At 52.3% G+C, this 63,946-nt stretch overlaps 4 long non-coding RNA genes across 10 annotated transcripts in view; 1 reads left to right on the top strand and 3 right to left on the bottom strand.

Moving 5' to 3' along the window:
• Positions 1-5,868: 5,868 nt before the first annotated feature.
• On the bottom strand, positions 5,869-21,183 carry LOC116599557. 6 transcript variants are annotated; one of them, XR_004289415.1, is made up of 5 exons: positions 20,547-21,183; positions 10,528-10,821; positions 10,245-10,372; positions 8,814-9,607; positions 5,869-7,906 (listed from the first exon to the last, which is right to left on the bottom strand). It is a non-coding gene; the product is annotated as an uncharacterized LOC116599557 (long non-coding RNA). The 6 variants fall into 6 exon arrangements; XR_004289418.1 differs by having other exon boundaries at positions 5,869-6,807; positions 7,847-7,906; positions 9,147-10,372; XR_004289414.1 differs by having other exon boundaries at positions 8,814-8,961; positions 9,147-10,372.
• A 42-nt stretch (positions 21,184-21,225) lies between these two features.
• LOC116599558 lies at positions 21,226-22,517 on the bottom strand. The gene is made up of 3 exons (XR_004289419.1): positions 22,401-22,517; positions 22,002-22,082; positions 21,226-21,719 (listed from the first exon to the last, which is right to left on the bottom strand). It is a non-coding gene; the product is annotated as an uncharacterized LOC116599558 (long non-coding RNA).
• Positions 22,518-42,452: 19,935 nt separating this feature from the next.
• Positions 42,453-51,363, bottom strand: LOC116599559. 2 transcript variants are annotated; one of them, XR_004289420.1, is made up of 3 exons: positions 51,246-51,363; positions 48,377-48,457; positions 42,453-42,674 (listed from the first exon to the last, which is right to left on the bottom strand). It is a non-coding gene; the product is annotated as an uncharacterized LOC116599559 (long non-coding RNA). The 2 variants fall into 2 exon arrangements; XR_004289421.1 differs by lacking the exon at positions 51,246-51,363 and adding an exon at positions 49,488-49,581.
• An 11,164-nt stretch (positions 51,364-62,527) lies between these two features.
• Positions 62,528-63,946, top strand: part of LOC116598558 — a 7,398-nt gene continuing 5,979 nt past the window's right edge. Inside the window, exon 1 of the long non-coding RNA XR_004289099.1 lies at positions 62,528-63,628. This is a non-coding gene — a long non-coding RNA (uncharacterized LOC116598558). The remainder of the gene's footprint in view (positions 63,629-63,946) is intronic.

Genomic DNA, 63,946 nt, shown 5'->3' on the forward strand with positions numbered 1-63,946 from the left:
CTGGGACCCTCTTGCCCCTTACGGGGTGTGCCATTCATCATTTCAGCCCTTCGGATCTCTAAGGGCACCAACGACAGCATGCCCGGTGCCCCATTAACTCTGTTGCACTGTCTCAGGATGTCATGGGACTTGGCACAAATGGGCACCGACTCGCAAATGTGCTTTATTCTCTCTCATGCTCCTGCCTTCCTACCTCGCTGTGGGTGCTCTTTGTCCCATCAGCCTGGCACGTTTCTCCTACTCCTTCAAGGCTCAGCTGGAATATTACATCTTTTATGAAACCCTCCCCCATCCCTCTTCAATCCTAAGCCCCGCAAAGGCCCTGCTCCGCCAGCTCTGGATTCTCCCATAAGAAGCCTTGCTGGAGCTCTTTCAATTCCCTTCTCTCACATCTGCTTGCCAAGATCAACTCTGGGTCCATCATAAAGCAGCGTATGCTCTAGAGAAGCAGTTCTCAAAGTGTGGTCCTTGGGCCGGCAGTATCAGCCTTAGCATCCCCTGGGACCTTGTTGGAAATGCAGATTCTCAGCCTCACTCCAGACCTACTGAATCAGAAACTCTGGAGGGGGGGGCCTGGCAGTGTTTCCCCAGCCCCCAGGTGACTCATGCCCGCGTTGGTTTGCGAACCACTGCGGGAGGGAGCTAAGGCAAGTTCGTGAGTGTCTGATGCACAACAAATAAAGTAGCAAGTGCAGCAAACGGCCCCCAGAGGACTGTGTATCAGACACAAGCCAGCCTTCCTCCTGCAGCAGTTCTACCAGCAGCATATACACTCATATACCCATTCTATGGATGCAGACACGGGGGCTCACACAGTCACTCCCGCAGGATCCAATGTCATGCCAACCACAGCCGGCCACTCTGACACACCTGCAGAGAATACTCTCCTGGTGATTTGAGGGTTTTATTTATTTATTTGGGAGAGAGAGAGAGAGCACAAGCAAGGGTCGTGGCAGGCAGAGAGAGAGGGAGAAGATGGTTCCCCGCTGAGCTGGGAGCCCAACGTGAGGCTCGATCCCAGGACCCCCTGGATCATGACGTGAGCCAAAGACAGACACTTAGGTGACTGAGCTGCCCAGGTGCCCTGATTTGAGGCTTTAAAAGAGGGAGCAACCATGGAGAAGTCAGGGTTTTCCTAAATATATATTTTCAAAGTATAATTTTAAAAAATTAAATAGTGCTTCTTTTAAAAAAAAAAAAAAAAGGCAAATTCTGGCTTCCTCCTCCCCATCTCTCATCCCTGCCTTCAGAAGCAACTACTTGGAACATTTTGGTTACTTTCGGGGGTATTTATTTCAGTACTTCAAAATACTTGCACCATGTTTTATCTCTTGATTCATCTGTATTAGACCCGACCCCTTGACTTATGCTAGATAAGGACTTTTGCTCCCAGACACCCCCACTGCAGGACCCCCCCCCACACATCTCTTGGAGACCTCCCTTATATCGTAAGCATTATGGATTTGCATTCTTCTTTTGACAATTTTCCTTCCGGTAGGCAGCAAAGCTTCTCGAGGGAGAGGCCTGTTTCTCTAATTGTCCGGAGGTACTATAAGAACTAGGGGCAGCTCTGGTCCCTTTTCTCGTTCTGACATTACCACCAATATAATTCATCTCCATTTTCAATTAAATCCATAGTAAGGGTTTCGTAATTGTGATCAAATAAATATTACTCACTGTTGGACCAAGTAGAGTGCTGTGGTTATATTTCCATTCTTGGACTTTCTGGTTTTCTCTAGAGCTAATAATTGTTGTGGTCTTTGTTTCTTGGTTCCTGTGGTGCCCCTTTAGTTAATTTGCCCCCTTACAGAATGCTCTAGAATTATTTTGAATTCCATTGTTCCCTAGCATGTTCTCCCTGAAGATTCCCCAGTTTCTGAGCTCTTCTTATGACTGCATGAGCTACCCCAGCATCTCCAATAAATTCATGTTATCAACATAGATCCTATTCAGTTTTAAGTGGTTTAAATAAGAAAAAATTTTCTTTGCTTGTTTTTGGTTTTTCTCTAGAGGCAAATCCATGACACTCATGATCATCAAAGATCCAGGCTCTTTCTACCTTGTTACTTCACTGCTCTTAACACGGGGTTCCCAACTCATGGTTGAAGATGGCTGCTTGAGCTCCAGCCATCATGTCTCCCTTCCAGCCGTTAGAAAGAAATCCTCTTTCACTCCATCTGAAGACATTTCCTTAAACTTGCACATTCTATCTTTGTTTACACTCCGATGTTTACAGCTTAGTCACATGGCTACACGTAGCTAGGAGGGAGACTGGGAAGTATGTTTATTCTGAGTGCTTACAGGCCCAGCAGAAAAACTGAAGTTCTGAGTTCAACTAAGAGAAGGAGAACTGAGAGTAGGAGCAACCGGCAGGCTTGGCCATCCTTTTTCTTGCCCAAACATTTGAGTTGACATTCTAGCCCTCATACCCTTGCAGAGAACACACGGCAGCCTCCTTCTGCCTCCCCAGGACCTTCTCTCCTCTCCTTGCACTCTGGGCATCCCACACTCCTTTTCGGGGCCCTCCTGCACACGTGCTTGTGCTGGTGATGTCTCCCTGAGATCCTACCCCATCTCTGCTGTAACAATTCCTACTCCCCTCTCTGACACCCCACTCCCCCGATCTCAGATGAGGTGACAGCGAAGACCCCAACCAGGTCAGAGCCCGCTAGACCGTCCCACAGCCTCCCGATCCTGTCCTTTGCAGCGTCCGTTGCGTTTGTAATTAGACACTAATTTGGGGGATTAGGCTCACTTCCTGTCTCCCTTGCTGGATGATAATAAGATGCTAGAAGCAGGATCACCTCTGCCCTTCAACCCCGAAACACCAACACACAATCGACCTTCGTGGCATGAGCCATACTTATCCCTGGAAAGCTTTCCTCTCTGATCACATGTCCTCATCTCACTGTTCATCCAGAAGCAACTAAAATCCCCCCTCTTCCAGGAAGCTTCCCTGGGCTCCCTCTGAGAAAAGTAGGCCCCCTCCTGAATGCCCCCAGACCTCTTAGTCATGGTCACTCTCTGCCACAGGGCACTGACTTTGGGGAGCCAACTCTGAAGCTGTGAGTCACTAGGAACCCAGGAGGACCCGTAAGTGATTCTTCTGGGTCTCGAGCGCACACGTACAGGGATGACCTAAGAGACACAGGACGCCTGCTGTGGCCTCTGGCTTACCCGTGGTGTCCGGCAACAGCCTCACTTTACCCCACTGGGCCTTTCAGGGCCCTTCCAGAGCTGACATCCTCTTGCTTTGCCACTCGATGCTGCAGCTCCACTCAGGGGAGGCTGACCTTGACCCCGCAGGCCTCTCTCCATGGGCTGTGCATTCAGAATCCTTGGGTTCTGTTTTCCAGCTTGAGATCAAACAAATGGAAGTACTGGATGCTAGGCTCGCAGGCAAAACAAAACAGAACAAACCTACCAGAGTCGAGGAACTCTTACTAACCTCCCAGCTGGCCCTAGGGCTCCCCGTAGGAGGAAATGGAACACTGTTTGGAAAAAAATATTTTGACAAGTGCTAGGGAGGAAGGTAAAAACTTGACCAGGGGCCAAAGCCTCAGAGCACCAAAGGACACAGCCCCGGGAGGAGGGAGACTTCGCAGCTCCCAGGCCATCCAGGACCGCAGCGGGGAGAAGCCACGGAGGAGAATCGTAACGAATCCTAGCTGATTCTGCCCAGAAAATGTGAGGAATGGGCACACTCTGTTCCACCTTCTTCAACGAGCAAGGTGCTTGCTTACCAAGCAGAACAGAAAGAACAGAAAGAGGGAGAAAGAACTCAAAAGGATTAAAGGTAAAGAGAAGGTGGGTGAGAAGACACAAGAGGAGACCAGGAAAGCATCTGGGGCTGCCTGAGGCCAAGCAGACAACCCGCTGGAAGGTATATTAGCTATAGAGAAGGCATGTGGGGCTTCTGGAAAGGGGAGACCAGAAGCAACGGTGGCTCGGATAAGACAGGAATTTCATGACCCCCTGAACATCATGGTGGTTCTGCGCGAGTCTCTCATGTGATGCATGAAGGTTTACTGGCATCTCGGACTTGTAGCTGGTGGGAAGGGGAATGAGGGGAGGGGAGGACTGTCCTTTCACTGAAGGGACACCTCCTAGAAGGTGTACATGTCGCCTCCGCTCACAGCCCATCGCCCAGAGCCTGCTCCACCATCACCCCAGTCTCAACGGGGGCTGGGCAATACAGCTAAATTCCAAGCAGCCATGGCCCCAGCCAAATGTTCTGGCAGTACGGGCTCAGAGGCCATGCTCCTGGAGGGAGCCGCGGATCTCTGCCGCACACGGAAGTTAGGGGGCAAATAGGATGGGTGGGGAGGCTGGGAAAACTGGTAGGAGCCCACAGTGGCCCTGCGTCACAGTGGACACAGTCCCCGTCCCAGCCAAGGGACAGGCTGGCTGGAGCCTGTCCCCACTGCTGCCGCCGAGAAGGGCTGTCCATCTGTTCTTGCATTGTGGCATCAGAATCCGGAGAGGAGAGGTTCCTTTGGCAGAGGCACAGTCAGGAGCCTGGGCGTCAATGGCCAAGGGCTTTTGTGGAAGGAAAGGGCCACTTGGTCTACCCACACCACAAAAGAGAGAATTCCTCCCCTTAGAAGATGCAAGTTAGATGCCTGGAAGCAAGCCTCCCCCAAAAAAGCCAAACAAACAAACAAACAAACAAACAAAAAAACCAGTCCACCACCCACTTAAGGTCGATTCTTTGTTCTCAGAGCCACTGTTTGAGATCAGCACCGTGACGCCCCGATCTTTAGGAATCAGGGGTAAAACTTTGCCGTCCACTGCTACCAAACTTTCTCTGAGTGAGGCATTCCTCCAAGTACTTTACTACAGACCCTTTTAACTTGTCTTGGCCCCAAAACAAACATCCAGGAACAGGGACCTTAGTCCCCCCATCTGATAGAGACACTGGGAGGCGGGAAAGGTGTCCCCTGACTGGGAGGCTAGGAAGCAGCAGCAAAGCTGGGGTTCGAACCCAGGCAGTCTGCTCCAGATCCACGCTGCGCGACATTGTCAGGGCAGAGAGAGGCAGAGGGGAAAGGTGTGGGACTGTGCATTCTGGGATGAAGCTCTGCCCACCCCTTCCCCTTCCCCTTCCCCTTCCCCAGGTTTTCCAAACAATTTTCAGCAGAAGATCCTGGATTCACGAGTATTTTGTAAATGTGTGTGTCGTTGCTGCCTTTCTCCGAATCGAGCCAATTCCATGGCAGGGTGAGTGAGGGACGTTCCAGAGGGCCCTTAAAGGAGCGCCCCAGCCCCCCACTGGGAATTAGCAAATGTACAGGAGAAGCTCTGGGACTTCACCAGGCCTCGGAACAAAGGGCAGAAAGCCAATCTCATTCAGGCAGGATGGTCAAGGGCTGCCAGCTCAGCTCCCCAGACTTGAAAGCAACAAGTGAGGGGTTCAGCTTCCTGCCAGGGCCGTACACAGCTGCCCTGCCTGGGAACTGGGTTCACAGACTTGGATTTCACCATTCCCAATCCTGACCTCGTGTTCTGACAGAGGTGCTCCAAGCAGACGACAGCCACAAAGCAGAAAGCCGAGCAAAGGGAAAACAGACCCGCACAACCCATCAGGGGGTTCTTTGTCCCCGGATTCAGCGGGACCATCCCCGGACTGGGCTGCCAGGCCCTGGGCCTCATGGGGACCCAGCAGACCTCGAGAGGAAGAGGCACGGTCCCGGGGAAACCCTGCTTCGGGGACATTGCTACAACCTGCTCTGGGAACCCCTCGCCCCAGGCCATGGCAGATTAAAGAGCTGGGATGGTGGGAGCTGTAGGTGCGCAGGAATCTGCTGTCCACACCCCCCCACACACACACACACGTGCACGGCATCGAGTCACTTGACTGAGTCACCACATACCTGATACCCTTTATCGTGTCCCCAGGACTGAGGGGATCCTACTCCTCTCCCCAAGCTCTCAAAACTCAGGCCAAGGGAGTTTAGTTACTATTCATATATGTTATTCATTATTAGCCTTATTATATTGCTATTTCTTTCTTAGTTTTTCCAGTACCATGACCTATATTAGGCATTTGCTGCCCTTGACCCTCCACCCCTGGGTAAGGTGGGGACCCTACACCCACCCTGCTGAAGAGACATGGAGGCTGATGGTCATGCGGTTCACGAAAGGGAGGATCTTTTCCATGTTGGCTGGAGAGCGCCTCTGACGGGAGGAAGCGATGGTTTGTCCTTCCAGGAGCAAAACAGCCATTTCTGAGGTGACCTGGAGGAAAAGGTCCTCATGGGGAGGAGGAGTGGGCTGACAGGGCAAGTTGTGTCTCCTTGAGGGCCCCTTACTTAGGTCTCCAGGAGACAGCTTGGAGGGTTCTCCCGGGTCCCAGGGAAATAAGTCGAGACTGATTTCCAGCAGCCCCTGCTCGACAGTGTGGGTGCGTCTGGGGAGCCATGTCTGTATTATGTCTTTACTGACATCTGTAATGGACGGAACGAAGACCGGAGAGCTAATCCCGGGCAGTCAGCTCGCTTTGGGGCCAGAGACCCATTTTTTTCTTTCATAAAAATAGGAGCCAAGAGACATGAAATCTCCAGTTAACAAGTGCTGGGCTCTGGGTCTGTAGGGGCCTGTGGAATCGGAGCCGGTTTGTACCCCACATGATGCAAAGTCGGGAAGTTTCTCTTTCGTGCCTCTTCTCCCCGCAGATGGGCGGACTCTTGCTTCCATGTCTGGGACCAAAATTATAGGGGAGGAAAGAAGCCACAAGGATGCAGAGTAAGTAAGTAGACCTGAAGCAGAAGGAGAAGGAGGAGGAGGAGCAGGAGAAGGAGGAAGACCCTGGGGAAAAAAGAGAGAAATAAAGTACATGAGAGAATGATCCCTTTCTCTCCCTGCCTGCTCTAGGTTTTATGGCCCAACCCTCTGTCATTTCCATGATATCTGTATCGCCCCGGCCTCCCTTGAGCTATTTTGAGTGATTTCCACTCTTCGCAACTAAACAATTCCTGACAGAAAAATAGGAGCCAAGCACGGGCTTGCAGTAATGAGGTCTCCGAGGAGACACGAAGCCATCTGTGGCATCGAAGCAACGTGAGCGCCCACAGAAACGAAGTCCTGTGGTAGCTTGTTTAAGGGCCACGAATTCTTCCCATCCTAGTGTGTCCGCCCCTCTGCAGTATGACCTCGCTGAGTCCCAGCCAGAGGGAGAGCCCGTTTCTCTGTCCCCTTGAATCGAGGCTGGCCTTGAGACAACGGAGTCTGGCTGGAGTGAGGTCACGTGAGTTTCGGAGCTCAGGCATCGAGAGGACTTTTGGCTTCTGCCTTTGCCCTCCTGGGACTCTGTCCTGAGCCCACCTTGTCCAGAAGCCTGGGCTGGCCTCCTGAAGGATTAGAGACCGCGCCGAGGGCCGCGGCGCTCAGCCCACAGCCGTCACCAGGGCCAGAGCGGGAGTGAGCGCCCAGGCCCTTTCGACCCCGTTGAGCTGGTAGTGGACCGCAGCTGTGTGCCTGAGCCCAGCAGACACGGCAGAGAGTCCCCTCAGACAGTCAGGAATTAGCCTAGATCTTTGTTTTAAATCGCTAAGTTGCGGGCCACATTTTTTTATGCTGATAAGCTGATACCAGTTATAGAAATCAATACCAGTGCCTGGGCTGTTTCCAAAACCCAGAGCTAATTCATGTGCACGGGTCCAGGGGCCCCGGAGATGGGCAGAGGCTGGAAGGACAGTCACGGAATGATCGGTGGGAGCTGGAACCACGGGGAGGAAATTGCTCTTGGAGCCTGGGGAAGGGGGACGTGCTGCACTGTGGCAGAACTATTGGCAAGACTGTTACCTGCGGATACTTGGATTATGGAACATGCACCAAATGAACTCACAGGTCTGGCTAGAGAGTTTTTCAAGCCAAATGTGGAGGAGACTGCCAATGGACTTCCTTCCTGATAAGATATAAGAAGAGAGAGATGAGCTTAAGAGAGCTCTGTTCTGTTTGCAAGCAGAATTTAGAGACAACAGGAAACCATCAGAAGGTAGTGTGTTGAAAAACAAAACCATTTCTTCTTCCTTTTTTTAAATCTATTTATTTGAGAGAGAGAAAGAGAGAGTGTGAGCAGGGATGGGGCAGAGGGAGAGAGACAGTCCCAAACAGAGTCCCTGCTGAGCACAGAGCGTCATGTGGGTCTCCATCCCATGCCCTGACATCACGACCTGAGCCAAAATCAAGAGTCAGATGCTTAACTGACTGAGCCACCCAGGCACTCTTGTAAGACCCTTTATTAAGACCTTAAAATTGTCTAAGGCAGTGCTGTGTAGCCTTCTCCGCTGTAGGAAAGAGTTTCTAAGAATCTTATGGATGCTGAACTATGGCACACCCAAGGTAGAGATCTGTCTCAAAAAGAACGAAGTGGCTTCTGGGGCATTGAGGATCCCCAGGTGTGATTCATGAGAAACCCACAACATTTAGAGAATCGTCTTAAGCAGAGTACCCCTAGTCTGGACTAAAAAAAACTGAAACAGTTCTAAATGAAAAGAGCCCTGTGAGTTTTACACACAGGAAGCAGACCAAGAAAGCTAGTCAGTGCAAAGAGTTCTTCTGGAAAGGGAGACCCTCTGAGACAGCAGAGCCCAGGGTTGGAGCCAACAGCCAAAGGGAATGATGGACCCAGGGCCACCCCCAGGGGCAGAACCAGGCCCTAATCAAGGACTGTCTTCTGTCCCCAGAGCAGAGCATCTTGATCACAAGCACCTAGCTGGATTCCAGAACTGTTACGGACCAGCCATCGCCATGTGTCTACTGTTCCTGCCTTTTCAAAACGAAATAGTCTATCTTGTCTCACCATTGCATACCCGGTGTGTGAGGGTAGATCAGTTGCCCGGCGTGAAGAGGAACACCAGCCACATCCGGACCTGACCTAGACCACAAGACTCCAGATGCTGAACCCAATGCTGCCCTTGGAGGAAACCCTGAGGGTCTTGGGAGCAGGCCACACAGGACCTGCTGAGGAAGGAAAGTGAATCAATTGTGGCTGGAAGACAGATGTGGACATTCTTTATAGAGGATGCAAATTCCTCCCAGGCCAGGGTACCCACCCCTCTGCATGACGGCTCCGTCTCCCAGTAGGGATATGGACTCCCAGCAGGGATAGAGACTGGTAATCCACCCTCCTGCACATAACTGACCTTGGGACTTGCTACCACCAACAGAATCTGCCAGAAGCACAGGCATAGGATCTCAGGCCTTTGGGTTTCTGTCTTGGCCCTCTTGGGACTGTGCCCTATACCCACCAGGCCTTAAAGATATCTGAGCTGAAAGACCATGTAGAGGGAGGAGGAAGTGGTGTTGCCACCATCCTGGCAGGGCCCAGGCCCCAGGTGGCCTTCCGCTGACCACAGACACAGCCAGCAGTGGTGTTACCCAGTCAGTTACAGAATCTGGGGGAAAAAAAATAGTCAGTCTAAGCTACCAAGATCTGGTGTGGTCTGTCATGCAGCAGAGTCTAACGACAACATCTGCCCCCACATGCTGGCGGCCACAGTGGACAAGCTCCGGGCTCCGACTGTGGCCCTGTCAGGAGGGGGACCTCAGGGTCCTTGATCGCTGAAAGTCAGGATACTGGGGCTTGCCGATCACTCCTTCTGGCCTAATATAGAAAGAGAGAGAGAGAGAGAGAGAGAGAAACAATAAAACACCGATTCTGGGTTTTCCAGCTGGAACCGGACATGTTTTTTTTTTTAATGGAACAATTTTATAGCTTTCTGCTTTTCTCCAGCCCTCCGAGACGGTCGAGACCTAATCCAAAAACTAGTCATGTACCTTGCCAAACTGCAACAGCAGAATTTTCTGCCATTCTGGGTTTCTATGATTAAAATTAATTCACTTCATAAAAAAGACTGGCAGAGAGGGAGGAAAGAGGAAACTGGGCATTCTAGGCAGAGAAAAGACTTTGAGCCAAAGCTCAGAGGTGTGGTATCAAGGAGGCTTGCACTCAGATTCGAGTAAACGGGTTCTGAATGAACAAGGCTCTTGGCCAGTGGTTCCTAAATATCAAAGTCACTCAGATGGTTTGTTAGAAACCCAGATCATTCAGAGTTTTTGACTGAGCAGATCTGGGCGTTAGGGGGGAAGGGCAAGAATGTGCTTTCCTGACAAATTCCTTTGTGATCCTGATGATGCTGTTCAAGGAAGTACCACACTTTGAGAACCACTGGCTTGAACTTAGCCCCTAAACAAATAGGGGTTGGGGTGGGTGGGTAGGGAGATTAAGCAGTAGTTCCAACCTCAATAATGCCACGGGGAACCCGGAATTCCAACCTGTCTTCTTGGACATGCTTAGCTTATTGGTTTTCATCCTTATGTTTGAGGTCTCCTGGTCACAAGATGGCTGCTGCAGCTCCAGAGCTCACATCTACATTTAAAGAAGGAAGAGAGTAAAAGTTGATCCGTGAACTAGTGGAGTTTGAGCTCTTTACCAGGAATTCAAAGCTTTCCTTGAGGGGCCAATCTTCTTCCCACTACTGCTTCCCCCAACTCCCCCATCCAGATTTTCAGATACATCCTTACCTAGTAGAGAGTCTGCGCAGTGGAGGGTGTAGCTTTCTCACTCCTATGGCAGAGGCGTGCCTGGAAGAGGGGGTGGGAAATAGAGCTCCAGTGTTTGTCACAGAAGAGAAGGTAACCAAAAAGCTTGGAAGCCAGTCCTTGCCAGAATCAAGTGGGGGACACACTAGGCACCCAGTTATGTGTGCATGAGTGCCAGGAGTGGATGCAGGTAGAGCAGCAGGATTGGATCTCTTCTGTGTACTGGTTGGATGATCTTGAACACGTCTCTTTACCTCTGAATCTCAGTTTCTTTTCCTGTGAAAAATCAAATAGCCTCATTGAGTTGTTGTGAGCATCGAGTAGGGTAGCATAGATGCAGGGGTCCCCGAACGGTGGGCTGGAATCAGGAGTGTGCAGCTCTCACAACAGCCCCCACCAACCAAGGGCTTGCTGTGCACAGAGCTCTATGCTAAACGCTTTATGGCCTTTTCTCTTTTCCTCCCCACAATAGAATTCCCATTCTTCAGATGGGAAAACAGAGGACAAGAGGAAGCTTTTATTTATTTGTTTGTTTGTTTATTAAATATTTTATTTATTCATTTGATAGAGAGAGAGCACACAAGCCAGGGAAGCGGCAGAAAGAGGAAGAGGGAGAAGCAGGCTCCCTGCTGAGTAGGGCACTGGATTCGGGGCTCAGTCCTAGGACCCTGGGATCATGACCTGAGCCCAAGGCAGACACTCAACCCACTGAGCCACCCATGTCCCCCGAGAGGAAGCTTTTAAAGCCACAGCCTGGTAAGCAGAGAGCAAAGACCCAAACCAAGTCTGTCGGGCTCCAAGTGTGCACCCTCAACCACTCCTCGAGATTGCTTTTCTGGAAAAATAAACCTATCCAGAGCCACCAACAGCACAAGGCTAGCTGACATCCTTGCCCTTCCTGCTCTCACTGGGTGCGTAACCTAGGACAAGCCAGCCTCGCCTCGGCTCTCCCCGCCCTCAGCTGGAGGCAGTCTGCAGGAGCCAGGGAGGACCAGCCTCTCCCCTGGACTGCTGGCCCCAGCAGGAGTGGGGTCCTGCCTCGCTGAGTGCCTTCCAATTAGACTGGGTCTCCTGGTCAGGCAGGAGACAGCAAGCAGGCCGGGCCCAGCAGGGAGCAGGCGGTTAGAGGGTAATTAGATGGGGATGTGGAACAGCTCCCTTAATGAGGAGGTTGTTCTGGGCAAGGGACACTGAGGAGGAGTGTCTCTCCCAACACCTGCTTCCCTGGGCACCATGAAGAAGCAAGAAGCAAGCAACATTCTTTGGGGCCCAGACCCTGTGCGGGCCACAGATCTCCCTTACACTCGGAACACCCAGGCGGTGGATGAGAATCCTGGGACTCGAAGTGAGAAGAACCTCCTTTGGGGTGTGCGGCTAGAAAGCGGCAGAGAAAGATGTTGAAAAGTTAAAGACCCATGTCTGTTCTGTCTCCCCTAGCATCAATCCAATGTTCTTCCTCTGCTCACGTCCTCTGATGCTAGAGCACAGGATGGGTACCGATTACCAAGGAGGATATTCAAATTATTTACCAACTGGTAAATTTCACAGTGCCAGGGCTGTGAACTGGAAGAATTTTTATTTTGATCCTGGTCCCTACCTCCTCCCCACCCCCACCGCCCTGGCTGTAGTCACAGGTGCATCGGGGCAGAACCTGAGCCACTATTGGGACAGTCGTTAGAGGTGGGGTTCCCTTTCTAGGCCACAGGGGCATGGCCAGAGGGGCTGCTCGGTCCCTCCCCCTGAGCACTCCCTTCTCTGCACCCCAGAGCTGGCACCCAAAGCCCAGAGATGGGTGACTCACTCCTTCTCCCCAGAGCTGACAACAGACTTCCCAGGCAGGAGCAGCCCGCTCAGGGAACCCCCATCTGGCTGAGGCAATCTGTCTGTCTGGAGGAGGATGGAGTGTGCCAAACACTACAGCAGCTGTGCCCGAAGCGAGTTCTGCAGATTTGGAAGACTGTCCCCAGGAGAGAGGGTTCCCTGCAGAAGTCTGTTTGGGACTCGTGAGTGCTCCCTTGAGCCCTGCAGAGTCACAGCCCCGATCGCTGTAGTAAAGGTTCTCAGAAGTCCCCAGGGGAGAAAGGGCCCATGTTGGGGGCACCCCGTGCATTTTCTAGGCCTTTTTAGCCACGGGGCTCTCTATTCTTTGTTCAGCCCCAGTAGGTCCCTGAGGACATGAGTTTTCCTTGGGCTACAGCTTTGGAAACATGGTTAAGTACAAATCCCTTCCTTGATCCCAGCAGCCTGGACGGTCACTGCCCGGCCACAGGCACAACTGATGCTGGGGAAAATGGGTAAGTGGATTCAGGGGGAAGGGGTGCGGTCTGGGGGAAGGGCCCGCGGGTTGCGTCCCAAGGGCCCCTGGAAGCCCTTCATTCCCCCTGGATCGTCTCCTCTGTCAAATAATCAAAGCCCATCCACACGCAGGGGGCTCCACTAAGGGCCCAGCCCTCCCATCAAAATGGAAGAGAGTTGTGTTTTGTTTTTTAAGATTTTATTTATTTATTGGAGGGAGGGGGAGAGAGAGAGAGAGCGAGAGAGCACAAGCAGGGGGAGGGGCAGAGGGAGAGAGAGAAGCAGACTCCCCACTGAGCAAGGAGCCCAACACGGGGCTCGATTCCAGGACCCCAGGATCATGACCTGAGCCGAAGGCAGACACTTAATTGACTGAGCCCCCCAGGTGCCCCAAGATGGAAGAAAGTTTAAAGCTGCAACTCAGTTTCTGAGTACCAGAAAACTGGTCCGTCGGTACCCAAGGCTCTGGACTAGAACAGAGAGCATTCAAAGACCAGCTCCCCCTCCCACCCTGGGCAAGTCAACCTCTTGAGCCTCAGTTTCCATCTGAAGAATTGGATGCCAGTGTTTAGACCACAGGGTTATGGTGATAGTAAAATGTGATAATTATAATAGCCACACTTATAATGTATCAACTGTGTGCCCCACGTGGCCCATCACACTTTGCACGTTAACATTACTTTCCTAACAAGTCTATGAGGGAGGTATTGTCCTCATGTCATAAATGAGGCACAGGCCAGTTGTGACTTGCCTGAAGTTGCCCACGTGACAGGTGGCAGGGCCCGGATTCAAATCCAGGGAGTCTGGCTCCGGCGGCCACACTGTCACGGATCCTGGTGGCAGCAAACACCGGGCACGTAGCAACAAGAATTTAGGTCATTACTAAGGAACTCCGGGGAATCTAGAGTTTGCGGGCTGTGGGAGTTGAGAGGAGTGCATCTAATACAGGATAAGAGAGGGCAAGCGCAAGGGAAGGACACAGGAGGGGATCTCTCCATTCCCAGAAAGCGTGGCATGCCATCCCCTGTGGGTCTGATTTCCTATCAGTTACCCCACCCATAAGGCAAGGAGGGGAGGCCTCCTGGAGGGCGTCCCACCTTCCCCAGTACCAGTGTGTGTTGGTTATTAGGGCCCCCCAGGGGCCCAGTCTGTCTTGCTTCATATGTCACCTCTGTCCTTGCAGGAAGTGACACTCCACCACGGGATGTAAGTCGGTGACAGGGTGTGCCTGAGCCTGGGGTCTCCAGAAAGCAGAGCCTGTGACAAACACTTAGGTGTGAGCACTTAGTGGGCAGGTGTGACCCAGAGAGCAGGGATGGGGCGGGGGGGGGGGGGGGTGAGGTGGGGGAGGTAGGGCATGGAGGACAAGATGAGTTGCTCTGTCCCCTGGGACCACTGGGAGCACGCAGCCCAGGAAGGACGTGGAAGCCAGTGTGCGCCGGCTGCTCTCCCGCACTGGCCGAGCTCACCCTAAGGGGCACCGTTCCTCCTGCCCCTCCAGCCTGTGCTGGGGTTTGTGTCGGAGAAGGCCCAGCCAGGCCAGGAAGGAGTGAGGGGGCGATGGGGGTGGTGGTATGCGCAGGCTCGAGGCAAAGCGGTGAAGCTAGTCAAAACCTATGGAAAGAGCAGGCAAGCTTGTGTGGACCTGGGCGGCTGAGTGGTGGCTGGAATCAGGGCCGGCAGATGGGAGGCAGCACCTGCCCACAGCTGTCTGCTTCCAGGAGCCTGAGACGTGTTGTGATCAGGTCTGTTTGGAAAGAGTCAGCCGACTTCGAATGGAGGACCCGTGGCCTGAAGGATCTGACGTGGGGAGGCCAGCCCGCGGTGGGTGGTCCTCAAATTTTGGTGGGCAGGCTGGGTCAAGCGCAGATGGCAGGGTCCCGTTTCTGCCATGTGCGGCGGGGGGCGGGGGGGGGGGCGTTGCACGGAGGCGCTCCTGACACAGGCCCAGGGAGCACTTGGAGAACCACCCGTGTCGTTTCAGAGCCCTGGGAAGGAAAATAAAGGTTTCCAGTCCCCTGAGATCTCAGAAGATGGACACGAGATGGAGGCAGGAGACCCAGATTCTAGTCCAGACACAGCTCTCTGGCCTCAGTCTTCCCATCTGTAGGGAGTGAGTGCATTGTTCCAGATGATCCCTGTGGGCCTTTCCGCTCTGGGGTCTCACAAGCCTTGGAGCCCGAAACGGAAAGGGAGAAGGTGGGAAGTTGTCACCACTCCTGGATGTCTAGGGAGGAAGTGCAGAAGTCTGACTGTCCTGGGGAAGGGCTGTCTGTCTCCTGGGGCAGCAGGGAACCTAGAAGCTCAGTGCTCCCCCTGCTTGCTTCTGGAGGGGATGATAGCAGCTCCCGGGCCTCTCTACCTGCCTGGTTCCCTGGACATCAGACAGACCCCGAGAGGGTGTCAGAGGGCTGAATGTCCATGAGGACGAGGTCTCGGGAGGAAACAGAACCCAGGGCAGTCGGCCGGGCAGCTGGGAAACTTTTTGCCTTTGCGTGGATTTGGGCTCCGTGGCCTGGCGTCCGAGGTCCTCAGCGTTCAAACTCAAGCAGATGGGTCAGCCCATTCCAGTCAGAATTCAGAACACATGACCGCTTTCCTCGGGCCACTGAGGGGATGAAGGCTTTGAAACCGGATAGATTCAGATCAAATCCTGTATGACCTTGAAGAAGACTCTTAACCCCTCTGAGCTTCCTTTCTCTCAGAAAGTGATCAGGCTTCCGTCTTGGAGTTGACTCAGGACTGAATAAGATAGGGCAGGTAATAGTATGCCTGACGTGAAGCAGACTCGAGAAACGACAGTAATTGCATTAAGCCCACAGCTCTCTGTGACACTCGCTAGGTCGCTAATACCATCTCCAGACTAATCATGCCACCTTGCCCCGGCCCTGGTGTTCAGACTCAGCTAGACCACAGCGCACCAACACCTCCACGTGGATGTCTTATGTAGATCTTGAACTTGACTTGGCCCATACGGGAACTCTGGCTCCCTTGTGGGTTGCCCACCAGCATCCTCTCCCGCCTGATTGCCCCCCCCCCAGTGCAGAAACCCCTCGGTTCTCCACGATGCTGCTCTTCTCGTCTATCAGCAAGACTGATGCTCCCCATCGATGCGTTTCCAGAATCCGACCACCCCCATGGCTACTGTCTGCTGATAATTATTGGGATTATCAGCCTTCTATCCAGCCTCTGGCTTGTCCCCTGACCTCTCACCCCACATAGCAGCGGGGATCATCCTGTTAACAGACCATGGCACTCCCCAGCTGGAAACCAGCTAATGATTTCCCATCACGCCACTCCTCACCAAGGCCAGACCTGAGCTCAAATATTTCCTTCCCTGACTATCATTTCTCCAAAAGCTTGGCTCTGTCCACTCCAGCTGTCTTCACTCCCTTGGAGGGCACAAGTCTTGTCAGTCCCCAGCAGCACTGCCTAGCAGAACCCCGGTGATGGTGCGTATGAGCTCTCACTGGCGTGCCTTGAGCCACAAAGGGGCTTCTGCACTTGAAACGTGGCCGTCCTAATGGAGGGAGCTGGATTTTCTTTCTTTTGTTTTCAGATTTATTTATTTATTTGAGAGATAAAGAGAGCACGAGTGGGGAGAGGGGCAGAGGGAGAGAGAGAGACTCCAGCAGATTCCCCGCCGAGCATCGAGCCCGACGTGGGGCTTGATCTCACGACACCGAGATCATGACCTGAGCCAAAACGAGGAGTCAAATGCTCAACTGACTGAGCCACCCAGGCGACCTAGAGCTGAATTTTCAACTTGATTTCATTTTATTTCCTTTATATTTAAATAGACACCAGTGCTAGGGGTTTCCTCCTTGGGCAGTACAGGGCCATAGCCTCACTGTGTCCCCAAAGAATATAAGCCTATGATGGCAGAGCCTTGTCCCTTTTGTTCATGGGCATCTCCCAGGGCTGAAAACATTTTCTAGCACACTTAGTAAGTGCCCGGAAAACCCTCGTGAATGGATGCCTCTATTATCACAGAATCACGTTGTCCGCCTCCCATTTACAAGAAAGAGGAGACCGCCCCAGAGTGGGTAAGCATTCGGCCACTCACACAGCGAGGCCGTGCCCCGTGAATCAGACTTTCTCCCCTGCCCACCCCCACTTGGCTCCCTGGTGTTTTGTTGGCAGCGGGGAACTGATTAAAACCAATCAGCCTGATTAACCCGGGAGAGCCTGAGATGCCCGACGCCAGGCAGTGCTTGGTATGGGCTGGGGCTGCCGATGAGCAAAGGCGAGAGGACCGCTCATGGGCCAGAGGGGCGAGGACCAGGGCCCAATGGGGTGTGCTAGTCGTAGGCCAAGCAGCCTGAATGGCTCAAGATGCTAAAAACCTTGAAACCCAGGGGACAGCAGACATACTCTTTTTTTTTTTTTTTTTTTTTTTAAATCAAGAATTCTTTATTTGTCTTGCCGGACCAGCCTCAGGAACAAGGAGTCAACAAAAAATCAAGTTGGACATTTTAAAAGGAAACAGGAAAACTTGCTTCCTGCTGGTTAGAGCAGGAAGTGGGTTTATAATCAGAAAACGAAAGATGGGGAGGGGGAGTGTGGAGTGTCTGTGGCCTGAGAACAGGAATAGTCCATGCCTGAGCTTAGCACTGCCCCGGACCCTCCAGGAGCGAGGAGGGTGAGGCAGTCCCACGACTGGGACCTGGTCTGCATCCTTGTCACCCAGCCTCTCTGCATCTCGGCTTTCCCATCTGGAAAGGACGAGAAAGGAGCCCACCCCACAGGTGACGGGGACAATCACATAGGAAGCGTAGGGCACAATGGGAGCTTAGCAGCTGAGCATCAACACAAGCTGGGCCTCCCATAAGCCGGTGTGCGAACGACAGAGGGCCAGGCAGAGGGGACGACCCGGGCAAAGGCTCAAAGGCAGGATGGAAGGGACCTATTATAGGGGCCCTAAAACTGGCAGGTCACAGTGGTCCCCCTGCTCCTGACCGTGACTTCAGGAGGCCCTTTGTCCTGCCTGGTTCCTTCCATGGGAAGCCCGAGGAATGGGTTGAAGGGGGCCAGAGCAGAAAGCAAGGGTGACAACAGGCAGGCCGTCTTAGTCACCTGGTTCATCAGCCTGAGAGGTGACAGGGACAGCCCCAAGGAGGCACGGGGGTGGCCTCCACCTCCCCACAGATGGTGGCTCAGTGTAGCAAAGAAATAAAAAAAACAGAACAGGATACCACCAGTTACATTCCAGATAAGCAGCAAATCTTTTTTTTTTTTTTTTTTTTTTTTTTTTTTAGCGTAAGCTTGGAGGAGCTAGGACACTTATACTAAAAAAATGATTCATTGTTGATCTGAAACTCAAATGTAACGGGGTTCCGTGTGTGCAGGCCTGGAGCCAGGTTGACAGTGTGACCTCAGATCCTGGTGCTCCGAAGCCGCCTCCTTGTCCTCCACGAAGTTCAAGGGCCCACGGCTAGGCCCACCCACTCCCCAGCCCCACCCAGCATCACGCTCGCCCTTTATTATCCTATCCCCATGGCCTTTGCGGTGCCCTGGTCCCGACTTGGTTCTTCTCACAGCCACCCTCTTCCCCTTCCCCTCCGTCATCCAGCCCTCCTACTGGGGATCCCTCCTCCCCCCAACCCCAGTCAGCTGGCTCCCCTGCTATTTCTCAACCGCCCAGGCCCTTGCCTTCATGACAGGCAGATACCATTCAACATTTACATGTGAAATGCCTCCATCCCTATCTGCAGGGTAGCGTTGGCTCACCGCTGTACCCCAGCGATTGGCCCCATCCCCAAGTTAGCGGGTGCCGTAACCATCTGTGCCGTGGAGACGAACAGAATCTATTTCAGGAAGTCGTGGTGGGGGGGGCGGGGAAGGCAGAGAAGGAAGGTCTGAAGCACCCACATGCTCACACCTCCTCGGAGAGACGTGACCATTTCCGACCCTGACCCTCAGCCTCAGGACAGGGCAGGAGCCCATGGCCGTGGTCAAGGGGCCAGGAGTCTCTTAAGAGCTCTGGACAGTCAGCAGCTTGCTTGGGGCAGCTCTCTCCTCCTCCCGGAGGCCCTATCCCCTCAACCCCCAAGTAGTGCCTGACACCCCTCCCCACTCTGCTACCCTGGGAGTCTTGTCCCTATAACCTCAGATCCTCCTGAGAGTGATGCCAGTCTCTCCTCCCTGCTCTAGATGGCAGTCCGGGGGCCTGCGGGCATCCTGTCCCTGTCCCCAGTACCTCCCAGGCTCCGCGCACGCAGTACCAGTTCAACAATGATCTGTAGGGTGAATGAATGAGTAACTGGCCCGTTTCCTCCCGGCCCGTTTCCTCCCAGTCCCAGTGAGCTTTTCAGGGACTTGGGGGGGAGGGGAGAGTGGCGGCAGCAGCAGATGGCCACTGGGACCAAGAATAAAGGCTAAAAAGGGAACATGATGCGGAGAAGGGGGCTGAAGCCACAGGCACGCTTCTCTCCATGGATGTCATCTTGGATCAAACCCAGCAGGGGCCGGGCTGGGTTATCACAAATTATGTCTCCCCGGGCTAGCATTATCATCTGATTTCCAGCAATTTACAGAATTAAGGGTGGGACTGGCTAGGCCTGTTCTATGTTTGGCACTGGCATATCAGCCGAGCCACCAAGAGCCTGCTGGGATTGTGCTCACAAACCTGATTAAGGTGGGTTTGGGCCTGAATGTCGCATGCTACCCACACCCTCTCCAAGGCCGAGGATCATCGAGGCAGGAGGGGGAGGCTGGAGGGAGCTAGAGAAACAGGTCAACCTGAGACCTGCACACCGCCAGCCACCGGGCCCCATTGACTCTAATTATGTAGCCACAGCGAGGGTGGGGGGTGGCAGCTGGCAGACGCTGTGTTTCCAGAAGGTGTTGCTGGCATCTCTCATGGGGACGAGATTACGCCCAGCATCCAGGGAGGTTGGGAACATGTGCGGAGAGGAACCAACAAGGCGCGAATGAGTACATCTTGTTGGAGCAGGAGGGGGAGGCAGGAAAAGTGGGGGGTGGGCATGAATGAGAGGAGGGCTTCTCTTGCAGCCTTAGCTCTTGCTACCTGTAGAGGATGTCTGGTGTTTCTGCCTGATTAACATTTACATCCCTCCTTCTGGAAACCTCATCCTAGCTTTCCTTTGAGGAACTACCCATCCCCCCCACCACTCTCAGCCGTGTTGTCCAGGCAGGGCTGACATCTTCCAAGCCCAAGATCTAGGGGTGGGTCCAAGCCCCAGTTCAGACAGTAGCATTGAGCTTGCCTGGAGATGGCTTGCCATGCGAAACTGGGTCGATCAGGGTCAACCCTGGGACTTTGGTTGGGATTCCCAGGAACAAAATGTTCTTCTCCAGCTAAGGTTGAAGCAGGAGAGAAGGAAGCCCTGAGCCATTCATTGATCTCAAAAGGAAGCCAGTGCCAGGGAAGCAGGACGAGGAGAAGGAACAAGGAAGGGGAAATCCTGGATCCAGCCATGCCTGAAGTTCATTTCCCACACTCTTCTGATAACATGAGCAAAACATTCCCTTTGAGCTGAGTTTCTGTGGTTTGTGAATCAAAGAACCTACTGATTACCCTCGGTCCTCCACTCTAGTCACATGAGCCTCATTGCAGTTCTGAGAAGGGGTCAGACACCGCACCTGCCGACTGTTACTCCAGCTCTAACCTCCACCAGGAATGCCAGACCCACCTCAAGACCTCCTCCGAAACCTTCTCTACCCTGCACGCAAATGATACCTACTTCGAGAGCCATCCTGAGACGTTGCAGTCACTCCCACGGTGGACAGAGCAAACTCTTCTCCCAGGACCCACCTGGTGGCACTGATCTTGCATCATTTGTGTATCTATTTAACTCTGCCCGGCGGCCCAGAACCGTGCTGGGCCATGAGCTGGAACATGAGCTCATCTCGTCTTCACACCCACCCCTTGAGGTGCTTGCCTTCCAATCTCTGTCCTGCAGCGTGGCAAGGACTCAGGCTGCGACCTGTTCCATGTCGGAGGGGAGAGGTGGGCCCCCAGAGCTCCGTCCCAGGCCGGCTATGCTGTCCTGGCCACTGGCTGGTAGGCCTGCCAGCGTCTTTCTCCTGATCTCACTGCAGCGGCTCATGGGAAAGTCCAGGGAAAAGTGTCACCGTGGCATTCACCCTGCATTGGCTCTCACTGATGCTTCACTTCCCAGTGGCTGTGTGTCCCCGGGTGAGTAGCTCCTCCAGCTTTCGCCTTCTTTTGGTTAGTGTTATTGCGGTAAAATACACCCATCATGAATTGTAACATCTGAGCCATTTTCAGGCATAAGGTTGGATGACATCAAGTGCACCCAGGGCCAAGCAGCCGTCACCCCCGTCCATCTCCAGAGCTTTTTTCACTGTATAAAATTTCGGCTCAGTACCCATTAAACACGAACTCCTATCCGTTCCTCCTCCAGCCCCTGGCAACTGCCACGGTCCTTTCTGCCTTGTGAATCTGACTGCTCTAGCTCACTTCCCGTGACTGTGGTCATTGCGTGTTCCTCTCTTTGTGCCCAGCTTCTGTCACTTAGCTTAAAGTCCTCGAGTTCATCCATGTTGTAACTCCTGCCAGCCTTTCCTTTCTTTTTAAGGCTGGCTAATACTCCCTTACAGGTAGCCGACCTTATCTTAGTTCCGGTCACGGGAACCAGGCTGTCCCCGTGGTGAGAGAGATTTCTTGGCCCCAATTCCTCTCCTCTCTAGTCTGAGGAACATGTACTCAGAGCCAGGCGCTGTGCTGGGAGCGATCCCTCCCACCCACCGGCTCTCATTCCAGTGCCAAGGAGAAGCCCATCCGTGGGACCACAGAGCAGGAGAAGAAAAGCGCCAATCCAGAAACTCGTGACTGAACCCCCAAGGGCAAGGTGATGTTTCAACTTTCCCTGAGGATCTGCAAGGCATCAATGCTGCAGAGCAAGGAGAAGAAATATTCAGTCTTTGGACAGGGGCGCTGCCTGTGGAGACCCTGTGAGGGGAAGGACGGCCGCTGGCTGGTCCTCCTGGCCCAAAGACCAGCTTTGTGGAGGGACTCCTTTGGGATGACACTGCCCATCTGACTTCCAGACTCCCCTGTGGCAGTTGCCTGGGCTGAGCCAGGCCCGGGGCTGGGCACCCTGGAAGGCAGGGCAGGCAGAGGAAGGTGAAGGGCTCCAAGTCACCCTTGGCCTGATGGCAGGGCTCAGGCTTACCAAGTGCAGTGTGCTCAATACCGGTAGGATTCTACAGCCTCGAGGACCATCCAGAAGGTTCCCTCCTTCCTTCGAAAAATTCTAAAAATAAGAAGGAAAATGATCACTCAGTCCCCAAGCCCAGTGGGAACTGGAGCTGGGGAAGGGCTGGCGGTTTTAGGGAGCTACCCCAAGGTGGCTGGAGGACAGCCGCTCTCACGGTCAGCAAGGACGATGGCGATGATGGGGTTAGGAAGCTGCTGTCAGTGCTCCCCTTACCCCCGTATTTGGAAGCAACCATACCACTCCCCACCATGGAAGACTGGAGGAACGTCCTGGCTCTCCAGCCCCCTCCCTGCCCATACAGAATTCCACACCCACATCTTGCCCTACTGGGGACTCCAGAGCAAGCACACTTACCATAATGAGCCATGGGCACTGTCTAGATTTGTTGTATCATAATACTGTACACCAGAAACTACTATCACTCCATGTTAATTACACTGGAATTAAAATAAAAAACTAATAATAATAATATAAAAAATATATATTATAATAATATAATAATAAAAAAAGAATGCTATATCCACACCTTTTGCCACAAGACTTAACCGTAGACTCTTGGTAGAGGAAACATCCTTTCCTGACCCAGGAGGTTGGGCATGGCCTCGTGACTCACTCGGGCCAATGGAAATGTTCTGTGCTTACATAATTCAACTCGGTCTCCCGCGCTTCGGCCATCTGCTCTCCGAAGAACACGCCCCAAGCGGTACCAGGCCAAGTAAAAGCAGAAAACCAGTGGATCTGGCTTGAACCCAAGGCCCAGCCAGGAATCACGCCTGATCAAACTGAGCAGCGATCTGATGAACCCGAGCTGACTGGAGACGCCACAGGGAGAGAAATAATTATCATCCCCCGCAGGCCAGGGAATGTGGCCCTTGTCCCCCTCAGGAGTCCCTGGCCGACTCATACACCACACGCATATACGTGTCTGCGGACAATACGAAGGTGAGCTCACCCACGAACATACATGGGACATGTGCTCTAGCCACGTCACAACTCCACAAACACATCTGAAAGCCACAGACAGATCCTCCCTCAGGGGCTGGGCAGTCTGACCTATGCGTCACGGACTGTGTCTGTGGCCCTCGCTGGCCTTAATCCCAACCCGAGGCTGGAAACCAGGGCTCCCTTCCTTGAAGCAGAAGCCTGGGGGGTTGGGGTTGTGGGGAGGGACAGCAGTGTGTCCTCACGTCTGTGTCCTACAGTGACCAGTCCAGGCTGCGTCACACCAGTTCAAATGCCTGTTTTGAGTTTTGTTGGATAGACTCAATTCAAAGTGTTGGCCATTTCCTCCGTGGATTCTGGGACGCTTGGGAACCACCAGCCCTGGCATTTCAGGATTCCTCTGGTCCCGCGAGGCTGGTGGAGGGAGCCTCCTGAGCAGAAAGGAGGCGGGTGTCCCGGCCGCTGCCTTTGAGGGAGCCCCGTGGACCCTCCCTGACAAGCCCCCTTAGCCTTGGGGTCCAGTTCTGAGCAGGGAAGTCAAGGACATCTGGTGGTGACAGAACCAGGCCCTGGCATCAGACTGCTCTGTCCCTGCGGGTCCTTGGGCAAGTCCCCTCACCTCCCTGGACCTCAGTTTCTCTCTGTGTAGCCTATTTAAGGCCAACCCCTGAGTCAAGCCTCAGAGCCCAGCCCCTCTCACCCACTGAACACACCGTTCCAGAAGTTCTTCCTCCTTGCCTCCGCATCCTCGATTTTTCCGCCTTTCCTGGGTCATCCTCAACAGCCTATAAATACGCTCGAGTTTCTCTTACCTTAAAACAACGACCACAAAAACCCTGGCCATGCCCCATGCCCCCTGACCCCGCACATCTGTTTCCTGGGTTACCCTTCAGAGCAAAGCTCCTTGAAAGACTTGCTGGGCCACATCGACGAAGGCAGGCCAACTCCCTTGCCACCCTTCCCAGTCTGTCCTGAGCCCTCCGGCGTCAGGTTTTGTCCCCACAGTTCCACCATAACCACTCTCATCAGCATCAGTACGGCGTCCCGTTGCTAAATCCAGTGTCATTTCTTGGGCTCCTTTTACTGGGCTCACAGCACACGCTGTTTGCTCCCTCTCTGTGGGGTCTCCATACTCCTGGTTCCTTGCCTCCCGGCTGTGGCCCTCCTCACCCACAACTACTCCCCCTCCCCTGCTAGTCTCTAACCCTGAGGGCCCGGTCTTCATCTTTTCTGTCCACACCCACCTCCTTGGGGATCGCAAAGACAAATACCGTAGATATCGTGGCAAACACCACACCCAGACTTGTGCCCTGACCCCCAGCATCGTACCCAGCTTCTCACTGGGTATCTCTGCCCTGCCACTGACAGGCATCTAATCTCCATACTTCCCCATCTCGGAAAATGAGAACATCCCCTTCCCACCCCTGACCCCAACACCTGGAGCAATGACCACTGACAACTTCCTTTTCCTTCCACTGGTGTTCCCTCCAGCCCTTCAGCACTTCCTGTCGGTTCTACCTCCAGGATGTGTCCCTAATCTGACCACTCCTCGCTTCCTCCCCCTTCCCCTATCAGAGATATCCCTGCCCCAAATACTAGCCCCCAGAAATTCCATCTCACTCAAGGTAAAAGCCTAGGTCCCTGCTCTGAACCATAGAGCCCAACCTCGTCCCTAGGCTCTACCAGAGAAGCCCAGCCAGAGGGTCCTGAGCATGGCTCCTCTGTCATCGCCCCCTTTGCCCACCCTACCAGTCACACCGATCCTACAGTGCTCCTCAAACACTCAGTTGCAGCACACCCCATGCTAAGGTCTTTGCAGTGGCTGTTCCCTCTGCCAGGAGCACTTGGCTCAGGTACGCACATGTCTCCTTCAAATCTATGCTCAGATCTGACCTTTTCCTGATGCCTTTCCTGAGCACTAGGTTTTCCATTGCAAGCCCCTCTGCACCCCTCCGCCCACCAGCCCCTTCCCCTTGATCTTCCTGTCATACTTATTTATGACTTTTATTATTGTTTCCACTCTAGATTGTAAGCTCCATGAGAGCAAGGATTGCTGTGTTTTTCAGGATACCTAGAACATGGTAGGAGCTCAGTAAATACCTGTTAATGAATCTCCAGCAAGTGAGGACAGTTCTGCACCTGCCTCACTGGGCTTAGGGTTCAATAAGAGAGTGCAAGTTGGTTGCTTAAGCTAGGGAATGTGGGGCCACACAGAAAGGTTAGTCCTAATGTTATTGTTATGGCTCCCACAATCACCACCACCACCACCATCATCACCATCATCACCACCACCACCACTACCACCGTCATCACCATCATCACCACTACCGCCACCACCACCACCATCATCATCATCACATCACTCCCAACATTATCATAATTATCATCATCATCACCACCATCCCCATCATTATTATCCCCATCATCGTCATCATGACTATCATTACCATTATTACCATCACCACCATCATCATCATCACTATCACCACCATCATTATGATCATCACCACCGTCATCATCACCATCACCAGCATCATCACCATCAATATCATCATCATCATCAACACCATCATCACCACCACCACCATCATCATTATCACCATCATCACCAACATCACCACCATCATTGTTGTCAGCATCATCACCTTCAATATCATCATCATCACCACCACCACCACCATTATCATTATCACCATCATCACCATCATCGCCGTCACCACCATATCATCATCATCATCATCATCATCATCACCTTTTTTTTTTCTCCAGTGCAGAGAGTAGAGTTCAGAGCACGACCCTAGCAGATCAGGCCACCTCAACAAAGCCTCCCACAATGAGAAGTAGGCCATCCCTCTGCAAAAAGACCCTCAAGCCTCAAGGTAGGATCTGGAAATTCTAGAGCTGGGAGGGAACCTAAATATTCTCTGTCTAGTCTCAATTTTTTTTCCTTTTTGTCCAGGGATCCTTTGCTCAACCCAATGTGGAAGGTATCAGCCTAATATGTAAAACAGAAAAAGGAAGAAGCTGTTCTGGCTGAACAGAGGGCATCTTCCTGGAGTCCTGCTCAGCCTCCTCGACACCCAGAGCTTGGCCAAGAGCCATTTGAGAACCTCTGGTCAAAGGTTCTCTCTTCCTCTCTCCATTCTACAGAGGAGGAAACTGGGAGAAGCTAAGTTAAGACTCTTCCCCCAAGCTCTGGGTAAGTGCTGGGGAGGATGGACCCTGGCAAGCCCATGAGAGCCCCTCCTCCTTGGCTCTGCACCCCCGGACCTCCATTTTCATAAGTTCCACGTTCCTCCAAGTGCCACACTCCATCCAGCTGATGTAATTGAAGCCAATTATTTAATACAAAAGAACAGAGAACGCATCAGTTCATGCCTTTGTCCCCACAACAGGGCCTCGAACAAGGAGCTCCAGCTGCCTTTGTCCCCAGCGATGCTCATTAGGGACCAGCTGAGCTTAGCCTCCCAGGGCAGGACTGGCCTGCCAAGGGCAAGCTGTGTGGCCAGTGCAATTCACTGAAGACTTCTAGGGCGGGAGCCCAGCTGTGGGTGCACAGTCCCTGACATGGGACAGAGAGCTTCCAGGAAGTTGGCAGGCCACGGGATATAAGAGTCGGAGTGTCTGGGAACCTTGGGAATGTCACTTTCCTTGCAAGAATCGGGTTCCTGATCCATCCGTGGGGGACACCCCACGGAAGCTGTAAGTTATCCCTGTAGAGTACTTACTTAGCACGGTACTTGCAATGTGGTCCATGCTAATATTAGTTGTTTTTATCCATTTGTGATAGTTAAAAGGCTATTGTCATTAAAGCAATAGTGTTAGCTTTGGAGTCAACAGACATAGCTTTAAACCTGGCCCTGCCACTTACTTGCTACATGACCTTGAAATTCCATATAACCTCTCATATTTAAAATGTTGTACAATGTACACAGTTGTACAATGTACACATCTCAAAGGTTCATCAGGAGAAGAGCAGAATGGAGACCTGGCAGTCTGTGTATCAGCCAGCCAGCCTTCCAGCCAGCCATGCACTAAGCACTTAGAAAGTTACAGTTGGATCTGCCAAGAGCCCATGCCTGTCATCACCCAGGGCAGCCCAGGAAAGGGAAGCGTTCACCTCTAATCTCTGCAGATAGCAGGCAGCACCCACCACAGGTTGGGTGACCTTGGCAGGCCCCTTACCCTCTCTGGGCCTCAGTTCCCCATCTGGAAAGTGGGGACAAGGACAAGCATGGTACCCACAGAGAAGATGAAGCTTAGAGAGCAATACCCAGTCTTTAGGAACTGCATGGTAAGGGTTCATCCCAATGGTTTCTCCATCCCACTGCTAAATTCTGCAAATTCATTTTAATGCAGTCAGTCTTCTCAGCAACAGTGACTGAGCCCCATTTCAGATCTATAGTAACTGAGTTTAGCAAGTTTAAAGCAATGTGTCTAACACCAGCTAAGGAACAAACAGCAAAACCGGAATGCCCCAGACCAAAGTCTGTGTATGTAACTATGGTACCCTACTATGCCCTCCCCTATCCAAACCAGAAGGAATTCCCTACTTCTACCTAATGAAAGAAAAGGGCTTACAGATGTTGGAACAATTAGAGGAAATCAGGGCAGACTTTATGGAGGCAGTGGCATTTAAGTTTTGAGGAATGGGTCCTATTATATCAGGTGGAAATTGGGGAAGAAAAGTCCAGGGACAGCGTGACAAATGCACTGAGGACCAAAACATAGGACTTGATGGAGGATAGAGAATGATTCCCCGGGTGCGGCGGGACAGGGTGGGAAGAGGGTAAGGCAATCGCCAAAACCAGGAGGCCCAGCAAGCCTCAGCCCTGAAACCTTATATAGAACCAACTTAGAGAAGTTGCCCCTCCAGCTCCTTCCCTGCTCAGTGTTAGCTGCCGCCAACAGCACGTTTGTACCAGGTCTTTATCAGGACCTTGACTGTTGCCCAAGCCCCGGACCTACTGAGAGGAACAAAGCTCTCCCTTACTCTAGGGCAGGCTTTCTCAACCTTGGCACTAGAGACATTTGGGACAGGAAAATCCTTTGCCACGGAAGGCTCTCTGTCTTGGGCACCCCAGTAACCTGGACTTTTGCCCACCAGACGCCAGGAGAACCCTGTCCCCAGTGTGACAACAAAAAAGCCTCCAGACTTTACTAAAGGTCCCTAGTAGGACTAAAATCACCCCCAGTTAAGAACCACTGCTCCAGAGCTTCCCTCCCTGGGCCCAGGTATGGACTTCCTGGATCCTTTTCCCTGGATCGGCAGCCTCCTGTCTTCCCGGAGGGCAGCCCTCCTCCCCACGTCCAGCCACTGCTGGGGAAAAACGGGCAGAGCTTCTTCCTGGGCTAACATCATCACTCAGGACGAGCTGGTCTCTACCAGGAAATGGATCATAATTGCCCCGTGGCAGTGTATGAGAAGACAGAAGCGTCGTCTGCACCCGGCCCCTACTGGCACCCTCATCCATTACTGGGCAGAACGAATGTGCACCACAGTGGGACCCGGGGCATCAACTTTTTAATAATGATAAATCTCGGTGATTTTCCAGAAGGTCAGCTGGCCCGGGGCAGAGAGGTAACTCGGCTATTAAACTCTGATAAATCACCCTCACCAGCCCGTGGACAGGAACAAAGCATTTTCCCCCCCTTTTGGTCACAGTTTTTATTATAAAGTCAGCAATACTACAAAAAGTTGAAGAAGCAGAGAATAAAACATCATCCGTCCTGCCCCTGGGACTGTTTGGATATCTGCATGTTTGGCCGGGCACAATAACGAATCTTCTGTAATTACAGGCACAGGATATAGGCCACGGGGATGTTCTGGCTTCTTTTTGTGTTTTTATTTCAAATGGTGCACAATGCCAAGAACATCCCTTTATGCTGCTCCATGAGGTCCATCATTCTAGGACGATGGTGTTTCTCCCAAGTGTGGTTTTGGGTGGGGCTCTCAAAGGTCTATGGCCTCATAAACAAATGTGGGTCTGAGAAGGGTGGTCAGATCCTTGGGTGGACCATGAAATCCTGCAGCTCCATAATTATAAAAACATGGTACTTATCTAAAAGAAGCTTTCAGAGGACGAGAGGGGGATCAGTTTCTTGGGTGGAACCCCCGAGATGCTAAGATTTCAAAATTATAAGGATGTGCTGTTTGCAATTATAAAGCCCTATGGTTTCTAAATTTGAGAATGTGTGTTTTCCCACAGGGAGAGGTCAGATTCTTGGCCAAGGCCACAGAACCCTGCAGCTGCAAAGGTCTTGGGTCTCAGCATTGGATGTCAAGTATTTCTGCTGTTTCGACATGCCTCCCAGGGTCTGGAGAAGGCATCAAGTGTCTGCCACCCAAGGGTCAGTTCCACTCTCTCCACGTGAGCCAAGGTGAACTCTGGCCCTTGACCTGTGATTCAATAAATCATCTCGGCATCGCAAGCCATGAGAAGCAGAGAGGAGACTCAGAGAGTAGCCCTGCTGGAGAAACAACCAAGGGGTGGGAGCCTCACTAGGGGAGGGGGTCAGGAGGAGAAGATGCAAGTGTGTGGCTGGAGAGAGGTGAGGGAGGGAGAGGCACGGGTGATGCCTGAGATGTCCGCAGAGGCGGGCAAGGACAGCCTTGCAGGCCACAGTGAGGAATTCACACTTAGTCCCGAGTGACCCGCAGAATGGAAGGTTTGACCTTGCAGAAGGACAACTCTGGATACTGGGCTGATACTCTGTGATGGAGGTTGGCGCATCAATCCTGCAAACAGGGAGACGGGCCAGGAGGAGGCTCCACCTTCCTCCAGGACAGAGATGCGTTGGCCTAAGGGTAAGAGACAGAGCGAAAGTATTTAGCCATTCCCCGTCATTCCTGGGTTCCATTTTTGCAAATTCACCTACTTGCTACAATTTATTTCTAAGTCCCAAAATAATGCTTGCAGTGCTTTCATGGTCATTCATGGACCTGTGCAGAGCTGTAAAACTTTCGAGGTGCCCCTGTGCATGCTCCCAGGTGAGGTCAAACAAGGTGACAATCTGCCTTCTTGCTTCACCTCGTACTGTAAGCGAGTGTCTTTCTGCAGTCTATTTAGTGCCAAATTTTTTCGCCTCTGGGCTTTTGGCTGGTGCTCTTATTCTTTAAAATCGCCTCCAGCGGAAGTTCTGTCCACTCTTCCTGAGCATGTGGAAGCTGTGATGTGTCTTATGAGGAAATTCTTATGTTAGATAAGCTTTGTTCAGGCAGAGTGCTGTTGGCCATGAGTTCAAGGTTAGTCAATCCATGTATATTAAATAAGATGTCTTTAAACAGAAACACACATAAAACAAAACTGTGTGCAGACTGTGGTTGAACATGTTGTGACCAGAGGCTCACAGGAACCTAACCGTGTGTTTCCCCTAGGAGCAGTGTTGACAGTACTCCCTAACCCAGCATTTGCACAACTTTATGGAATGAAGTTACTTTGAATAATGAGCATCGCTTGTATTTGAACGTGGAATCAATGGGACTTGCCAGTGTGGGGGCAGGAGGAACCGGGGAGGGCTCCCATATTCCTGCCTGGCCTCCAGGCTGTGGTGATGCCCACCAACACCAGAAGCGGTGGGGCAAGTGTACTAGTGGAAGCATCAAAGTGTCCTGCCTTCCTCTTGTCCCACCTCCAGCTTCGTCCGTCCCTCATGGCAAGGAGTCTAGCCACATGCGCATCCAAGAATGACCATATATCCCACCAGCCGACAGTCATCCCGTGGCCTCCCAGGGCCTAGAGGTGAGCACCAGGACAGTTGTCTGGAGGGTGGAATTGGAGAGGAGATTTGGAAGCCACTCTGAATTCCTGTCTGGGGTATTCGGGTCTGCTGTACCTAGAATCTGGACTAAGAACAGAAGATGTGAATTTCAAACAAGTACATCTTTTTGGGTCTGTGGACTCCTCACCCCATGAAAGAGGTGCAGCTAGAGGAGGGCCAGGGCAGGACCCCACTTCAGTAGCCACTTGCCACGTGTAGCCATTGAGCACTTCAGATGTGCCTGGTCCAAACTGAGATGGGCTGTACGTGTAAGACACATATCAGGTCCTGAAGACTTCAGATGTAATAACACACTGCAGTCATAATTTTTATATTGACTTCTTGTTGAAGTGATTAATATTTGAAGCATATTAAGTTAAGTAAAATATATTACTGAAATTAATTTCACTTGCTTCTTTTTACCTTTTTTTTAAAAAAATGTGGCCACTAGGAAACATAAATCTCCCTGTGTGGATCACAGCAGGTTTCTTCCGCATGGTGCTGCTTTCACACATGGGGTCCAGGGCAGGGCCACAGCTGTGCAGGGGCTGAAGACCTGGGACAGTGGGGTGAGATGTGGGTACACAGACTCCTATGCTAATGCTGACTTCCTGTCGACCAACCTGCTGACCACTGTCCTCTCATCTTTGACAATTGTCAAGATTTTTCCACATTTGCCTCATCTAGGGTTCACTTTAATGATGGTTGAGATTTTCCCAGGTAACACTTAGAGGGACAGAAATGGCCACAAATTCTTCTTCCCATGGAAGATGGTGTGTATTTCTGCAGCCCTGGATGTGGTTGACCATGTCACTTCCTTTGGTCAATGGTACTTCAGTAAACATGACTCAGCAGAGGCTCAGTTAGGGTTTGTGCATCCGAGCTTGCCCATTCTTGCTACTCATGGAACAGTGCTTCCTTGGGAAGAAGCACTGATGACCCCAGTTAATAGCCTTCCTACATACAAAGGTGGATGTGATTTCCCCAATCCACGAATCTGAGCTGTCTCTATAACTTGCTTTGTCAGGTGGATTGCAGTAGAAGTGAGGCTCACCTGTTCTAAGACTTGTCATCAAGAGGCTTTGCAAACTTCTGCCTCTTCTTTTGAGTTCTGATAGCTAAACTCAAATGAGTAAGTGAATAAGCACAGGCTAGCCGGCTGGAAGAGGAGAGACCAAGAGAGGCAGAAGCAGATCAGCTCAGGTCTCCCTGCTGAAGCCAGCCAAGATCAGCCATACTTCCAGCTGAGCTACTAATAACAGATTAATAAGCCAGCCCAACAAAGATCACCCAAGTTGAGTCCAGAGTAGTGGAACTTCCCAGCCAATCTGCACACTTGTGAGCTATATAAATGACTGTTGCTTTAAGTTATTAAATTTGGGATTGCTTGTTATGCAGCAAGAGCTAACTGATATAGTGATACAGATATGGATGAGACTTAAACTTCAGTCTGTTAGACCTGATTCCAAAGTAAAAGATATTGATCATCTCACTCTATTAATTACATAGAAATTTTTCTTCTGTGAGGAGAAGTGGAAAAATACCCGTCTAATGATGTGGGAGCTGCCACCTTCCCTACAGGCAAGAAGAATGGCTGTCCCATGCTGTGCCACCTTCAGAAAACACACCATCTGAACTTTTGGTCCCAGGATGAAAGATTAATAAGGATGCTCTGCTGTCCTTGGGGATGACAATTACCCTTTGAGACACCAGCTCCAGTTATCTTCCTCATTAGGGATTATTAACCTCATCTTTCTATGCCTATTGTTAGGACCCAGGAAGAGGCTGCTTTGCAGATCCTGTTCTGCCTCGATAATTACCCATCATGGGAAATGAACACCTATAATGGAAATCTTCCTAATTTCCGACATTCACCAAGGACTCTCTATTTGCAAACCTCTATTCACCCAATTCATTAGATTTGCTTTTTGGATGACTCCAACAGCCACTTTGATGATATAATCACCATACTTTGCATTAGTGCTTTTCTCCAGGATATCAGAACAATTTACAGCTATTTATCTAATTCACCTCCCTGGTGAGGCCAGGGGCTGGGAGTCATGGAGGGAAGAAGCCAGCCTCGATTTTTATTCTCTCGATCTCACCAAAACTGGAGGTTACGTTTGCTACTGCTGTGTGACAACCAACCACAAATACAGAGACTTTCCATTCTGCATACATTTGTTATCTCAGTTTCTGCAGATCAGAATTCTGGACACAACTTCACCCATTCCTCTGGTCCAAGGTCTCCTCCCACCCTGCAGGTGTGGACTGGGCTGAAGTCTCATCAGAGGCTCAGCTGGGGAAGGGTCTGCTTCAGGCTCCTCCAGGCTGTTGGCAGAGTTCTTCTCTTTGTAGCTCCAGGACTGAGATGACTGTTTTCTGGCTGGCTGTCAGCTAATATCCACTTTCAACTCTCAAAGGCCACTCATAGTTCTTTGCCAGATGGCCCTTTCCATAAGCCCTCTCACAATATGCTTGCTTACTTCTTCAAAGCCAGAAAACCTTTTTTTTTCTCTGCAGTCTGCTAAGACAGAATTTTATATGATGAAATATGATCACGGGGGTGACATCCCATCACCTTTGCCATATTCTGTTGGTTAGAAGCAGGTCATCAGTCCTGCTCACACACAAGAGGCAGGGATTAGGCAAAGGTATGGACACCAGGAGGCAAGATGTCACTGAGGGTCACCTTGGGGTCTGTCCATTACTTGAGGCAGAGAAGCCAATGTCATGGTCATTGGTAATCGGAGCTCTGGCAAGTGTGCCCAGAATCTGACGCATCTGTGCTCATCTCTCATGGTGGTCTTCTACATCAGTGCCCACATGTGTGGACACACTTGTGCCACCCATACCACCTGGCACATGGCACCACCACCACCACCATTTCCCATGACCCTTAGTTTCCCAGTCTTCCAGCAGGAGAGGTGTATCTGTCCAGTTGAGGCTGAAGTTGGGGGTCTGGCTTGAAGACAGAACTGCACTTAGTGTCAGGTAGACCTCACACTAAGCAGTAGACATTGAGTGGATATGAGTCAAACTCTTGAAGCAGAATTTGGCCTTCTGCAAGAGCTGAATCCACACATTCTGTCTCTGCCATTCCTGAAAAGGAACTTGTAAGTCAGAGTTAGACCAATCTGACTTCCAGGTTGTCAGAGAGGCATATCCATCAAAGGATTGTGAATGCACGGTGACTTTTCTTAACACAAACATATTTGTAAAGCAAAGCCTCACTCCTTTATTTTTCTCTTTCTTTTGTTTTTTCCTATCAGGGCACCGAACAGAATATTCTCATAGATTACCATATTCAATCCCCACAATGACTTTTCTTGAAAGTAAGTTTTATTTTCTACATTTTGCAAAGGATGACTTCGGGTGACCCGGAAGGTGAAGTGACGTCCCAAGGCCATATGGTGGCCCAGTGTGACCCCCAAACCCATGTTTTGAAACAGTCAACTGGCCTGCCTCTTCCTTTCTTCACCCCCAATTCTTCCAATTTTGCCTGTACCCATCACACTGGATCCTACATGCAATCAACCAGCTCCTTCCACAGTCTTACTCCGGGACCAGGGGGCCAAACACCACACCTTCAAACAGTGTTAGAATCCAGGCTATCTCTGTCTCTGTCTTTGTCTCTGTCTCTATTACACACACACACACACACACACACACACACACACCACTTCCAGATAGGGCCTCTTTTAAAGAAAACAGACCAAAAAAAACCGGTCAGACATTGTCCTATGAAATCAGCCTGAACCGAGTGTATGCGATCAGGAATCCCTCTTATTCCTCTCGGAGCCCTGGCCCGGCCAGCTCTGTCTCCTCGGCATCCAACGTCTCAATGGCATCTGGGCAGGTCTCATGGCCTTCCAGATGCTTCATGAAGACATAAAGCCCAGTGCAGAGTGATACGAGTTTGAACGTCAATGTCTACTGCCGTGTCTGTCCCAGGAAGTATGTGTCCCAGGACACAGAAAAGTGACCTCCTCCCCCTCTTTCCTGGTGTGGGTCAGCGGAAGCAGGAGACTCCTCCTTGGGGATACCTGACCTCTGGCTCCAGGGAACCCCTCCCTGGAGGATCCAGCAAGACGGCTCAGGCCAAGGACCCACTCCAAGGCCCTGCGTCCTTGCTACCAAAGGGATGCGCACATACGCTCTCATCCCCCGCCCCTCCGCCAGCTCCTGACACTTCTGCTCTGAGGTCTCTGTGCTTGTCACCTCCGCCTGGATTTGGATAGGCACAGCATGTACCCAGAGAGCCCCCAGGGAGGCAGGCCTCTTATTGGCACCCCTGTTCTTGGCATTGTCCTCCTGGGCCTGCCTCACTAGACTTGGTGGAAGGATCACCTGTGGGAAGGAACTGAAACAGCCCCACCTGTGTCCTCCTTGGCCAGCAACTTGTTTCCCAGAATTCCTCCTGAATCCCAAGGTCTCGCTTGATAGAGGTTTGTGGTGTCTGTGCATAGGCATGTGTGTATGTGTATGTTGAGGGGAAGCAGGGTGTGTGTGGGTGTGGGGAGGGACCAGCCTCCTCTTTGTAAATCTACAGCTCAGTCTTTTCAAGGTGTGACCATTCAGTCCCATTGTTTTCCACTTTGTCCCTAGAGCGGCAACTCCAAGGCAACAGAAAAGCCCCAGTCAGCAGCCCATCACCCTCACTTTCCTCTGCTCAGAGGGCCCCCCCCCCAGCCCATTGAGTGCCTCTCTTCTCACAAGGCAGATGCTAACACTGTGATGATTACATCCTGCCTTGGAAGAGGCTTGATCTCACTGTGCGGGAGACAATTTGCCACAGGCAAAATTGCAGCATCCTGCTGCTGGCCCGACACCGGCCATCTCCAAAATAAATCCATCAGCGGCCCCCGGGGAGGGCAGAGCCGGGAAGTCAAGCGAGGCGGTAGACGCTGGGCTCTGCTCTGACCTGCTACACTGGTGGGTATAGGCGGTCTGATCCTGCCCGGGGGTGGCCCCCAGCCCTGCCCCAAACTTCTGGACAGTGTGGGTGTTTAAGCCACTGTTTATCTCTCTCTTCTAAGAGGCCAACAGCACCAGTTCCTCTGCTGTGTACTGTCTCATTGAGTCTTGCCAACAGTTCTGTAAGGTAGGACTCACTTTCCCCTTCTTCTGTCACAGAAAAAGAGACAGAAGTTCAGAGTAACTTTTCCGAAGTCAGACAGAGTTGATAGGGTAGTAAGGATGAAGCTGGGGGCTGAAGCAAGCCCAAATTCAAGATCTGTACCATGAACACTCTGCCTGTGACTCCTTGCAATGAGAGCACAGTGGTCAAGACCTTGGCTCTGGAGTTGAAAGTTTAAATCCCAACTTGGCCACCACCTCACTGTTCTGACTTTGGATATGTTACACAATCTTTCTGTGGTACCTCCATTTCCTCATCTATAAAATAGGCATCCTAATAGTACTGCCCTCATAGGGTTATTGTGAGGAACAAATGAGACAACGCAGGCAAAGTGCTCACAGTGCCACCGTTTATGGGTGTTCATGCTGGGCACTGCACAACTCCAGGGAATTGAGCAGAGCACAACTTCCACAGTTGTGCTTAATAGCCCTGCTTAGCACAGTGCTGGCAAAGAGTTACTGCTCAGTAAAAGGGAACTCTCAATTCTGGGGACCCACCCACCCCAGGCAGAGAAGACAGTGATAGAAAATTACCTCTGGCTCCTCTCTCCTAGGCCCCAGGCAGCCTGGAAGCTGACTCTTCAGTAGCACTCCTGCAGCTCCTTTGAGAATCACCCTGGGAATCTCAGGAGATAGCTGTGAAGAGGAAGCAGAGGGGACAGTGCTCAGAGTGAGTGTGGATCACACTGTGAGCCCAGGTCTGCTGCGCAAACAGTAACTTCAAAGGTCTCCGGGCTCTGCGATGTGGTCCCGAGCCCTCTCAGAGGAGCTGCAGGGAAAGGTCCCGGGTGGAGGGGCTCATGGACACCCTGAGACTTCAGGTAAGAGAGCATCAAGCAGGTGCTTCCCCCGGAGTCAGGAGCTTCCCTTGGCAACTGCTCCAGGAGCAGAGGTGAAGCTCTTGCTCCCGAGCCCCGAGCCCCGACAGAGCAGGCACCAATCACTTTGTATCTCTGCAGCTGTGGGAAGGCTCAGACAGAGTTAGCGAGTTAGTGGGAGGCAACGTTCAGCTTGCTTGGGAAATACTTCCTGAGACGGAAGGTTTTCCCAGGCAATGCACTACTCTTAAAGGTGGTGAGCTCCCCATCCCTGCAGGTACACCAGCAGAGATACTGCAGAAGAGACTGAAGTATCAGGTGAGCCGGTTGCCCTAGACAGCTTCCCAAACCTGAGTTTTGACTCTCATTCTGACCTCTCCAGGCTCCAGCCTACCCAGTCAGCAAATCAGCTGTGCTCTGAGCAGTGGCTGGACAACAAGTGACCAACAACTTGCTCTCGGAAGCGGCAAGCTGGAAGCCACGGGAGACGGCTAAGCAGGTCAGCAGAAGGGCAGGGAGGCAGAGATGGCATTTGGTTGTTCCTTGGAGCGGTGGGAGGCAGGAGCAGAGGGAGAGAGAATCTTAAGGAGGTTCCATGCCCAGCACAGGGCCCCAACACGGGCTTCGATCTCACAACCCTGAGATCATGACCCGAGTCAAAATCAAGGATCCGATGTTTAACCAACTGAGGCTCCCATGAACAGCTTCATTTTATTTTTTTATTTTTTTTTAAGATTTATTTATCTGATAGAGAGAGACACAGCGAGAGAGGAAACACAAGCAGGGGGAGTGGGAGAGGGAGAAGCAGCCTTCGCACCAAGCAAGGAGCCTGATGCAGGTCTCGATCCCAGGACCCCAGGATCATAACCTGAGCCGAAGGCAGAAGCTTAATGGCTGAGCCACCCAGGCAGCCCAATGAACTGTTTTTTTAATACACATGTCTCTTCTGTCTCCCCAGCACAAAAGCATTTTGGAGCCAGGCCTGTGTCCGATTCTCCTCTGCAGGCAGGTGTACCTGTCACGTAGGAGATGCTCCGACCAGCTGCCCAGGCGAATGACCTACCGGCCTATGTAATACTCACCACAACTTGGTGAGGCAGGTCTCCCACCGCACAGATGAGAAAAGCCCAGACGGGCTTCATTACTTGCCTGAGGCCATACAGCTACTAAGTGGCCCAGCCGGTGTGGGATTCCAGGCTGGCTTGCCTTCCCTCTGTGTTCTCCACCACCGGGCCACCCTGCCCTGGGCCAACTTTACTCTATGTAAGCCTGTGTCTCTCCCTAGCTGGAGAGGAAGGATGCTGGCACCTGCCACTCAGAACCAGAGTGACGGGGTTGAGCCCATTTCCTGGCAGTGGGCTAGGGTTTGGATGGGCTTAGCCAAGTGGAGGCAAGAGCTTTCTAGGCAGGTCTCTGAGCAAGAAGCTCTTATCTGCGTCTTTCTGGCAGGCTTCTCCAGGCGCCTCAGGAAGGGCTGGGGCGGGAGAAGAGAGGACAGTGTGGAATCAGCATTCCGAGGCACGCAGAGGCTAATCACGGATAATCACGGTCCCCAAACTCATCTTTAGGTCAGAGGGTGGTTACAGCCCAATTATGGGTCAGAACAACTAATGACAGCTCCTGGCTCTGAAGGATGACATCCTTGATTGCAATGCTTACCCCTACCCCCACCTCCGCCCCGGGGGCCCCCTGGATTGGGCTGCTCCCCACAGTGAGGCGGAGACGCAGGGAACTCTTTGCACTCTGGGGTGGGGTCTCTCCAGCTCTAACAGAAACACAGCCCACGGTGTGGCTGGCAGAGACGGCCCTCAGCCGTGCCTGCCCTGCAGCCCGCGCATCAGAGCCAGCTGGCCAGACACAGCTTCACCAGGCAGCCCAGGGCCCTTAATCCCTCCGCACCTAGGAAGGGGCTGGGGGGAGGTGGGCGGACAGGGTGAAGGACCACTGTGTCTTGAGCAGAAATTGACATGGTTCATGAGTGGGCTAACCCCCAGGAGGACTCTCCAAAACTCCACATCTCAAATGAGGAAACGGAGGCTCAGAGAGGTTAAGTGACTGCCCCAAAGTCACACAGCTAATGAGTTCAAGGGACCAGGATTTTCTGATCCCAAATCAATGCTCTTTTTAGGATCCTGAATTCTGTCGCATCCTAAAAGGTTAAGGAAATCTCACAGAACCCGGAGGGAGGGACGGTATCAAAGAGCAGAGCTTGAGCCCCAACTGGATGCGTTAAAATGCCCAGTTCCTACTAAGACCCTGGAAGCGAGGATGTTGTGGACAAAGTGACCCCTCAGGTTAGGAAGGGAGTGACAGGATGGGCGGCCACTGGACAAGTGGCATGTGTGAGAGGTAGGAAGGAGGGGCTGTCTACTGTCACCTCCCAGCAGATCCTCGTCTTGAGATCAAGGAGCGCCTGGGTGTGGGGAAAGGTGGGAGACAGGAGACCAAGTTCTGGTGAGCAGGGGACACTTGTCCTGGTGCCACAGAAATGCTGGGCACAAATAAAAAGCCTTTTAAACACCTTCCTGACCCTCAGAGCTCATTAGACAGCCATTTGACTCCAGACCAACCTGACACCTCTTCCTTCAGTGTCTTCTGGAAAGAGCCCTCGAAAGGACCATATTTACACGTTACCTTTGAAAATTGTTCCAAAAATAGCACCCCCTTTGGCCTACCTTTTTCCTCTGCAACCAGCTGCCTTCCCCATATTGTGTGAGTTGTTTTCCTCGGAGGAACCAACTGCTAGCGTCATGACTTTGATTGTCTGGCTGGCTCTGAGGGCGAGGAGGCCAGCAGATGGGTGCGGATATGAAGACAATGGAGGCCTCCCTGTTGGCCTGGCCCAGGGCTCAGCTGGGGGAAGGAAACTATTAGAACGCCTGTGAGTGTCAGAGTGGAAGGAGTCCTCTGAGGGTAGTGGGGAGGGGGGAGCTGTTCAAGGACAGGCTGCTCCTGTTGTGGTCTAGAATGTTCTAGAAGCTCTTGGAGATTTGTGTGGGGGTGTAGGGAGGGACTTTACTGTTGGTGCAGCTGGGGGCTGCCTGGAGGGGGCTTGGGGGTTTAGACCCAAAGGGGATGTCTTCTTCAGGCAGGCCCCAGTTTGAGCTGTTCTGTTGCAGAGGACAGTCGAGGAAGAAAAAGCATCCATTATAGCTGAGCGTGGGTCCCAGAGAATTAAGTTATGAAATGGATGTGTGATTGGCTCATACTTAGTTTGGGGCTAGAAAGCTTCACACTCCGGATGAAAGAAAGGGAGAGAGGGAGGGAGGAGGAAGGAAGTCGTGTGGGATGGGCAGGCACTGTGCTAAGTACCTGCTGTCTTGTCTTCCAAAGGGCCATTTTCCTAAGGACCTCCAAGGAGAACTTTGAGAGGAAGTTGCTGACCCTTCCAGCCAACCTGGATGCTGTTGCTGAGATGCGGGCTGTACAACGCTTGACATCAACTGGAGGAGAAGACAGGTGAGTCTAGCAGGAGCCCCAGACCCACTATAAGGAAGAGAAATTCCCACCCCAGCCCGAATGTCCAGGTCCTGGCTGGGATTGGCTAGGGGTGAGGGGAAGAGCCCCGGGCTAAGTTTTCATAGCCTAAGGAAGCCAAGACCCAAATGCGCATGTCACTCAGAGCTGTCACTCAGAGCTGGAGCAGATGACAGCTGGTGGGGGGGGGCTGGTCACAGTGGGGAGTGGGATGCGGTCATTCGCACCTCAAGGTAGGTCTCCCAACCACTCCCTGGCATCCCACCACCACCGGGCTTCTCTGCTGAACCACACGAGTCATCCACAAATTTTGGACTCACTTCCATCAATACCAATAACTTCTTACAGGTAGAGAGAGAGAGGAACTCAGACCCCTCTCCCACAGCCTGACCACCTAAGAGAAGTTACAACAAAAGCGCACCTCCCGCCAAATGCGGCCACACACACACACATTTCTTAGCAAACACACATTACATATTAACTAACGAGGGTGGCAGGGAATCCCAAACGACCCGCCACGCAACTCCACAAAGACCCTGGTCTCTGGTGAGATGTTTCCTGCTTGGAAGATCTACCCAAGGCAGACGCAACAATATTCTAGTGCTGAATTCAGAGGAGATTCTAGAAGGATCCTAACCATCCATCCCCAGAGTCTGTACTCCTCTTGGCTTTAACTAACCGCCCTCAAGCACAGTTTAAAAGTAACATAAAAGATATGTCTCATCACCGATCTGAAGCACTTTGAAGTAGGTCAGGGGCAATTTAATGTCATTTCAAGAAGAAAGCAAGATCCTTTAAGTGAGCCTTGGCTATTGCGCATGCGCCCGCCCCGTAATTAGCCATGGTGGCGGTCATTTGAGGAAAATTCCTTCAGGACTTGGGACTAACTTTGAACCGGACTTGAGCGAGTTCATTGAAGTTTTGGCACCGTTCCCCCAGGGGTGGTTGTGCCCAGAAAAGACTACGTACTCATAGGTTTACTTTGAGTTGAACGAGAGTTCAACTTTTCAACTGACCTTTCTCAACCCTGGCTCGCTCCAAAGCTTGTTCAGTGGCTTGCGAATCTTTCTTGTTTGTTTGGAGCAGGTTTTAGCAACCAACCCCTTCTGAGAAGTCTTTGAATAACTTAGTGCTGTTTACAAACTTGAGTATTTACGCAGGCCTCAAACAATCCTTGTCGCATTTATAAACTTGATGTTTTGGGTGAGTGGCTTCCTCTGGAGGGGGAGAGGCCAGAAGGGGAGGTAAGGGGGAGCAGGGGTGCTCCTGGGGTCTAAACAATGCTAGAATTCTCCATCCAGTTCTGGATCTCTGGGCTGTGGGGCTTTTCCGAGTGTAAGGGGACAGCTCCAAAAAATTCTTGGAGTCATCGGTTAATTCCCCTTTTAATCCATCTGCCTGTTTTTAAGTTTTAAGGAAATCTCCCTGGATCTTAATTTTTTCACATCCAGTGAATTCAAGGAGTGTAGGTGGTGAACCTAAAGTTCTCTTAAATATTCTACCCCTGAGCCTAAACTTTGAAAGATTCCAGCTTAAACTCACGCGCTGAAGTTAATTACGCAATTATATTTTAAATTAGAATGATGAGACTCTCGCTTTAATGGGCCAAATTATCTTAGCATTGCAAGTAAGCACAGAACAGGAAATAAAATACTGTGGTTTGGATTCCCTTAAGTTTGTCTACGTGTGACCCCAAATCCTCCTGGAGTTCGAAGACAGGCACCCACAAAAAAAAAACTGTGACCCCAGTTAACTGGGGCTGCCTACCCTCCCCCCACCAAGGGGGCAGTTACAGGCCGGTTGGTTGAGGTTGCTGAGGGTAGGAAATTTCCCCTTGGATGTTACTGGATTCTTGGTGCCTCTGGGGGCCTTCCAGAATCCTGTTTCCAGGTTCTCTCTCATGGGCTTAAAAAAAAAACAACAAAAAAACAAACAAACAAACAAAAAAACCGAAAAACCCACGAGGGCTTGTGTGTCGCCAGCTCCTTGGCCTGATCTCTGCAGCCTGGCAATGCTCACACCCCTTCCCTCACCTGGCTCTGCTCACACAAGGTTGACCACATGCTTACATTTGCATGTTTCGCTTCTGACCCCACGTACACTTATTTATCCTTTAAGTCAGGAGTTTTTGTGTTTTTTTTCTTTAAAGATTTTATTTGTGTATTTGACAGACAGAAATCACAAGTAGGCAGAGAGGCAGGCAGAGAGAAGGGGGGGTTGGGAAGCAGGCACCCTGCCCAGCAGAGAGCCTAATGTGGGGTTCGATCCCAGGACCCTGGGATCATGCCCTGAGCCGAGGGCAGAGGCTTAACCCACTGAGCCACCCAGGCACCCCAAGTCAGGAGTTTTGAAGTGGATGGAATCTTCCCTCTCTTGCACGCTTAGGATGTCACAGCTCTTCAAGACATCTACGTAAAATGCTCCTGGACTGGGTTTTCTCTTCTGCTGGGTCCTGGTAAGATCACTTCTCCTTCCCAGGAAGGCGGGGAGCCTACGGGGAGAAGAGGGAGGGGACGCAGAGAACAGGGAAGAATTTGAAGTCTCACGTGCCGCCTTCTTCTTCTCTCTCTGCTGAGTCTGGCTCGAGCTGCTTGTTGCTCTGTTGCCCGTGCCTGCTCCACGCTTGTTCCTTCGGGGAGAGCCCTCCCTGCTGAGCTCAGCCCCCCACCACAGGCTCCCTCACTGGGGCGCTGCACCCCGGGTCCTGGTACGGACCAGGCAGCCCTACAGGCATCAGCGAGCACCTCATTCCATGACAACCCGTAGGCCCAGCACGCTGAAGACATCCAGGCAGGCTCTCCCCGGACGCCTCATCTCTCACCTTCTGTTTAGAGCACCCACTCACAACTGGTCCAGGCAGGGAGACCGCTCTGTGGAAGGTAAGGAAACAGATCCAGCAGCCCCCGGGCTTTAACCCCAAGAAGAGCAACAGGTAGAGGGAGGGTTTAGCACGTGTGAAGTGCTTTATACGCACCGGTTCATTTCATCTCTACGAGCCCGATGGTGATGTGGGTTCATTTGTCTTTTAATGGAGGAGGCAGCTGAAGCACAGAGAGGTGAAGTGGTATGTCCCAGATCACACAGCCAGTGGAGAGCAACCAGATTTAGAACATGGGTCTCTAATTTTAGACCCTGCGCATAGAGCTCCTAAACTACCGGCAGCCCCATCAGGAAAGGGATCAGGCTTAGCCCAAGAGCAGGTTGCTGTGGGGAGTGGCTCAGCTAGACACTGGGCCAAATGGAGGGCACCAGTTGTCTCCAGGAAGCTAGCATGGCCGAAGAGGAAGGTGGGAAAGGAGTCCGGGGCAGATGGGGAGGAATCGGAGGGATGAGCAGAGCCTCTGAGCCCTGGGAAGAGCTGACTGCCTGCCGGGCATTGTGCCTGGCCCCTTCGTCCTGGAACCCCTCAGACCCCAGACTCCGTGCTGTGTTTCTGAGAAGTAGACCTCCCTCCACTTTCATACTCTTTGAAATCCCCCTCTCCAAACGAGATATTACAATTAACGAAGAATAAAAGCACAGGGGAAAGCAGGGCCTCTGGCCCATCCTTGGGTGCCCAGCCCTGGCCAGACGATCATGGGATCCTCCCCGCAAGGATGCTAGAGATCTGCCCACTCCGCAGGGGGCATTGATATGTCAGTGACGGAGCTGGCTTTGTATGGAAGTCTGTGGCCTCAAATCACAGGGTCTCTAACCATTACCTTATACTGCCTGTTGGGCTGATCTATCAAACCTTCAGCTGAGAATCTACTCTGATGATCAAGAAGCCATATCCCTCACTTGGTGTCAGGCAAGCTTGGTTTAAGTCTGCCATTTTCCAGAGCCTATAGATGGAGGAAGGGACCGGAGTGTGGGAAACGGAAACTCTGAGAGGGTAAGGGACTTTCCCAAGGCCACACAGCAAGAGCACGGGAGCCACAGGACTAGAACTCAAGTCCTGTTTGCCCTGCCTCCTTCCTGCCCCTCCACCCCAGCATACATCCTACACCTCTGAGACCCATCCCCCACCCACCCCTGCGCCCCCCTCCCCCGGGGGCCTGCCGAATAAGCGTGCAGCCTGGATTTAGATGAGTGTGTTTCGCTTTGCCTGGCAGTCTGCTCAGTGATTGTTCTAAACCTGCGTGTGGGCTTCTCCACTCCCCCAGTCTTCTATTTCTTTCTACGCCCCCAAACAGTGCCCCATCCCCCACCCTCCCCGCTCCAGCACCCAGCACAGCGAGCCACACTCAGCAGGTGTTAAGGAATGCTTGCTGAGTGAGTAAAGCTTTGGACCATCTGCAGGGGCCAGAGTGGGTGTCAGACTCCCCCACCCCCCACCAGCACCAGCCCCAGGAACCGCCGCCACAGGTGTCCCCCAGCAGGTGAGCCCGCTGGCACCCCAGCTATCACTGGGGATGGAGGAAAAGCACAGGACTTCTGGGAGAAAGGGGCTTAGAAGGCCCTTGCTAGGTCCGGAAAGTCAGGGGCAAGCTCTAGGCCAGGAAAGCCAGCACCCCTGGCCTGCGGCGGGCTCTCTCGTGCCTTCCTCGTGCCCAGCCTGTAAGCCTCAGAAGAAGGGGACCCCGGACGCCTCCCCAGTGGGCAGCCTCCCTAGGCTGGTGCCTAGGGAAAGAGAGTTGACACACAGCTCAAATGGCCCCATTTTGAATTTAGAAACTGCGGGGATGTGTGAGCGGTGTAGGCAGCTGGGGAGAAGAGAAGGCTCAGCCGCAGGCTTGCTCATCGGGACAAACTGACTCCCTGGCGTCTTCCAGGAAGTGGGGCGTTGAGACGCAAACTGTACTAGGATTCCTGATACCAAGGGCTTCCCCAGCCCCGTTGCCCCTGGACCCCAAGCTTCTCCAACCTGAATGCACAGGACTCACCGGGGGAGCTTGCTACCATGCGGATTCCCAGTTCACCAGGGTCCCCCCACCCCAGACTTGCCCTTGCAAGGTGGGGACAATGGCATGTTTCATGAGCCTGCCCCTCCCCCAGCCCCAGGTCATTCTGGGGCAGGTGGGCTTTGAACCACACCTTGGAAACTCCTCCTTGGGTCTTGTCCCCAAGGACAGGGAGCACCAGGGCAGATCTGGAAGAGGTTCTGGTTGCAAAGCAGGAGGTCTCGTCTCTCCTGAGGCCCCTCAGACCCAAGCCATCTGGCTCCCGAGTGTCCCGGAAGGCTCACATAGGCTGCTGGAATTGGCCCACCCAGAGCCCAGAGCAGGTATCCTGAGGGGCCCACAGTCTGCCCTGAGAATTCCCAGACCCTAGGCTGGAGCCAGAACTCCTGAGAAGGGATGGCAGTAAGGGCCAGGGCGAGCACAGGGAGGAGCCGTGCAGCAGAGATTGTAGACACACTAGGCCCCAGAATGGGGGAGACAGACTGTGTGCCGGAGAAGAGGGGTTAGTGACCATTCCCTACGGCCAGGACTAACTAACTCCCCTGGGCCAGCACTGGGGGCGACAGTCACAGTCAGCAGAGCTGGAAGGGACTGGAGATCAGCTCGCCCCTTCACAAAGTGGGACGACAGAGTTTCCATCTTGAACACTTAGAGGATTGTCCCAACAAGCACATGCCCATAACTTGCTGCGATGCCTCAAGCTCTGGGAACAGTGAACTCAGGCGACGGTGAACTCCTGCTCTGCTTAGTCACTGAGACCCCGGGAACGACTTCGCGTCTCCCGCACGCACTGTCCCCATCTTCAGTGGGGAGAGCAGGTTAAACCAGGTAAGGCAGCAATCCAGGGACAGTGGCTGCCTCGAGCCCCATATGCAGCAACACTGGCGTGGGGGTCAGGGCTAGGGACCCCGTGCCTGGTACGAGCTCACTGAACCCTGGCGACGGCACCCTGATGAGAATTCATGCTGTCTCCATGGCAGAAAAAACTCAGGGACCTTATACCAGGATTCAGTCAGTGTAGGGCTGAGCTGGGCTCTGAACCTGGCCTGAGCCCTTCTACACCACATCGCGCAGCCTCAAAACCGACAGCACAGAAGCTTGCCAGGAGCTAAAGGCCAGCATCTGCGCCGCCGGGCACAGCAGGCAGGGGACGAGCACGCCCCACATCTCAGTCCCAACTGCCCCATTTCCACTCTCTGGTTCCATCAGCCGCAAACCAGCTCACACAGAGGAGAAGGGAACGGAGCAAGGCCACAGCACAGGTCCCAGAAGACCGGAGCCTGGAGATGCCATGAGGTCCTCCCATTTGAGTTCACTGCAGCATTTCATGCCTCCCCGGACTGGCCCATATTTGGGCGAAAGGGTGCTGCTAACTATTGTTGAATAACTTCCTGCCTAGTCCCACCTCTGGGCCTTTGAACATGCTGATCTCTTCCTCAGAAACATCTTTCCTCCTTCAGAGTGCTGCTCGAATAGTACCTTCTCCAGGAAGCTCGTCCAGATTCTCCTGCAAGCACACGGAGCCTGCCCTTGGTCTGCAGCCCAGGCAGGGGCCTGAGTCGCATCCGGGCTGCCGTGTCCCCCTGGGGATCGCGGCTCCCCAGCTCTGTGAGTGCCACACGGATCCAGGTGCATGGTAGGGGCTCAGTGAGAGACAGGAGCACTGAGGGGAACTGAAAGCCTTCAGGATTCTGCCTCATGTATTACATCACATTAATTCTATCAAGCTTTTTTTCTTGAAATTAAAAAAAAAAATGAATTCTAGGCCTGCCTGTGAATAAGGATTTAAAATTATATCAGTCAGAGAAGCCTGATCTTTTCTCTCCCAGTGTCCAGTCGGTTGACCAATTGCCCTTGTCAGCCACATCAGGCTTCTGGTCCACACTGGCTGTCGAATTTGCAAGTCTGTCCAGCCTCCTGAGCCTCTAGCAGCCATCCCTGCCCTGCTGGGGAGTCAGGGCAGAGGCAGACCATGGCAGATGTTCCTCTGTCTTCCTGGAGCCGTGAGGCTAAGAGCTAGGCTGAACACATGCAAACACGTCCACACCAGCGTGCCCACTGCTCCAGAAGCCAGGGGCTTGTGGCCCAAGTCCTGCCAAGGAGAGGAAGTGCCAGGAGCCCTCCACATTCACTCAGCCCTGGCCTTTTCTTCCTCTCCTTATTTAGAACAGTCCTCTTCCCTGTAGGGCCTCCTGGGAGGATGGACAGCAGGAGTGAGGCAGGTGCCTGCAAAGGCGGGGGTTCCAGCAAGGGGAGGAGGGGCGGGGAGCCCCATACGGAGGCCCATGGCAGCACACTTGCCAGATGGCTGTCCTGGGGCTCCGCTGGGAAGGCACCTCCTCTGGGAAATGGCTCTGACCTCCCAGCTGCCATAGGGGTCCCTCCTTGGTGCTTCCACACCACCGCCCCCCACCCCCCACCCCTGTCCTGATCAAGCATGCGCTTCTGTGACTGTTTACTGTCTGTCTTCTCCCAGGAGAACAGCACTCCTGGGAGAAGGAGACCCATCAGGTCCCGAGCAACCAGCGGGAACCCAGCAGAGTCCACATGGGCCCAGTGGGGAGCAAGGAATGAATGAATGGAGTCCACACTGGGGATGGGATTTGAGGGGTCTGTGCGCAGGTGTCTGCTCGGAACACCTGTGCGTTCTCGCTGTCTGCACTTAGCATTTGACAATCGCAAGTTCTGTATTTTCTTCTCCCTCCTACTTCGTCTTCTAAACCCTGATGCAACACTCCGCCTACACACACTCACACATGTAGGCACACACCCCCACACAGACCATAGACACATGTACAGTTACACGCACACGACTTACCCACCAACTCTAGACACATGACACTCGCACCCAATAGTACAGTAATACCCGTACACCACACACAGCAACACACGCACGCTCGCCAGCAAACCGCAGCTACACTCTGACCTGCCCGCGCACACAGTCCCAAAGGACGCCCAGATACACAGACGCAGACATCTGTGCGCGGACAAGCAGGCAGATATACCCTCCCCCTCAAGGACAAACTCTGAATGGTGGTTCATCTGCTTTTCCCATCTAGGGATTCCTTCCTTTGTCTTTCCTTCTGCTTTGATTTGCTTCACAATGAACAAAGCACCATTCCTTGGTTCATTTATCTACCCAACAGTCTTCTTGAAGACTCCCTCAGCTGCGGTACTGTATGTGAAGACAAGCAGGGCTCAGCCCTGCCCCAGAGAGGCTCCCAGACTACTGGAGGGAACAGACATAGAAAACACCACCCATAAGGCTGGTGGGACCCCTGGATCAAAGAACTGTTTCTTAAGTACTTACTGGGGTCTGGGCTTGTGCTGGGCTTTGGGAATCCAGCGGTGAGTAAGGTCCAGTCTCCCTGGTCTCAAGGAAGCTCCAGACCTGGGGGAAGGCAAGAAAGACAGGTGGAGATAGACTCTCTTCCTGTGATGTACACAGGATTAGTGGCAGCCCGAAGGAAGTGATTAACCCTGTGGGGAGATAATCCAGGAGGGCTTCATGGAGAAGGTGGTACTGGGTTTTTTGGGGGTTTTTTTGTCTTTTTTTTTTTTTTTTCGAGTCTTTATTTATTTATTTGACAGACAGAGATCACAAGTAGGCAGAGAGGCAGGCAGAGAGAAAGGCGAAAGCAAGCTCCCCGCTGAGCAGAGAGCCCAATGCGGGGCTCGATCCCAGGACCCTGGGATCATGACCCAAGCTGAAGGCAGAGCCTTTAACCCACTGAGCTACCCAGGCACCCCTGGTACTGGGTTTTGTAGGATGCAAAGCAGTTCACGGGGAAGTCTTGAGCCTCGAACAGGTTGGCATTTGATGCAGAACGAAGGCTGAGACCTCAGAAAGCTAGACCAACAGTTCTGTGGGTCTGGACTGTAAGGACGAGTATGTGGGTGGTGGGTGGGGCGTGGGGTGAGAACATGGGAGAGGTCGATACACGGGGGGCAGGGAACAACAGCTCCTTATAGTCGAGGAAACAGACTCAGGCTGGTAAACGCAGCTGTCTTTGACCTCTATTGGACTCTTTCCTGTTCTTGGGGACAGCCACAAACCCCACTGCCCGTTCTCTCCAGATGAGAGCAGGCTACTTGCTAGTAGCTGAACACATTAAAAGCTCAGAGCTGGTGGGAGACATTATTATTCTTGCAAAGATTATTCTCTAAAGTCCAGCTTGGCAGGTAATCAGCAGCTCAGCAGGCCCCAGGTGGGGGAGATCTGGGCCTTAGAGGCAGAGCAGGGCCCCCAACCTCCCCCAACCCTCCCAGCTCCCTCCCCCTCAGGCCCAGGCCCCTGCCCAGAAGCTGGTTGGCAGCTGTGGGTCTCGGTCAGCTGAGTCCCTGAGCCAGAGCACACGTTCCCTTGGGGCTGCCTCATTGTCGCCCCCCCACAACAACACCCGCCCCCTGCTGGCTCTTACCCTCTCATTCGGCCCACCTCCCCCTCCCACGGCCAATTAGTCTGCTCAGGCAATTAGCGGTTCCCTTCTCCTCCTGGGTTTCTACTTCCCTCAGGGCGGGAGCTGGTTCTGGAAGCGGCTGAGTCATTTTCCTGAAAGGAATGCTGCCTGAGGAAGTGGCCGGCTCCCCCTCCCCCTGCAGCTGTGTGATCTCTGGCTGGCAACTTCACCTCTCTGAGACCGGTTCCTGGCCTGGCAAATGAGGGTGTTAACCCAGCTAGATAATGACTACAAGGGCCTCACACTTGGACAAGTCTCTTGGTCACCCAGGGCCTCAGTTTCCCCCTTGTGAAATGTACAGGAGGGTGAGGTCAGAGGTCAGTACCTAGCGAGGACAGAGGGACCAATCTGGCTAGCCATTTCTTTGGACCAACACCTTATTTTTTTTAAAAATTGCAAAATTGGCAGACAGTTTCAACTTTGCTGTCCTGCCCACTACTCCCTGAGGTGTATTCAATAAATATCTAAAAAAAAAAATTGCAATTTGAAGGTGCACCCCGGTATGCCCAGTTCCCACCATTTTCTACTGTCTCACCCCAGCTATCTATCCTGTGGTCCCTGAGGGCCCCTGAGTTTGAGACCCCTAGACGAGCTGGTCTCAGAGTTCGTCGCACAGGGCTCTTTTCAAGGCTTCTGTGGCCGTGGGTTCCGGGGCAAGCCCACCCAGCACAGGACCACTCACCCATGGGCCTCCCTCCCCCATTCCAGACCCTCCTCGTCTCCCTCAGACCCGGCATTCCTTCCCAGCCTTCTCCACTCCCGAAAGCCTGCAAGGCTCTCTCCAGTGTTGCCTCCTCTGGGAAGCTGTCCCTGACTGCCCCAGGTGGAAGACGGGACTCCCTCTTCTGGACTCACCTGCCTACAGCAAATATCAGGGTATAGTGAATGTGGCTGGGGTGCTTCTCCTCCGTTCTGCATATTCAGTAGACACTAAACATTGACCCCCCTGATGTCAGCAGGGCCTCAAGCAGGAGGGCAGCTGCTTCCCTCCATCACCTCTATCTGCAAAGCCCCAAGAGGAGGCTGGGCATGGTTAGTAGGGGTCAGTAAGTAAATGTTTGTTTCGGGAATCAGCAACAAGGAAGGGCGGAAAGCCTTGCCCACTGCTACCCTAACTCATTTAAAATGAAGAGGATGGGGCACCCGGGTGGCTCAGTGGGTTAAGCCTCTGCCTTTGGCTCAGGTCATGATCTCAGGGTCCTGGGATGGAGCCCTGCACGGAGCTTTCTGCTCAGTGGGCAGCCTGCTTCCCCCTCTCTGCCTGTTGCTCTGCCTACTTGTGATCTCTTTCTCTCTCTGTCAAATAAATAAATAAATAAAATCTTTAAAAAAATAAAATACAATAAAATGGAAAAGGAGAGAGAGCTGGCCACCTCAGAGCCCCACAACTCCCAGTAATGATTCCCTCCCTCCGCACCTCTTGTAAGACATTATCCCTGACAAATAAAGATGCCGGGGCCCTCCTTGCCACCCGTCCCCTGCAGATGGGAGACACTGTGATATACCTCCCCTGCCCTGCACTCCAGCCCAGAGAAGTGCAATGCTTGCTGCGGACCTCTGTACCAATGCTTGCCACCCCCAACCCCGTGCCCCGACCCCGAGACCCTGCCCCCCCCACCCTGGGGGCTGCCTCTTTCTCCTGTTGCTCAAATAGAGACCCAAATCCATCTGTTTGCTTCTTTGTGTCTCTTTGTCCTTCTGTGTTTCCCTCATTCTTACCTCCTGCCTTTCTTTCTGTCTTAGGTCTCCGGCCTCTCCACTCTTCTCTTGTGTCGCCTCCGCTGAGCCCTGCCTCTGTCTGTCTCTGTCCCCACCTCTCCGTCCATCTGCCTCTCTGTCTCTGTCTCCATGCCCTTTTCTCTTTCCTGGGCTGTCTGTCTGGCTTTCTCTCCGTAATTAGCTTCACTTCTAGCTTTTACTCTCAGGTCTCCTGGGTGGTGGGGGGTGGGCAGCGGGACAAGGAGGGAAACATCTTGCCAGCATGCAGAAAATGGGCCAATTAAAGCCACAAGGCTGCTCAGGCAGCCGAACAAGGAGGAAGCAGAAATAGCCCCAGGCGGGTCTAGCTGGAAAAATAACTAGAGAAACTGGGAGAAAGGGCAAAATGGATGCAGAGTCCAAAGTCACAGGTGCTCCTCGTCCAAATCCCCCCAGAGGTGGCTCCCTCCCACCCAGATTCCGAGGGTTGGTCTCTGACTGCTGCTTGGCGGGGTGTCCCAGTCTCACCCTCCACCCCTGCCAGACCGAAGGAAGCCTCAGAGCTTGCCAGACCTCCCAGGGCCTCCCCGCAAGTGCATCTGTCCCCCTCACACCTTTAGGCTGAGCCGTGGTGACAGCTGCCCCTCCCCACCCCAAGACCTCCTCCAGCCTCTGGGAACACAGGTAGCTGGGAAACTGGGGGGTGGGGGAGGGGAGAGGAACCCCACCCCCACCAGTATAAGGCCTTCTAGCGCCTGCCCTTGGACGCCAGGTCCAGTGGGGGCACCAGATAAACAGGTGACAACAGGTGCGAGCCTGTGGAAGGGGTAAAGCATCCCCCAAGGACTCGGGTATCTGTCCCCAGCCTTCAGAATCTGCAGGGGGTCCCGCACCAATGGGGGCTGTGGGAGCTGAAGGCTATCTCAGGCAGAGGAACAGGGAAGGAGCCATTAAAGAAAATGAAAGCAGCCCCAGGAAGCCTAGGAGAGCTGGGGTGGGGGGAGTAAAGTGTGTGTGTGTGTGGGGGGGGGGTGCTTGAGTCCAAGACAAAGAGCTTAGAATTTATGCTCAGGACAAAAGGGAGCCATGGAGGACTATAGGCAAGGGAGGGGCACCATGATAATGTTCCTTTAGGGAGAGTCTGCGGCTTACAGGGGCAGGGGAGGACAGAGAAGGATGGCGGCAGGTGGAGCAGGCCAAGTGCTACCACAGACCATCAGGGAAGAGACAATAGGCTCCAAAGAGGCAATGTAAGATGAATTCATTACCCAGTCTATGATTTTCAGCTGGCCACCAAGGCAGGGGCTGTGATCTGGACCAAGTCCCTTCCTAAACTCTCTCTGTATCCTCTTCCCACTGCCTTCCCTGCCCAGACTGCCAGATTCCCTGGACCTGCCTTGATTTATCCCACCTCTGTGCCTTTGCTCCTTTAATTTCTTCCTTCTAGAATGTTCTCCCCTCTCTCTCATGGATCTAAATCCTACCCATTCATCAAGATCCAGTTCAAATATCCCCTTCTCCATGCAACCTCCCTCCAGGTTTTCAGGAAACACTATCTTGGCCTCTCTCTCTCTCTTTTGTTAAAGATTTTATTTATTAAAAAAAAAAAGCTAAAAAAAAAGATTTATTTATTTGACAGAGAGAGAGAGAGAGATCACAAGTAGGCAGAGAGGCAGGCAGAGAGAGAGAGAGGAGGAAGCAAGCTCTCTGCCGAGCAGAGAGCCCGATGCGGGACTCAATTCCAGGACCCTGAGATCATGACCTCAGCCGAAGGCAGCGGCTTAACCCACTGAGCCACCCAGGTGCCCTACCTCAGCCTCTATCATGGCCCAGGACACTTAGTGCCTTTTGTATCATTTTTTGTACCTACTCTAGGATCCCCTATGCATTCAGAGCATCTTCAGGGCTGAAATCTGGTCTGATGCAACAGTCCGCAGGATAAGGGCTGACCCAGAAAAACGTCTCCACAAAGGCTTGGTGAAGGAAAGAAGAAAGGAGGAAAGGAGAAAGAAAAAAGAGAGGAAGGTGGGGCGGGGAGTGAAAGTCTGTTTTTATGGGCTCACTGTGCCTGTGTGAGACTTGAATCACTTTAGCTGGGTGATCCATTTCTCTGGTATTCCCTGCCTAGGTGTGTCTGCAACGTGGTTCCAATTTTCTGAGTCTGATCTATATTCGGGCATTAACATCAGACATCCTGGTTTTCTTCTTTCCCTAAGACTTACTATAACTTCAACCACATTGTTTCTGCCTAGCCATAGAAATACGGGGAGGCAGGGCAGGAGGAAGGGGAGGAGGGAGGGATGGAGAGGTGGGTAGATAACTGAGCGGCTCCAGGAGTGAACAACCAAATTAAAAACTAAGAGAAAGCCATCCAAGAACTATGGGTGATAAATTGTAAGATACGCGACACCAGCATTTGGTGGAAATTGATCCGATCCTGGCCACGTGTTCATTCATTCCCCCAGCCCTAACTGTGCACCCACCATGTGTCAAACACCGTAACAGACCCTAGGAACCCAGCAGTGAGCAAAATACATGATGCCTGCCCCCCAGAACTTAGAGTCTAGTGAAGGAATCAGACAAGAAACTGAGGAATTGCTGAGCAATATCATAAGCATTGTGATAGAGAACACGTGGGACTGTGCGGGAAGCTGTCTGAGCAGAGCAGCAGTGTACATCACGCACTCATTCAGGAGTGTCAGGGAAGCCTTCCTGGAAGAAGTGACTTGTAGGCTGGGCAAGGAGAGACTGATGGGCAGCGAGTAGGGGCCATAAGCAAGCCCGGCAGAGAGAACAGGACGTGCAAAGCACCAGGAGGGAGAGAGCACAGGGCCAGTTTTTTTCTTTTAGGAAACTAGTAAAGTTCGATCCACAGGAGCACAGAGTGCTGGGGTCAGAAGATGAGCAAAGAAGGGTCATGGAAGCCAGAACTTATAGGGCGTGTGGACCCCCAAGGAGCTCAGGCTCTGTTCTAAAAGCAAGGAGTCCGGGGAGGGGGAATCCCTTGCAAGGTTCAAGCCGGGAGAGATCTGACCACAAACGCAGAAGACTATCCATTGCATGATGTCTTTCGAAATTCCTCTTGTTAATGCAGAAAGATTGTTTTCTTCTGATGTTTCCCCATAAATAGTGTTGTTGCCAAATCTATAAATCATCTGGGAAATTAAAAAGCAGGAAATCTTGTGTTGCTTTTCTTGGCGATCAAAAACCAAGGAAATGAAAATTAACTTCATACTCTCAAATTGAATTTGCTTATTGACCAAGCCGATGTTGTTCTATTTCAGTTTTACCATTTCAAAGGGTTTAAAGGTTAAAAGTTTAAAGTTTAAAAGCCCACAAGGTTAAAAGTTTGGAAATCAAAACTCAGGCCACTTAAAATTATACAAAGCTTCACTGAAGAAAAAGAACCAGAAAGCCAAACCCTATTCTTTTGGTGAAATGGTACATTTTCCGGCTTGGCTACATTTCAGAAATCATTCTCCAGTGTTCACAATGGCTGGGATTAACCTATCTCTGGGAGTATAGAGTTCACATGCTAAATAAATGAACCGCTTCCAAAAGCTTAGGTAAATCCAATTTTTTAGAAGTACCATTGGGATTTTCTACTGTAGCTGCAAAAAAGCGAACAGAAAACAGAATATGCTGTTTAAAGACAACAGAATCCTGTCCGAAGGCCCCTACACCGCTCTATCCAGCGATCAGCAAGCCTCATTGATCCAGCAGGACAATGGGGTGACTCATAAACAGGGGTGTGGAGAGGTGGCCCTTCCTTTAGGCAGCCACAGGGAGGGAAAGCCAAGCTGAGAGAAAGCCGGCTCAGGGGGCGTGGTTTGCAGACCTGAAGATTGAGGTCTGACATCAGAAGAACTGAAGATGATCCTAGGTTGGAGGCAGATCAGGTGCCAAGCTCAGGGGCAGGAAAATACTTAAAGGGAGATGCAAAGGGACTTGCAAGTTGACCTCCCCACGAGGTCACTAACAGGCTGGATGAATGCCTGCTCCCCGAGTGCTCCCCACGGCTCCCCCCAAGTGCTCCTTGTCTCCTGTGTCTTGTCTCTTTCTTCTTAAAGTCAGGGGAAAGGTGGTCCCAAGGCTGTTCGGGACCTGCCTTCTTGGTCTTCTGGTCTACCTGTTCTCCTCCTGTTCCTGTCCAGGCTGCCCTCTGGCTACTGATGCCCTGGTCATTCCAGAGATGAAGTCAGCTGTAGACACATTTTTTTCTAAAGATTTTATTTATTGGACAGACAGAGAACACAAGTAGGCAGAGAGGCAGGCAGAGAGAGAGGAGGAAGCAGGCCCCTTGCTGAGCAGAGAGCACGTGGAGCTCTATCCCAGGACTCTGGAATCATGACCCCAGGGAAGGCAGAGGCTTTGACCCACTGAGTCACCCAGGCGCCCTAGTTGTAGGCACATTTTTTTTAAAAAAAAAACCCAACCATGGTAAGAACACGATGTCCCTAAATAAATACTTCAAGCCCGTCCCCACCCCCCACTTCTCCCCAAAGGGGATGGAGGCAGGGCCTGGGTCAAAGATTCCAGGTGAGTGGGGAGGGTCCAGAATGGGGTTGGGGGAGGCCAGTTGACTTGTCTGGTCCCCTTTCTCTAGGGTCACCCCCTCCAGGCTCCAAGAACCAGCTGTGGCTGCTCAGGGCCTGGTGCTATTGGTGTAGGTCTCAGCGGGACTGGTGTCAGGAATAGGTCCAGAGTCAATTTCTGGGCATTCAGCAAGGACCTGGCTTCTGTTTTCCTTTTTATGTTAACTTGTTAATGTGTACTTTTTATTGGGAAACATACTATGTACATTCAAATCATGTTTTAAACATATACATATTTTAAAGAAATGTTTATTAAAAAATAAGCGAACCCAGATACTACCAGTCCTCTTAAGAAGCCACATTTCCAGAACATTCCAAGCCCCCCCCATGCACTCTGCCCTGTGCATGCTCCCCACACCGCACTCCAGTTAACAGCTGGGCTGAATGTGGTGTTGCTGAGGCCGACACACCCAGCACCCAGGAAGATGCCTGCAGTAAGAAAACGTGAGGTTTCCTAAGCTCGAGGCTATAAGGAGGCACACAGCCCAGGGCAACTCAGGGGTGCCTCAGTGAGGGGGGTCTGAAAAGCATCCCCCATGGTCTGGGCTTGTGCTGGATGAATCCTAGGTGGGCTGGAGAAGCAAGCCCAGGTCAGAAGTAAGGGCTGCCCACCTTGTTGTGGCTCTCAGCCTTTACTGTGTGACTTCTGACAGCTCTGCCTCTGTGTGCCTCAGTTTCCCTAGCTATAACGTGGGAACAATGGTCACCAGCCTCAGTGATCTGTGGTGAGGTCAGTGAATTTCAGTGCTATCCTGGTGGCTAGCATGGAGTTGGAGCTCAGCGAACAGAGGCCCCTGTCCTCATCTGGGGGAGAGCCGGAGCCCCAGGCCAGCAGGGTCAGCTGCCACCCAAGCTGCTCCTGGATGTGCTCTGTCCCAGCCCCACCCTTGGCAGGAGGGCAGCCCCCAGGGAGTGGGGCACTCCACCGTGCAGGGTAGACAGCCAACAGGGCCGGGAGAGGGGAGGGATTCTGACAGAAAAGAAAGATGAGGCGGGAAGAAAGAAAATGTGGGAAGAAAGGAATGAAGGGGAGGAGGGATGAGAGGAGAGACAGACTCTGGGGAAAAGGCATAAATGACCAAAAGAGAACAGCAGAGAGAGGAGGGGAGGCCCGGGGGAGAAGCAGAGGCAGGGAGGCCAAGAGGAAGGCCAACAAAGGAAATCTCCCAGCAAGGACCACAGGCCAGCTCTGCCCCCTGTCGAAGCCTGCGGGAGGGAGAGCTGCCTGGGGTGGGGACAAGGCAGGCCGCCCTTGCCAGCTGCTGAACCACTTCCCTCCTCCCCCACCGGGTGCCACAGCGGGATCCCACCAACCTGCCACAATGTCCCCTGGGAACAATGCGGAACTGTCAGGAACTGTATCACCAGCTGCCTCCCCGAAAGGAGGTGACAGCAATGTCTCCCTGCCCTGGGCCTCAGGGTCAGCTGCTAGCCCAGTGAAAGCCATGGGGGAGGGCCCAGCAGCTGGGTCTCCCTCTGTCATGGTTTGTCCCCTGGCACCCCTCCTCCAACCTCTACTTCCTCCAGGCCCTTCTCCGCAGAGGCTCCCCTACATTTGGCTGCTATTTGTTCATCACAGTGGGGGGCTGGCTGGGGCAAAGGGCAGTGTGGAGAACACTAGAGTGACAGGGCATGTGGGTTTCAGTCCCCACGTTGTCACTGTGACAGAGATGGGCAGCTGTCCCTCGTTATCTGTTCTCCCTTTCTTCCTGATGAATGGCGGCCCTAATGCTGGGCTAGGCACATAGCTGTCCTGAGTAAAGACTGCATTTCCAGCCTCCTTTGCAGGTGGGTGTGGCCATATAACCAAATTTTGGCCAATGTGATATGATTGCACCTGAGACATGTCCTTTTTGGGAAGGGCACATTCTTTTTCAACCCTTCTGTTTTCTTTTCTTTCTTTCTTTCTTCTTCTTCTTCTTCCTTTTTTTAAAGACTTTATTTATTTGAGAGAGAGAGAGTGAAAGAGAACATGAGAGGGGAGGTCAGAGGTAGAAGCAGACACCCCATGGAGCTGAGAGCCTGATTCAGGACTCGATTCCAGGACTCCAGGATTATGACCTGAGCTGAAGATAGTGACTTAACTGATGGAGCCACACAGGTGTCCCTCAACCCTTCTATTTTCTAATCTGGAATGCAGACATGATGGCCGCACCTACGGCAGCCTCCTTGGGTCATGAGGTGGAAATCACATGTTAAAGATGGTAGAGCAAATTAGGAGCAGCCTAGGTCCCTGATGATTGTGGAGCTACTGTAACAGGCTAGAATGCTTCCCTCTCTTTGTTTACCGGAGAGAGAAATAAACTTTTAAAATCACTGATTTGGGGTTTCCTTGTCAGTTGTAGAGGCTTATAATCCTAATTGGTAGAGTCTGTTACTTATGGTATTTCCTCAGGCAAGTCATTTTCTGTCTCTGGGCCTCAGGGGATCCACCAGAACAATGCAAGTCTCGAACTTGCAGCTATCGCCAAGGACCTTTCTTGTTTTGACTTTTAAGGTCAGAATCTAGGGTGGAGGTTCATTGCTAAGGTTAAAGCCCCCCCTAGTGAACTGGCTTTATAGCCTAACAACAGACTCTGAAAAGTAGAAAAGTTTCCAAGACCTGAAGGACCATCAAGGCTGGGAGATGATAATATAAGTAGTAAGAGGCTCACCAGGGCCCTTAAGGTCCTAGCTGAGTGGGGCCCTGCCCACCTCTCCCACCTCATCTTCTGTGATCTCCTGTCTTGCTGCCTACACTTTAGTCACACTGGCCTTCTTTTCAGGGCGCCAGGTTTACACCTACCTCAGGACTTTTGCACCGACTGTTCCCTCTGTCTAGAATGCTCTCCCCTCCAGATCCTTATTCAGGTCTCTGCTCATTGTTATCTCCTCAGAAGCCTCCCCCTCAACTCTCATATCTAAAGAGGAGATACCACCTTCTACCTCCTATCAAAATAATGCTCAGTGTTCTTTATAGCACTTCCAAATAGCTACCATTTTCTTGCTTCTTTTCCTTCTTTATAGCACTTCCAAATAGCTACCATTTTCTTGCTTCTTTTCCTCTGACTCAAGTAGAACGTAAAGTTCATAAGAGCAGGCACTTAGTGCCTTAACTGCCAGATCCCCGGGACTCAGAACAGCCCCCGGCATATAGTAAGTGCTCAATAAATCCTCAACAAATAAACACTAGTGAGGGTGGAAGGACAAGAACTGACAATTTATTGACATTTATTGGGCACCTACTATGTGCCAGGCACCGTGCTCATCTCACTCATGCTTTCTTAACACTCTCAGGTGTTTCCAGTCTGGAAGGGAGGTTCTCCGATCACAGTGGACTCAAACTGTGATCCCAGAGCTCAAAGCCGTGGGACTGGGATTGGAGCCCGAGTGCCCTGGATGGAGTCCAGTGGGGCTTTTGTTATCCTGGCCAGGCCTGGCTGTGTGCTCTCAGGAGATAAGAGGTATCCTCAGATGTCTTTAATGTCCCCCATTCAGCGCAGCCTCTCTCCACGCTTGCTAAGCAGCTCCCGGCGCCTTCCAGGCAGCCACTTCGCTGGCTTTGATTTTCATCGTTGTTCCCATTATCTTCTCAGGAGAAGGTGCTTGAAGGCTGTGGAATCACACCGGGTGGCGTGAGCAAAGATGCTTCTTCCCCGCTCTAAAATGTGAGGATTGTTTCCTCCAGGAGAGGAAGGAAGACAGCATGGTTTCCAAACAGATCCTCTGCTAGGCCTGCTTCAGGAACTCCAGTCCAGCCTGTACGCCTCTCCCCGTCTTCACGCTGACCGTGGCAGGGAGACGGTGGTTGAGCCTCGTGCTGGTCTCCTAGCCCCTCTGGGCCTCCATTTTCTCATCTGGGAAATGGGGATAATGGCAACGCCACCATTGCCGTGTGGTTGAGAGGTCAGTGGGAGGAAGGTGGGGCCAGGGGATTTGGTTTCCAGGCTTCAACCAAAAACATTTCCTTCAGCTAAATAGGAACATCGTGACCTCCACCCTGCGGGCGACCCCACCCCAAAACTTCTCTATCAAAGAAAAGTCTCACTTCAGTCTCTTTAACACGCTGGGTGTCTGGGTGAAGCGTCCAAGTTTGGAGGTGCCTACAGCTGTGGGAGAGGATGGTGGGGAGCATGACAGTTCTCCAAGGAATTTGGAAGGCAGGGGAAAGAACTGCACAGGAAACATCACGTCATTGGCAAAGGTGCCAAGGAAATGTCAGAACAAAATGTGCTGGCTGAGATTTGGAGATGAAAAATCCATTCCTGGCGTCCCTGAGGCAAATCCCTCCACCTCCCAGCATCCATCTCAGGCAGAAGAATTAGTCACTTGTCAGTTCTCTTCAGCACCGTGGACAGCACCACAGAGTCACCTTTCCGGTCCCCAGCCCTCATGTACCAGGCACTAGGACGAAGGGACGGCCTCCCCCCCCCACCCTTTTCTTCAGGAACTTACCATCTGGTTCAAGGGAGAAGACTGACAGGCAAGGAACACTCAGTCACACAGCACTGGGTGCTCACTTGTGCTGTGGAAGGACCCTCCCAGCCGGCATTGGACTTGATTTCCATTCATGAGTGTGGCTGTGACTGAGCAGCTGCTGTGTGCCTGCTTCAGCACCAGACATTGTGGAGAAAAAAAAATACAGATGAATGAAGACTGTGCCTGCCCTTGGAAAGCTTGGGGTTAGTGCAGGAGAGTAGACACCAATCATTACAAGACAGATAAGCAAAGTAGCTCCCCATATTTGGGGGCTTATAATGTGCCAAGCATGATGATGTCAATGAGCTAGCTATTGCTTTTAGTCCTATTTTACAAGTGGGGAAACCAAGTCAGCTGCTGAAGGCCACATGTGATGAAGAACAGAGCTGGGACTTCACCAGCTGGTCAGACTCCGGCGTCCGTGATTTAAGCCATTATCACTGTCCATGAGGCAGTGGTGGGGAGACATTTGGATAAACCTAGAAGAGGCAACAGAGAATTCCTGGAGGACAGGACACATGGGCTGAATTTTCCCAGGTGAAGAAGTGGGGGAAGAGCAGTGAGAGCAATTGATGTGACACCAGAGAAACACAGCACACTCTAGGGCTTCCTTGTGGCTACAGCAAAGGGCAGGGGGACAGAGGAGCAGTGGAAGGAGAGGCTAGAGGGGTCCCCAAAGGTGGTCTTTTGAGAAATGTTGTACTAAACTGGGGAGTTCGTCTTCATTTTGAGAAAATAAGGGTTTCAAGCCTTGAAGGGAGGTGGTCACATGCGTCTTCTGGAAAGTAGCTGATTGAGCACTGAGGGGTGGACTGGACGGGGACCACCGGTAGATGGGATATCCAGCCAGGGGGATGCTGAGGAAGACCAGGTGAGGGAGGGCAAGTGGAGGCTGGGGTGCGGCAAGGGAGGGCGTAACCACAAGAGCCCTTGAGAAGGAGATGACCTTGTAGGTAAGACCACAGGCCATGACCATGTACCTCCAGGGTTTCATACCAAGACCAAAAGCAAGGATGCCACTGCCTCATATAAAGCTCATGCACGTTGTTCAAGAGCCTGTTACTCAAGACCTAGTTACTTTCAGTTTACATATAACTCTGAAAGAGTCGAGGGTCTGATTCCCAAATGCACGACAGATTAGAGGTGGGAAGTTTTCCAAGATGGAGAAACTGTTAAGAGGTGGGCACACTGACGGTAATGAGATGCTGGCTGATGTTAAGAGACCAAAACTTTTTTTTTTAATATTTATTTATTTATTTGACAGACAGAGATCACAAGTAGGCAGAGAGGCAGGCAGAGAGAGGAGGAAACAGCCTCCCTGCAAAGCGGAGAGCCCGATGTGGGGCTCGATCCCAGGACCCTGGGACCACGACCCGAGCCGAAGGCAGAGGCTTCAATCCACTGAGCCACCCAGGAGCCCCAAGAGACCAAAACTTTTTTTAAAAAAAAGCATAACATGTGCATGTGGGTGGCTCAGTCAATTAAGCAGCTGGCTCTTAATATCGGCTCAGGTCATGATTTCAGGGTCCTGGGTTAGAGCTGTGCATTGGGCTCCACGCTCAGGAAGGAGTCTTCCTCAGATTTTCTCTCTCACTCTGTCCCGTCCCTCCCCCTCCTCTCTCTCAAATAAATATATCTTTAAGAAAATAAATACAAACAACTAAGGGGCATCAGTAGGTTTCAAAAGCATCAATACAACTTATATTAAAGGATATTTAATAAAGTGCACAAATAGGTCATATTTTAAAAAATATTTTCATCCTAAGGTTAAACTGTAATTTGAAAATTTGAGTAGTTGAAAGAGCAGAGCCTCAGCTCTACAGGTTTTCCAACTGCCCCAGGATCCAGGAGACTGAAACCGTTTTGTGCCTTGCATCTTCAGAGCACATTTCGGAACCCTGTTCTGTCCCTCAGTTCACCTCATCTTTACATCTACTCCATGAGAAAAATAGGAAGAGGGACCATCGCCATGTCACGGGTGAATAAAGTGATGTTCTGTTCAGAGCCTGCCCAAACAATTCTTCATCCCCAGGGTCAGGCCTGGGGCGCAGGTCTCCAGGGGGCCAGCTAAAGCTCTCCATCCTCCTCCGGGACAGACCACACCCACCCGCAGTTGCTGTTGCTGATTGGCTGGTGAGATGGCCCTGAGCCACAGCCCGCCCCTTCTATTGACTACGTATGTTGACATCATATACGTTATTTGCATATCTTCAGCCAATCACCGACACCCTCTTGCAGACCCTCGGTGTCCACAGGGGCGAGCCCTCTCACTGGGACGGAGTTTGTGAGAAGGGGGACAATTAACCGCCTTCCACGGAACCCTGGCTTGGCCACCTAGCGCCCTGAGTTCTGCGTCAGTTCTCTCACTGAACGTGCATGGTTGACTGAGGTCCGAACTCTTTTTATTCCCATTCCTCAGATGAAGGAACTTGGTGATCGGTCTACGACATCTGCCACCCCCCTCACTGATCCCCAGGGTTGACTCAGCCCACTTGGCGGACGAAGGCTATCCCGTCGCTGTCTCACTGTCCCGTGTGCATCCCTCCGGAAGCTGAGGCCGTCAAAAGGGAGGACCATGCCTGAAAGAGGAGGCCCATTCTTCCGTCGAGGGTATGCAAGTGGCTAGTCTCCCCTGCTCTGAAGAAGGTCTCAAGGTCCATTTGTAGGAGAACGTAGGGTAATCACACCTTCAAGACTCCAGACACATCCAGATGAGGTACTACGTGTAGTCGTCTGCTAATCGTAAGGAAGGAAGGAAAGAAGGAAGCGGAGAGGGAGGAGGCAGGGGGCTTCTAAAGTGTAAAAATTTGGCTAATCACTCATATAAGTGGTAAAGAAGGAATTTGAATCCAAGAGCGTCTGACCCAAATACTGGGCTCTTAACAGACTTGGTGTCTTTCAACAGGGGTACAAGGGAGCCCCCGCGGGACTTCAGTCTGAGAAGTAGCTTCTTCAGACCCCTTTCCCCACTGCCCACCAGACACACATACTTGCTGGCTCAGAGGAACCCCCTCCCCACCACACCCCAGGTGCATCTTCTCCGTCATAGGAGGAGACTGGCAAGGAATTTCCAGCCACGGAAGGCATGTGACCAGGTCCTTAGACTCAGAAGACTGTTGCGCATTCTGGGGAGCCCTGAGTTGAGGGCCCAAAGCAGTGCTGGGCCACGGTCTTCAGCACCAAGGTGCCGTGTGGCCTGGACTGTTGTACGATTAATGAGATCTGAAGGCTCTTCCTGACCGGCTTTCTGCGAGGCTGACCTTCCAGGGGCTGGAGATGCGCATGCCAGCTGGACACAGATAAGGGAAGACATCTGACCAGCCTCTCAGCACTCCCCCTTGCCTACATCAGGTGAAGCCCCCAACTGGGACACCCTCCTATCCAGCCGCTCCCTGGAAGCAGGGTGAAGACCATTAGCCTCAGGTTGTCTCCCTCTGCCTGAGTCACCGCACAGAGGACAGCCAGGCCATGGATGCACTGACGGTGCAGTCGGGGAAGCCTTCTGGCAGTGTGTGTGTGTGTGGGGGGGGGGGCAGGGGCGGTGTTGGTGGGTTAGGGAGCTTCCTAGGTGGGCTGGCTGAATGGCAGACTGGATGGGAGAGTCGGCGAGGTGAAGGGAGAGCAAATGCAGAAGCAGACCTTCCTGGTAAACACGGCCCACTGACACAG

This window comes from Mustela erminea, chromosome 9, assembly GCF_009829155.1.
Source record: "Mustela erminea isolate mMusErm1 chromosome 9, mMusErm1.Pri, whole genome shotgun sequence".
Taxonomy (NCBI): domain Eukaryota; kingdom Metazoa; phylum Chordata; class Mammalia; order Carnivora; family Mustelidae; genus Mustela; species Mustela erminea.